This window comes from Diplotaxodon limnothrissa, linkage group LG22, assembly GCF_057381915.1.
Source record: "Diplotaxodon limnothrissa isolate DT_005_m linkage group LG22, D_limnothrissa_male_GT1.1, whole genome shotgun sequence".
Lineage (NCBI taxonomy): Eukaryota > Metazoa > Chordata > Actinopteri > Cichliformes > Cichlidae > Diplotaxodon > Diplotaxodon limnothrissa.
Genome location: NC_140616.1, coordinates 26,271,544 through 26,343,306, shown reverse-complemented (window position 1 = coordinate 26,343,306; position 71,763 = coordinate 26,271,544). Strand labels below are relative to the sequence as shown.

The following is a 71,763-nucleotide window of genomic DNA, read 5'->3' as shown; positions in this document are numbered from 1 at the left end:
CTCCACCATTAAAAAATGGTTCAGTCCATAGCGCGGACTGGCTTTATTTCTTGTTTTCAGTAGCAACCGATGGCCATAATTGTGCTAGATCACATTTTGAATCAACACCATGGGCATTTTTAGATTTTAACACAGGTGGTTTGACTGTTACACTCTGGAAATGGAACGAAGGTGAGTGGTATTAACCCTCTGGGGTCAACGGACATGCAAATCCAAATCACATGACCGATTTCAGATGACATGGCAGCAAAGAATGATGAGTATCCATTTCAACTTGTGTTGAAACTTCGGACTTCAAACTATATAGCAGTAATAAACCAGAGTTATGATAAAAGAATATATTCTGTGTATATATACACAATGCTCTTTACTGAATACTATCATCATGTTCAGTGTGCGAATAAAACGGTAAAAAATGTCTAAGCACAGTGCAAAAAAGAAAACCCTTTCCTATTGGTCGAAAAATGTACCACGTCGACCATAAAAAAAATTATATGGCACCACGTGGGGTTTAGTTGTTTAGGAAGAGGGGAGTGACGGAGGTGAGAGAGCGAGCGAAAGAGAAATAATAATAATAATAATAATAATAATAATAATAATAATGGATTGGATTGATATAGCGCTTTTCAAGGCACCCAAAGCGCGTTACAATTCCACTATTCATTCACTCTCACATGCACACACTGGTGGAGGCAACTACCGTTGTAGCCACAGCTGCCCTGGGGCAGACTGACAGAAGCGAGGCTGCCATATCGCGCCATCGGATACTGAATTTGAGATGTGAGAGATTTCTAAGATGTGGCATATTTGGAGTGTGTAGTTAATGTGTTGTGTTGACTAGTGTAGTTGGTTGTTTTGTTTTGTGTGTTAAAACAATGAAGGCACTAACAAACAAGTTTTTGGAGCGGCACAAATAAAACAGTGATGCGGACGCTGAGGATCCTGCACAGTATCTTAGCTGTTCCTAGGACTGCGCTCTTCTGGACAGATATCTCGGATGTCGTTCCTGGGATCTGCTGGATCCCCTAGTCTAGCTTGGGAGTCAATGCACCTAGTTCTCCGATTACCACCGGGATGACTGTTAACTTCACCGTCCACATCTTCTCGAGCTCTTCTCTGAGCCCTTGGTACTCCTGCAGCTTCTCATGTTCCTTCTCCCTTATGTTGCTTTCATTCGGTATCGCTACATCTATCACTATGGCCGTTTTCTTCAGTTTGTCTACCACCACTATGTCTGGTTGGGGAGCCACCACCATTTTGTCTGTCTGTATCTGGAAGTGCCACAGGATCTTACCTCGGCCTTTCTCCAGCACCCCAGGGGGTGTCTCCCATTTTGAGCTCGGAACTTCCAGGCCATAATCGGCACAGATGTTTATCTCATCAAAATTACAATTTCTTTTTTACACTTAAATGAAATAATCAAAAACAAAATAAATTGGGCCTTCCATGGTTTTATCCCATAGTGATTTTTTTTTTTATATCTTTTGCTGTTTGCATAATTTAATGAACATTTTTGCTAAAAAAAATGCCCTTTTTTGTACTCAGTACTATTCAATAAAGGGAAAAAAATATTCAGCAAGATGAGACCAATGGCTGTAGAAAAGATGAAATGCTCTGAGTAGGTTTGCTTCTTCTGTCTTGCAGATTTCAATGCAGTTATACCCCAGCTCACATTCAACCCCTCAAGCTGGTGACCTGCTGCATGTGAGAGCCGTGGGAGACAATGACACGCTGCATTTCCTGTTCTGTAGCCAGGGGGCGCCAACGCTGCTGCTCATCCACACCAACTCAACTTCTTCTGAAGTGCAGGTATGGACAGGAAGTCGGTAAACTCAGTGTGATGTCATCGGACAGAGAAAAGTTTCAGAAAGGGCGTAAACAATCAAGTGAAACCGAGTGCGAACGGCCAGCTTTGTGAGAATAAAAAATATACTTCTGATAAAATGAAAAAATGGATGAAAAGCCTCAGCCTACTGAGAGGGTGATTTTTATTTATTTATTTTATTTATTTATTTTAATCTTAAGAGCTGCATTGATTTTAATAAATCTGTCCCTGACAAACACTGTTCACTTAATAATAATGATTAAAAGATGATGGAAGATCTGCTCTACCTCCTGAGCTAGAGGATCTACTGATTGGAAGGTTGGTTGTTCGATCCCTGGCTGCTCCAGTCTAATTGCTAAATATCCTTGGGAAAGACCCCAAGTTGGTTCTGATGTGTTTATTGGAGTGTGAATAATAGATAGAAAGCACTTACGCATGTATGAATAGGTATTTACCAAATAATAATTAGGCCCAAATTCCAAATTATAGACGAACTGAGATCCACATCGTGGGTGGGGCTCATAGTCAGAGCATACAAACTGTACAGGTAATCAGTTCTGAACCTGGGAACATGAGCCTGTCCTGCATTATCCAGTGTGCTTCAGACTCAGTGTCCTTTTTGGTCCTGCTGCCCACACACTGAGCCACAGTTAACAAGCCGATAACATCAGTGTGCCTTTTATTCCTCTCACTTATCAGGCATTTGTACGTTTCATTAGCAGACCCTAGGATTTCCTTTTTACTGAGACTTTTTACTTTTTAATGTGAAAGTATATCAGGAGAACTCAGCTGAGAGGGCACAGAGACTTCTTGGGAACCCCAGGGTCTGTCCATAAGCCTGTCATTGGCGGGGCTGTGGGGCTATGGGCTCACAGCTGGAGGATAAATGTTGCCGAAAGAAGGGGCTAAACACTTGAGCCCAACCTTTTAAAATAAAATAAAAGTAATTAAATTAAAAATGAAAATAAATAAATAGTTTAAGTAATTTCTGTTGTTTGTAACATTCTTGACACCCTAATGTTGATATATGTGTGACAGTCACATGACTGTTCATAATATTCTGACCTTGGGTGTGCTTTGTGTCCCAGGTGAACTGGCCTGAGTTTGTGGCTCGCAACACCAGCGGCAGCCTGAAAGTGGAGCCAGAGAGCAGCTTGATGTACAGCAGTGCTGTCGTCTTCAGCCGGGTCAGAACAAGCTCAGTCCACCTTAAATCTTTAGGGTATGTCTGGATACATCTAACCTTAAACTTTTTTTTTCTCTCAGCTGTTGGAGTATGACGATGTGAACGACACGGCTGAGCCGACCTCTGACCTCTTCCCTCCATACGACCTGCAGAACTTCACCTGGAACCCCATCAACCTGTCCGAACCCATGGCGCTTCTCTGTGGCACCGATGCCTCCTTCACCAATGGCTCGCTCTGCCTTCAGGTCTGTTGCCGAGCACAGTGAAATCAGTATTCAAAAATGATCGATACGCTGACAGTCATTATTTTTATTTCAGCTGTCGGTTTTTGACTCTGAGGGGCGGGGAGAGGCATGGCCGCACCTCCTGCACTCTGTTAACTCTTCCCAGTTGGAGGTGTGGTTGGATGGCATACCGGCCCGAGCCACTCAGTCCAGGTTCCTGTTGGAGATGCATGCAGTAGGGGAAGCTTATCCTTTAAGCACAGTCGACGTTTACCAATCAATCGACGATGAGTATACGCCATCGATATTCAAGGTAGCTTTGTGCTGTGCGTTATGTTCTTCTTCTTGTTCTGACATCATTTTATTTTCTTCTTGGAGGAAATCATCCTCATCAAAAGACTTATCCCTAAACCAATGAATGATAAGGACCCTTTAAATATCATGTTAAATTCAATAAATGTACCACCCAAAATGAGAAATCTGGCCCATCATTAACTACATTTATTTTTATTATGAATTAATGTGGTCTGAATTGAGTATGGTGTGCTGTTTGACGACAGACCCAGTCAGTGATTAGACATAAACTCAGCGGGACATCCAGTGTGACGACCTACTCGACCAATAACCTGCCACAACCCTGGATGTGTGCACACAACCCTGCGCACACATCCAGGGTTGTGTGCGCAGATGGACTCCTTTAGTCTCGGGGGCTGGTTTGGAGGTTTGCTCCACCTTGTTTTAAGCTTCCCTGCAGAAGAAAAGAGTGCTCTATCCTGCTGAAATGCTGCTGAAAATGGGTTTTCTCTTGTTGGCCAAACACAGATTGGATCTTTGAATATTTTCTCACATCAAATGAGGTTTTGATGTTGAGTCACAGAAATATATTTCGATAGATTTTTTTTACTGTAGACAGTGGCCCTGTTGGTGTGGGCGGGAGTATGACTTTGATTTTTCTTCCATATGTTTCTGGTCCTGCTCATTCTGTCTACAATGTAGTTTGAGTAAAGTTTGACTGAATGTCCTGTATTGACCTCTGACCCCTCAGGTTTCTCAATGGGTGTCATCAGTGAATGGCAGTTCTGATGTTCTGGGTTATGCACTGTGGAAGCCAGTGGCGTACCGTCAGGCACGGCCGGCTATGGAAGATGCCACGCCATGCCGTCACTCGGTGCCGCGGGCTCAGAGTGGGTCGATGGTGACGGCTTCGTCCGGTCTGATCCGAGGCTTCTTCTCAGATCCAAAGAGCATGGCACTGAATGTGAGCTTTGGCCTGGCGGGGGAACCATTCTACAACGTCACACGCTTCCTCAGCTGGTAGGCTTGTTGTTATTTCTTTGTTGTTTTATCTCTTACTCTCAGCCGATCAGCTCTCATCTCCTCCTTACTCCTCCAGGACACTGCTGGTGGGTGTTGGGTCACCGCCTGTTGACTCCTTCTCTCCTCTGGTTGTTGCCATCATGGCAGTTGGTCTGGGAATTCCCATGATCATCCTGCTGGTTGGTGGAATCTGGCTCTGCATCCGTAAAAGCAAGGGAGCATCCTCAGCCTCCTACGAGCCAATCAACTAATCATTTCACTGCGTTGCCAGAGACAGTTTTAATGTTTTAGAAACAGATGACGTCACAGTGACATTCCAGCCAGTCAGCACACAGCAGAATCCGTGTACCCATTTGTGTTTTTAAAGACAGTCAATGTGTTTGATTGGTGATTGGATAAGATCTTACTCTGTCCTCATCGATTTCTTCCTGAATCAAACCTCCAGGCTCACCACTTGGCAGCCATCTTGAAAAACCTGTGGGCTCTTATGCTCATGGTTATTCTGAAGCTTTCTTTTACTTTTTCAGTAGGTCATATAAAATACAATGTTTATAAATAAAATATATCCTTTTTCTGAACCCTCAGTCATTGTTACTGAACCCTGACAGGTTCGTGTCCCTTTCTGATGATGTCATATTCTTACTCTAAAGGGTTCATTTAAAGCAGCTGCTCACAGATGAAGAGTCTGCCACCTTGGGGCCAGTCTTTGACTTTCAGATTAAAAGATGTACGATTAAAATTTTTACTTTGAAACTAAGAAGCAAAGTTAAGTTGATTGTTAATAAAATATATCAGAATTGCCTGATTCAGTTTCTTTCTTCATCAGATGTCAGCTGACATGTCACTGGTGTTTTTTAATAATTTAAAAAAAAAAACTTTCATATTACAGGATGTCTCACCTGGATTTGTTTGACACCTAGTTGTAATAAGAAGTAAGTTTTTTTTCAGATGGTTTCTCTAATCTAACATCATCAGTCAGGACAGGAGGTCACATGAAATTGGTTATCAGCTTAATAAATCAACCCAGGATTTATTAGTCTGGCTACAGCACATTCATATGAATGGGCTGGTGTTGGCAGCACGTTGTAGAGACATGCACAGGTGTGCTGAGAACAGAGCAGCTGATTTTACTCAGAAACATAATTATAACAGTCCCCTCAAGGTGCTTCATATTGTAAGGTAAAGACCCTTTGATAAAATAGAGAAAACCTAAACAATCAGATGATCCTTGAGCAAGCACTTGGTGTGGCGGTGGAAAGGAAAAACTCTTTTAACAGGAAGAAATTTTCAGCAGAAACCGGCTCAGGGAGGAGCGGCCATCTGCTGGATTCTTCCACAGAAGAAGCTGAACTATGGACACGCACACACATACACTTACACTGATAAGCACTCACTCATCCCCCCTCCCTTTCCAACGCCTTCGATGCTTGTTGCCCCCTGGGAACACGAGGTGGGTCTGGGCCCGCGCTGGAAACGGCGCCGTTGCAGGATGGCTGCTGTGTTGCCTGGGGTTACTCCTCATCTCCTACCCATCCCTGTGGCTTGTCATGTCTTCCACAATGTTGTGCTGTGGACATTCATGTGCTTTTTTGTGCAGAGGAGGGGGGGGTTCCCATTTCACTGCAGGGCAACCTGCTTGTGACAAATAAAGCTTTCATTCATTCATTCATTCATTCATTCAAAGCTTTGTTTCCCATTCTACTTTTTAAATGTCCATTTGCGGTGGCTGTAGCTCAGGTGGTGGAAGGTTGGTGGTTTGATTACAATCTGCATGCCAAATATCTTCAAATTCAAATTTTATTTGTCACACACACACAACCATACACAGTAAGACATGAGGTGAAATGCTTGTAGCTGTGCAATGCAATGCCCGACCATTAAATGACAGTGGTTTTACAGTATTTACAATACACAGATTATACAAAATTTACAGATTTAACTTAGAAATTTACAGTAAAAAAAATGTGCAAATAGCAGAAAGAGATTATAAATTATAGGAAGTGTGCATGAAGAAAAACCAGAGTGCGTGTGATGTGTGTGAGAGTCCAGTCTTCTAGTGATGTAATGTGTGTGGGGAGAGTCCAGTCCTACACCTGGTTCAGGGCCCGAATCGAATAGCCTGGGGGAAGAAGCTCCTCCTCATTCTCTCTGTTTTGGCCTTAAAGGAGCGGAAGCGCTTCCCAGACCTCAACAGTGAGAAGAGTCCATTGTTGGGATGGGAGATCTTGATGAGAGGATCTTGTTGCTCCCTGAAGCATCCATCTGAGGATGAATGAGTGAACATTTGAAAGCACTTAAAAACAGCATTAAAAAGTGCTTGGGTGAATGAGGCAAGTTGGGTAAAGCACTTGGTGTGCTCAGGTACAGTAGACAAGTCCCATATAAGACCCTGTACATTAACCATTATGATAAGGTGGAGCCTGATTATTTTAGACCTTTGTATGTAAGGAACAATTTTAAATTTGATTCTGGATTTAACATGGAGCCAACGAAGAGAAGCTGGTATGGGAGACATATGGCTCTCTTTCTCAGTGCAAATATTTTTTATTTAATGTGCACACTGAAGGACATAGCCTGGTCAAAAACAACTCCAAAATTCCTCACAGTGTTACTGGAGGCCAATTTAATGCCATCCAGTGTAGAACAAATGGTCAAATAATGCTTATGGAACAATAAAAATGGTTTACAGTGCAAAGAAACACAGAGCTGTGTCTATGTGTCGTCAAATCAACACAAAGACTTCAGATGGTTTGGAAAAATTTCAGACTTTCCTACAGCTCACAAATAGCCTGGATCTTCCTGGAATGGATGTTGTTTTTAGGAGCAGTGATTTGAACACTATCAGGGCTGCATCATCTTGATGCATACTCAATCATCCAGGTAAGTAAATCTCTCAAATTGATTCAGTTCATCTGGACGTAGCGTTTTGTGGGAGAAACGTTTCGTCAATCATCCAAGTGACTTCTTCAGCCTCAGCTGACTGCAGGTTTCCCCAATCCTATAAACATAAGTGCCAGGATTTATACATCGGGGAAACCAAACAACCTCTGGCAAAGCGGATGGCACAACACAGAAGAGCTACCTCGTCAGGCCAGGACTCTGCAGTCTATTTACACCTACAGGCCAGTGGACACTCTTTCAAGGATGAGGATGTACACATCCTGGACAGGGAGGAACGCTGGTTTGAGCGCAGAGTAAAGGAGGCCATTTACGTGAAAAGGGAAAGACCATCTCTGAATTGAGGAGGGGGTCTAAGGGTACATCTTTCGCCATCTTACAATGCTGTGATTGCAGCCATTCCCCAACTCTCTGTGAATGGTACTCATGGCCATTGATCAGTCGTCTTTGATCAGTGGTTGTTGATCAATGGTCATGATAATTTGCATAATTATGATGAAGGTGACCTCCCAGCCCATTGTTCCTTCAGTGGGCTGGTTTCAGTCATTATGCAAATGTACTGTTTATAAGATTGGGGAAACCTGCAGTCAGCTGAGACTGAAGAAGTCACTTGGATGAGTGACGAAACGTTTCTCCCACAAACCGCTACGTCCAGATGAACAGAATCAACTTTTGGAGATATCAGGGCTGCAGCTTAAAGAGTAAAGCGTGTCACAAACTATATACATTTTTTTCTTATTAATTTAACGGAGCTTAACTACAGTCAGAGACTTCCGTGTCCAAATGATGGTGGCTTAACAGATGACTGGGTAAGTACAGATAAAGTGCTGGGGGAAACTGCTATGAAGGTGTTTGTAGTATCCTTTGGACAGAAGAAAGAGGGCAAGGAGAACTGGTGGAGGAATAAGGAAGTACAGGGAACTATTCAAAGGAAAAAAGTGGCATCATTAGGGAGATGAAAAAAGGAAATGGCAATGGCCTGTATTTGTATAGCGCTTTACTAGTCCTTAAGGACCCCAAAGTGCTTTACACATCCAGTCATCCATCCATTCACACACAGGTGATGGCAAGCTACATTGTAGCCACAGCCACCCTGGAGCGCACTGACAGAGGCGAGGCTGCCGGACACTGACGCCACCGGGCGGCAAATTGCTGAACATTTTCTTTGATTTTGAAAAAAACTTTCTGTTTGGCTTTACAGAAAACTGTACAGATCTACAAAAGTAGCCTGATAAGGCCTATATAATTGACCTGATTATTATTATGGCTAAGTTCTATATACATAAGTGTAGTGTGTGTGGCGCTTAAACAATCCAGCCCTTTAAACTGCTCTTTGCATAGATTTTAAGAAGTTACAAATTTTATTCATTTTTGTTTGACTTGTTTTTACTAAGCAGATTGCAACATTCTTGAGTATTACCAAAAATTGCAATTTACAAGAGTGTTGTACCAGCACATGCAAAGCAGACACTTTCCATGCGCGATGGTTTCTTTGTGCGCTCGTTGGATTTAAGTGCGAGGAAATTAATCGCACCGCGAAATGAAATTATTTTCGGATAAAAAATTTTTGCGCATTTATTAAGGCATAACTATAACTCCATACATTTTGTAGAGGTCATAGGAGAAGCTGTGACAGTTTGTCCTGAAACAACAACAGATATCTCCACGCTTTGAGTTTAATCTCGAAATTTCGACTTTATTCTCAAAATGATCAATAATATTTTTGTCTTAATGTGACCCAAATACTCATTCACACATCAGGTATATGCATTCATGTAATGTTTAACAAACACTTTCAATTTAAAAAAACAAAACAAAAAACAAAACCCACCGACTCTCTGGTGTGACGCAAATATGACGTGCACAAACCCGGAAGCGGCTGAAAGCGCACGCGTCTTTCTCGCGGAGCACAGTGAGTTATTTTTCTCTAAAACTTTGGTCGTTAATTCAAGTTAGTCTCGGTGTTATCCATTAGATTAGTATCGACTGGAATATCACATTCAGCCACTGTGCTAGCTGTTTCCGGTTCATCTCTGAACACACACCGACATCTGTTAGCTCTTAGCAGCCGCGGCTAACGGTCAGTTTACAGTCAGTAGCAGCTTCTGGTCACTGATGGAAGGTGAGAGTGAGCAGCTTTGGGTCGTATCCGATTTTAACCTGGTCACATCCAGATTTAACCCGTTTTATCCACGGAGTAAAAAGAGTCAAATAGCGCCTTAAAGTTTCAGAAGGAAACGCATCCTCGACCCCTTTAGTCTCATTGCTTCAGTAAACACTCGAGTCCTGTTTGTGACTCTGCAATATTAAATCCTGTGACGGCACACTGCACAAATACTCGTCTTTTTTTGCACAGAGGCCGGGGGGTGGAAGGAAGGAAAACCGCAAAGGAGGTTCATAGATGTAGTGAAGGAGGACATGCAGAGGGAGATTAAGGCAGATGAGCCGCTGTAGAGTCCCCTGGGGAGCAGCGAAAACAAGAAGGCGGCAGGCTTACTGCATCCTACAGTTTTCCAAACCAAATTAGTACAAAGGTGGAAGTAAGCACACACCACCAAAGAACATCACCCATCAATTTAACTTAGGTCAGGCCCAGGGTAGCATCAATATGTGACCCAGTGGCCATACAACAGTCTGCCCTGAAACAGTCCTGCATCCATCACTGTAAACTGCATTACAACATGGTGACAACCCAGTTTAACCTGCACTTACAGTTCTATGTAACCTTTGAAATTCCATCCATCCATCCATTCGCTTCCGCTTATCCTTTTCAGGGTCGCGGGGGGCGCTGGAGCCTATCCCAGCTGTCATAGGGCGAGAGGCGGGGTACACCCTGGACAGGTCGCCAGTCTGTCGCAGGGCTAACACACAGGGACAGACAACCATTCGCACTCACATTCATTCGCACATTCACACCTAGTGACAATTTGGATTTTCCAATTAACCTATCCCCACAAGCTGCATGTCTTTGGACGGTGGGAGGAAGCCGGAGTACCCGGAGGGAACCCACGCAAACACGGGGAGAACATGCAAACTCCACACAGAAAGACCCCGGCCTGGTGTTGGAATTGAACTCAGGACCTTCTTGCTGTGCGGCAACAGTGCTAACCACCGTGCCACCTTTGAAATTTTTGTTTTTAATTAGTTTGATTGACCCAACATGTAGGCTTTAAATTTCCAACTTCTGAAAGGTCACTGAGCAGTTTTATCATTAAAAAGGTTAAATCAAGTTCCAAATGATATCAGATTGTTAAGACAGATACCTCTATTTGGTGATCTGAAAATGCAATATTTTAGTCAATTGATGTTTTTTTTTTTAACAAAACTTAAAACTTTCTTTAACATATCTCTAATATTTATTATGTGTAGTTATTTATGAGAAATTTCATTATAGAAAACTCCGATACCAATCAGGACCATCAGACTGTAGCGCATAAGCAGTGATTAATACATTGTAGTTTTTGACATCATAATGTATTACTCTCCCTTTCGGATATAACGGGTTATTAAAAAAGGTAAATGGATCACGTTCGGCATTGTTCAGTCAAGCTGACATCACTAATTCTCAATAAACTCAACATAAAGCTTCATCAGCTCAAACTGATATTGTTTTTCTCTCTCCTCCTCTTCCTCCTCTTTTTTTTCTTAGATGGAGCTTCAGTCTCGTCAGACAGAAACGATGGAGGAGGCAACACAGACCAGAGGAGCTCAGCAAGAAGAGAACTCGGGGATGAAGAGGAAGCATGTTGAAGATGAAGAAGAGAAGATGTCACCTAGCAAGAAGCAGGTTGTCAAGTTCATTTTTTTTATATTTCTTTAAAGCAGTTGTCTGAAGGCTCTTCATGTTGTGAGATGAAGTCTCGGTTTGATGTGAGAGGATCAGACAGCACTTTTAAAACTATTTGCTAAAAATATATATAGTTTAGAAGTTTAGGATAATTTGGAAAACATTTGTAAACTCAGCGAACAACCTAACATATTTAAAAACTCAAATGTCTTCAGTGTTTTACGGTCTGTACTTTACAATATAAAGCACCTTGAAGCAACTTTTGCTCTGATTTGGCGCATGAAAATAAAATTGGACTGAACTTGCTATGCTATTCTGTGAGACTGCCTGAGGGAAAACATGCATAATGTTAAGAGTATCAGTTAACCTTAGTGTGTGAAGAGGACTCTGTTAGATTGAATTGATTCAAACCACTACAGCGCAGTACCTTTAACACCTACAGCATGCTCTAATCGCTGTAATAAAATATTATTGTTAACAATATTCAGTGTTGGGGAGTAACGGAATACATGTACCGCCGTTACGTATTTAAAATACAAAATATGAGTAACTGTATTCCGTTACAGTTACCGTTTAAAAGGGTGGTATTCAGAATACAGTTACTTTGTTGAAATAAATGGATTACACTGCGGTACTTTCCTGTTTCATTTTGTCGCGGGTCAGGACTGTTTGGGTTTTGTTTGACAGCTACGTTCTGTTGTTCCAGGCGGCAGCGTTACGGTTGCCATGGTTACAGGGCGACGCTCTCTCTCTCTCTGCGACTGTGTGTTTCCTGGGTGAGAGAGCGCCTTTTCGTTGTTGTGCTAAGCTAACAGGCAGAATGCTACAAGCATAGCTCTAAAGAATGTAGCATCATGGCCAGTGTAGTCCGTGCTGCAGGGAGAATGGACTGCCATACACATTATGGGTCTGTGAGCGCGAGGAGGGAGAGAGAAAAAGGGGAGTGGAAAGGTACGAGTTGTCATCGAGGAAAAACGGGAGCTGGAAGCATGTAAATATAATAATAACCACTTCAGCCAAGAAGAGTGCCTGACGAGCCCAGTTGTAAGTAAGCTATTAAGACTCGACTGTACACCGTGTTCGTGTTTTCCTCCGAAAACAATAAGTTCCGTTGGAGCAGTCTTTCAACGCCTCTCTCTGTCTGTCGCAAGAAAAGTTGACCCACACAACAAAGTAAAGCTAGTTTTCGGCTACGAGCCGACAGGGACCCCGCCGTATTAGTCAGAGGTCCCTTTACTACAGTTCGGAGTCGCGGACCTTCAGTAATAGTAATAAATCACACAGCAATAGTACATTCACGTTGTTGTAAAAAGCACGATAATATATTAAGTAATCCAAAGTATTCAGAATACGTTACTGTCATTGAGTAACGTAACGGAATACGTTACAGAATACATTTTGGGGCATGTATTCTGTATTCTGTAATGGAATACATTTTAAAAGTAACCTTCCCAACACTGACAATATTGAATAAAGGACTGAGGCCTAGCAGGAAAGGCACAGAATGAGTCCACCCTCAGAGGCCATAAGACACAAAGTTTGTAACTTTCACTAAAGCTGTTTCTGTACTGTGATGATCTCTGAAACCTGACTGAAACTTTTAGTTAAACCATCCCTCTGCAGATGATCAGTTAGCTGTTTTACATCTACTCTTTCAAGAATGTTTGAGATAAAAGGTCAAGTGGCGGCTTTAAGTAACAGTTTAACTACTGCCAGCTTGAAGAGATGGGTTGATCATATTTAAGATTTATAATTTTTGGACTTCTTTGAGCAGTCTTGTAGGAACGAGGTTTGATTGACACGTTGTTGATTTGGAGGAAGTTATTATTCAAGTTAATTCGGAAAGATCAGGCAGACAAAAACAATCTAAATATTTATCAGCAGGTATTAAAGCTGCTGTGAGGCTGTCTTCCTTATTAGTGATCCCTATAATTGATCTCTCAGGTGCTTGATCACGGTGTGAAGGTGGCAAGTCACTACAACCAGCTGCAGGAAGTTGGCCGGGCAGCTCGTAGCAGAAGCCGAATCTTCTTCATGAGGAACTTCAACAACTGGCTGAAGAGTGTTCTAATTGGTAACTGGCTTCTGATCAACACACCACACTTCCTCAGTTTTAACATATCCATAGTGATCTGTAAGCAATTAACACCCATCCGGCAATCGCATGCATAATAACATGAGAGCGTAGTTTTGTTTTTGTTTATTTTTTGCTATAAGTTGTCTCTAGGGCCAAACATCAGATCCAACATTTAGAAAGCTGATTATCAGAACAAAATGACAATGCAGTGATATTTATCCAGCGAGTATAATACCAGTCACTAATACAGATTATTGGCCTTTTATGTTTTATTTGGCAGCCTGTTGTCGTCATGCTGATTAATGACCTTCATCCTTTAAAAAAAGTGTTTTATAAATGATCAGAAACTTTTAAAAAACAGATTTAATAGATTTAACTAAAATAAATGGTTAAACCTTGCAAAGGGGCTGGTGTAAACTTTTTACAGGAAGCCAGTTTATTGTTTTTATTTTCACATGGACCAGAGAACTCGTCCATTTTCTACAGTTTTATCGAACAGAGAAAGGGACTGATTATTTTATTTAAAAAGGTTTGCCTTTATGTTTCACCTGTGCCTTGTATGAACATAGAGGTGACTGTAGTTTAGGAGGTCATCTACTAATCATAAGGCTGTTGATTCCAAAACTGGCTGCTCCAGTTTGTGTGCCAAGATGTCCTTGGGCAAGATGCTGAACCATGACTTTCATGGGAGTGTGACGCTGTGTATGAATGTTAGATTAAATGCACTTACAAGCACTTTTTTCTATGTCTATGATTGGTGTGAATGGATGAGACATGTTATATGAAACACTTTGAGTGCTCGAGTAGAAAAAGACTATAAAAGGACGCTTTTCTATTTGCCATCCTGTAACACAAAGGACCGACGCAGACAGCATTGTAAGTTGAGTGATTGTTGTATCTTTAGTAGTCTTTTTTTGCTTTTGGTATGACTCTTCTATTACTCCCATTTTCAGTATTTCAGCCAATTCCTTCTGAGCAATTTGTCTTGTGTGTTCAAGTATCTGGTAGTGAATGCACCATCACACTAGAGTGTGCTACAAAACGGTGCTCTGTGAGACTGGTACAACCAGACAAAACGATGTTGCACTGCAGCACCATCCACTCTCTGGGCCTGTGCAAGATGGTCATCACAACGGAAGGAGGTGGAAATGATAGAATTTGATACCGCTGGTCCCAACTCATCTCTTTCCTTCACCAGGCTCACCAGAGAAGCAATTTCAGCCTATCTTTGAGCAGGTTGAGGTGATAAATCTTAGATTTAGGCACTGCTGACGTGCCTGGAGCAAATTCTCATGATAACCTTCTCCTTATCCTCATGAATTAACTTACGAATCATGGATTCTGTCTTACTTAGCAGTTCCACCAGCCTGTCAGTCTGAAGGTCATAGATGCTGGCCAAACAAAACTTAATACCCAGTAATTAGTACAGTTCTTTTAGTGTGTGAGTCATGAACAAGGTGGTTAGTCAGGAAATTGCATTGTATAATCCTCCAGAATAATACAAAGGTTGACACTCAGAGCAGGGCATGCACTATTTGGACACCCCCCACCCCCCCCACACACTATTTGAACCTGCTGCTCCACCCCTCCATTGCAGCTGAGCCACAAACCACCCTCTCAGTAAAGGTGTAGCCTAGTTGTTTTTTTTTTTTAAGGTAAATAATAAAAGTCATCCTTTGTGATGATAATAAATAATTATTACCTTCACCTCCTCTGAGTCTCTCCTCCATGGTGTGCTGGAGCTGGTCATTCTGGTTCTGCTCATGAACCAGATCTCTGAGTGATCCTCTTGAACTGAACTAGGACTACCATCACCAGCTACAGTCCAACACTGGGGGAAGAATAATTTTTATTCCGAGTCTACTGGACTGTATTTTAACCATTTTTATAAACTTTTTACTTTTTATTCTTTCACCATTTAATAATTATTTATATTTTTTTTCTGATTTTACCTATTTTCTTTCTGCAGCACCTTGTGTGGAAGCAACTTTAAAAATAAAATATTTACATCCTCTTACAGTTTAGTGTCTTTTTCTATTGACAGGTGAGATCTTGGAGCAGGTAAGAGGGGCGGGATCTCAGCAGGTGTCTGTGTTGGACCTTGGTTGTGGAAAAGGAGGAGACCTACTGAAGTGGAGAAGAGGAGGAATCGATCACCTGGTCTGTGCAGGTATTGATTCATTGATTTTTATGGTTTATGAAACTTGACATCACATTTCTACAGACTCTTTTCATGCCTATACAGCTTTAAGGACTGTAAAGGACCAGCAGTAAAATCTTCCTCTACAGACGCACCTCATCCTGCTGTTTAACCTGAAACAGTCAATGTTAACTTTGTGTAAAATCAAACCTGCCTGCCAACCATCCATCCATCCATCCATCCATCTGTCCATCCATCCATCCATCCTCCCTCTTCTGTTTGACTGGGTCGTTCTTCACATGAGCACAGACGACAGTCAGGACCCTTTCCCCAATCTGAAGGCGTAGGGAAACAACACTCTCGCTCACAAAAACCCCCAGGGGACAGGAGCAAACTGAGGGCATACAAAAATACCCACCGCCTGTCTGCCTCTTTCTCAGTAAGAGAAAGAGGCAGGTGCCGTCCCTCACTGACTGGGACAGAGTCCAGATTCTCTCCAGGACACTGGTTCCAGTTCCCAAACTGTGCAATGACGTGACCCCAACTATATCTAGTCAGTGTCCCTAAACCTCACACTCTAGCTCAGGCTCCTTCCAAACCAGAGAGGACAGGTTCCACATCTCTGTAGCCAGCTTTGATAGCTGGGTATCGGGCTATCAGGGCCCTCGCCCTTGACTGCCACCTGACACACAATATACCTGACCCCGACGGTATCTGCTACAGGTAGTGGGCCCAAGGCGTGGCCACCAGCTGCTCTTTGTCAAGCTCCCTACCAAGCCTGGCTTCAGGGTGAGGAGAAATAACCCTGGAGTAACCCAATCTTGCACAGGTTACTCAGGTGTCTTGCTCTTTTTTTTCTCATGGGGGTCCAATGAATTGCTTTCATCCAGGACCAATTTGCCTTGGGAGAGACCTACCAGGGGACAAAGAAAAGGATAGCTGCTGGGACTACTGGGGCACACAAACCTCTCCATAGCAGTAAAGTGGTGGCATTGAATTGAAATGAATTATGTCAAACATCACAGAGATCAAATGAGAGCACCTGCCACAAAATCTCACCTATGTATGAGCTAATACTTGTGCTTCACTTTTGACTTAAGTAACTGGCACTCGGTCCTCTATAACTGGTCATCACGTCAATTCAGTTCAGTGTTATTTACATTGGATTAAAAAAAATGCGTTTTATATTTACTTAGAATTTTTTCTAAGTAAATATATTTCTACAGATGCCATTGACATGAAATGTCACATGAAATGGAGCAATCCACTCAATGATTCCAAGAAAGCTGTGTACCAGGTTTTAGATGTGTCCTTGATAAACACAGCTAGGCCTGATAATGAACTAATCATTTGATTCAGATGTGTTGACCCAGGTTGAGATCTTAAACCTGAAGGACACCAGCCCCTGAGGCCTGGAGATGGACACCCCTGCTGTATACTCTAAGCTTATGTACTGTTATTCAGTTCATAAGCACAAACGACAGTCAGAACCTTCTCATCCACCACCGAAAACATACTGGAAACAAACTGAGGGGATACAAAAATACCCACCCCTGCACCCAGCTGCAACCGTACCTCCTGGGGGCGGTGGATCGACTGGAGGGTGGCCCATATCATCTCTTGCCTCTATAACTGCCCCTCAGCTCAAAAGGCATTACAATTGAGATTAATTGTTGCATGTTGCTGGAGATTTTTGATGATTAAACATAGATGTTTATTTTCAGATATTGCAGGGGTTTCTGTGGAACAATGTCAGATTCGTTATGACGAGATGAAAAAAAAGAGTCACCGTAACGAGAAAATCTTCACTGCTGAATTCATCACAGCAGACTGTTCAAAGGTAGACCTGCAGCACACAAAAAATAAGTCGAGTATTCTGTGATAAAAGTGAATATATAAAATCAGAATTAAGAAGAAAATAAAAGTGAGGTTTTTCTCAGTCTGGATTGTTTGATTTGTTACTGACCTTTTATCTCTACCTACAGGAGTTGTTGTCAGAGAAACTGGATGATGCTGAGCTTATGTTCGACATCTGCAGCTGTCAGTTTGTGTATCATTACTCATTTGAGAGTGAGCAGAAGGCTAATATGATGCTGAGAAATGCCTGTGAGCGTCTTAAACCTGGAGGGTACTTCATCGGTACAACGCCAGATGCCTTTGAACTTGTGTAAGATAAACAATTAAGTGTAATGAAAGGCGCTTTTTTATGGTAAATTGTTTATAGTCACATCTGTCCACATGTCAGGTGGACAACCTTCTTCACCTAAGCCACATGATCCTATTAGGTGAAGCAGGTTGTCCACCTGGTGTTGGAGCTATGAAAACTCCAAGTATTAAGATAAGCTTAATACTTGGAGTTTTTATAGCCTTTTTCCATTAGTACCGTCTCTGTGTAGCTTGGCTCAACCGGACTTTGTCACTTTTCATTATAAACGAGTACCATGTAATGTGCGTGGGGTCATTACAGCAAGGATCTGAGGCTGGATCGCCTCAGATCGCCCTGAACCTCAGCCAAATAGGTACTAAAAAAGTACCTGGTGCCAGGTACGACCACCTAATGAAAAACCTTAAAACTGAGTCAAGCTGCGCTAAGCCGACCCTATTAGAGACATTTTGAAATGTTCAGATGTAAAGACTGAATCACTGAGTCAGTATCTGCTTCATCTTCACTCTTTTCCTTGCCCCCCCCCCCAACAGTAAACGTTTGGAGGCATCTGATTCGCTGTCATTTGGTAATGAGGTTTTCAAAGTGACCTTTCAGTCCAAAGGTTCCTACCCTCTGTTCGGATGTCAGTATCACTTTAACCTCGAGGAAGTCGTCAACGTTCCAGAGTTCCTCGTCTACTTTCCTCTCTTTGAACAGTAAGAGTACTCACAGTAACATCTGCTTGTGTACTCTGAATTTCCTATAAAAATATTTCATGATACTCTGTTTCCACTTCTTATGTCCCAGCATGGCGAAGCAGTACAATATGCAGCTGGTGCTGAAACAAAGATTTGCGGATTTCTTTGAGGAGAAGGTGAAGAAGGAGAATCATCGCAGCCTCATGATGAAGATGATGGCTCTGGAGGTAGAATATTAATTAAAACTGACATACTGACTATGATTTCTCAGTTCATTTTTCTTATTTTTACAATAATGATGTGACCAGAAGACAAACTAGATATGGACTTAACACAACATTTAAGCATGTTATTTTTGGACACAGATCCAAATGGTGACAAATTAAAGGAAAGGACCCACTTATCCTTTCAGTGAGGCATCTCACCTTCTCAAGCCTTAAGAATAGCTTCACTCCTCTGCACACAGTGGATGAACTGTTTTTTTTTCTTTTTTGTTTGCTGTGTTAAAAAAAAAGTTCACTGCTTTACTGTTTTGCTAGATGTGTGGCGATATTTTGCTCCAATAAATCCACACAAACATTAGTGTGGTCCTGTGTCTTGTGGATAAATAGAACAATTCATCTCATAGTAGTGTTTGATCAGAGGATAAAGAAAACACATCAGAACCAGCAGAATCTGTCACTGTAGCTCAGAGGTCCAGGTTTTGCTTTTAACCTGTCACTACTTACTATCTTTTTAAGAGTTTGTTTTGCTTTCAGCCATTTCCCAGTGAGGATGGTCTTCAAGCCTCAGACAGTGCAGAGGAATACTGTCATGCTAAAGAGCACTGTGACCGAGCCGACGTCAGAACTCCCCTGGTAAGCGTGCTCAGATGGTAAATGTTAAATGGACCGGTTTTTATAGCGCTTTTCTCTACTTTCTCTACTCTACTTGAGCACTCAAGTGCTTTATGCCACATGTCTCATTCACACATTCACACACATGCATTCAAGCACTTTTTAACATTAACACATGGATGCATCAGGAGCAGCTTCGGTTTCAGTATCTCGCCCAAGTGTATATATAGCATGCGATTGAAGAACCAACCTCTCCATTCGTAGATGAGCGACCACGTCTACCCCCACAGCTCAGTTTAAAAAAAAACAAACCTAAAACAGTTTCAGGTGTTCGGCCCAGTTTTACAACATTTGTCTGTATTTCCATGTGTGCAGGGAACGCTGAGCAGATCTGAGTGGGAAGCTACCAGTAAGTCTGATCATCTCCATCAGCTGTTTACATGACACATTTAAACTGATGCTTGTAAAAACATTTCAGTATTGTTGTCTTTGATCTACTTTTAAAATATGTATTCATATGTGGGCCCATTGATCTACAAACTGTTGATCACTAAAACCCTCATCTGTCTTTGCTCTGCAGGTATCTACCTGGTGTTTGTGTTCCAGAAGATGTCCTGATGCTGCGCTCATCTGCTGCTGTTTGTCTCACTGTTCTTCAGCTCATATTTGTGTTTCTGTTGCTTTAAGTCATTTTTGATAAGAAATGATTGTTTTGTTTGTAAATTAAACAAAACTTCTGTCAAACTTTTTTGTGTATTGTTCTTCTGAATTATGGAAAAAAGCGTGTATTTTTCTGGATTACAGGATAGTTACAATAAACAGAATTTACAGCCATTTAATGCAAACAGATTATTATACTGTAGCTCTACTTATGTTGATGGGTAAATTGGTTATTTTTGATTTGTTAATCTTTTAGTTTGGCTTAAAATTTAATTTTTTTTTCATTGTCTAATGTAACTCTGAAATTTGTTCTGTTGCATTTCCAAAGTGCAAAATGTAACTGGCAGATTAAACCCCGTTTCCCTCCCCTTTGTGATTCCTCTGGTATTCATTGAACCTCTGTTAAGTTTATGACAGGCACAGATTTGAGTATTGTGGATGAAACAAACTGTTAAGGATCAGTTTATTCTCACCTAAAAACCTGGACCTGAACCTATAACATATGAACGAAAGTACTGGGCCATTTACAGCTACACTTATTCATAAAGCACTTTATAACAGCCACAGCGACACAGTACTGCACACTGAAGCTGAATAATAAAAATGCATAACATACAAATAGCCAGTTAAAAAGGTAAGATAACTAAGAGAAAAACGGAGTCTTGCTGGGGTAGAAAGCCGAAGAATAAAAGTGGGTTGTAAGACATGTTATAAAATTTGGCAGTGAAGGGGTTTCTCTAATGTACAAGGGCAAGTTATTCCATAATTTAGGAGCAACAACAGAGAACTCCCTGCTCTCTCTGAGCTTCTTCTTGGATCTCAATACTTCCAGAAGCAGCTGGTCAGTTGACCTCTGCTCTCTTTTGCAAGTTCCTTCTAAGAGTTGTGCAGCAGCATTCTGAATCAGTTGCAGATGTGAGAGTAATGACGGACTGACTCCCACATAAAATGAATTATAATAATCCAAATGCAATGAAATAACTTCAGTAATAATAGGTTTAAAATATACTTCGGGGGTGCAAAGTTTTTGTGCTGTTGTTAATAAAAGAGATTTGGAATGTTTGTGACTTTACACACTTGAGCCTCAGCATGCAGTGACCCACTTACGTGGTCTGAGACATCATGGCTTAGCTGCTGTGTCCTAAATGGTTCCACTTTGCAATAACAGCACTTACAGGTGTTCCCAGAACATTTAGGACGGACGAAACTGAACCGACTTGTTGCAACAGCAGCATCTTGTTATAGTGCTACACTTAAATTCAGTTAGCTCTTTGGAACAAGCTATTCTTTCACAAATGTCTGTAAAGGCAGACTGGAGGTGTTGGATTTTATGCACCTGTGATCATGGGACCGAGGCTGTGTTAACGTTTGAACACTTCTCTGCATATATGTGTATCCTGTATACGGTTATCCAGCAGTTATTTATGATAAGATAAGATAAGATAAGATAAGATAAGATAACCTTTATTAGTCCCACACGTGGGAAATTTGTTTTGTCACAGCAGGAAGTGGGCAGTGCAAAAGTTATGACGCAAAAATTAGAATACAATAAGAATAAATACAGTACACAGCTGTACAGAATAGAATAAAATAATATACTATATACAGTAGAATAAAATAGAATAAAAAATATACAATAAGATAAAAATAGAATACGAATGCTATATACAACTGAGTAAAAATACAACGATGCCAGAAAAGATTATTGCACTTAGTGTTATTGCACATGTGTGGATGTGTGTGTTTGTTCAGTTAAAGTCTTATACTTACATGGATTCTTTTTTTGTTATTCTCTTTTTATTAAACAACCTATATAAACACAAATAATCCAAAATAAACATATAATCAAGAACAGACGTAAATAATAAAAAAAAAATTAAAAAAAATAAAAATAAGAAAAACAGACGGGTGTACCCTCTAGTGTGTATGTACTCGCACACACATATTCACTCACACACCCATATTCTTAAGCATACATACACATACCTACTTACATATGTGTTCACTTGTAGTCTCATACATACTAACATATACATATAAACACATAACGATTCAGAAATGTGGCATATATAGTTACAGAGATTCAAACAAGATCGGGTCTCCTTAACCGGATGTAGTGTTTCCATTTACCCCAAATTTCACTAAATATATCAAACTGGAGTCTTTTAATGAAGGTAATTCTTTCCATTTTAAACATCCCATGTACAGTCTCATGCCAATCACCCAGTGATGGAATTTTCACACTAAGCCATTTCTTGGTAATAATTTTACGGGCAGCCAAACTCAGGATACCATACAACTGCTTAGACATTTTATCTACATTTACTGAGTATAAATATCCAAACAAAAGTTCGTCCCAATTAAAGGGAAGCTGCATACCAAAAATAATCTGCAACTCAGAGTGGATCAATACCCAAAAAATGTTGATCCTTGGGCAAGACCAGAACAGATGAAAATGTTTTACTCCTTGGGCCCCACAATTTCTCCAGCAATTAGAGTGATTAAAATAATGTTTACTTTGTGCAGGGGTAATAAAAAACCTACAGATACTCTTCCAACCGTAACATCTCCATGTATTAGAACTAGAAATTCTCCACTGAAAAGCGCACTGCTCATACCAAATGTCATCTGATATTGCTATATTTGTTTCATTTTCCCATTTTTTTTTGATGTAGGTAGTATTCCACTTCTTAACCTCTTGTATACCCTTGTACAATCTTGAAATCACCTTAAGGCCTGTGTCAGCCTGATAAGCCTTGACAAATATACTCAGAACAGGTAAAGAAAAAAGATCTGTTCTCTTAGGTATAAAATTATATAGATGATGCCTAATTTGTAAGAACCTAAAAAAGTCCGTTTTACTTAACTGGTATTGATCTTTTATTGATTGGAAGTCCCTAAGAATTCCCTTATCGTAAAACATAAACCTTGTCCAGACCATTTTTTATATCTTACGTCTAATTCATTAGGTAAAAAATCACTGTCAAAAGCGCACCATCTTAAAATCCTAACCTCTTCAATCCAATCATTCTTATTAAGAAATTGTAACCAGAGTTTTAAAGGTAGGTTAATCCATTGGTTTCCTTGATGAATTTGTTTTTTAATAAGTGTCACATCCCCTAGAATTGCCTGAATTGGAGAATCTTTTAAGGTCACTGTTTCTAGTTCTTTCCATCTCGCTTGATAATCTACATTACACCAACACACTAATGTCCTCAATTGAGCAGAAATATAATAGTCTTTCAAACATGGGAACCCCAACCCTCCTTTGTCTTTAGCCAACTGAATAGTTTGGTACTTAATCCGTGGTTTTTTCCCCTGCCATATAAACCTAGAGATTATTTTGTCCCATTCCCGAAATTGTTTGTCAGTTATTTCTACAGGGAGTGTTTGGAATAGGTAGAGCATCCTGGGCAAGATATTCATTTTAACTGTATCTATACGTGATTCAAAATTTAAAAATGGTAATAAATTCCATCTTTTAATATCCTCATTTATTTTATAACTTAAAGGATTAAAGTTTGCATTGTATATCTTAGACAGATCTTTAGTAATATTTACTCCAAGATACTTCATCTGCTCCGTTTCCCATTTCAAATTGGCTTTAGCCTTAATTTCATAATTGGGCTCATAGTTAAAAGTTAATATCTGAGTCTTCGATATATTTAGTTTATAACCTGATATTGAACTAAAGATCTCCAGAAGTGACAATAGCTTGGGGAAAGTAGTGTTTGGATTTGTCAAATAAATCAAAATATCGTCAGCAAACAAGGAAATCTTATGCTCTCGACCCCTAATCTTGACTCCAGTAATAGTATTGCTTTGTATTACACTTTGACTCAGGGCCTCTATGAAGAGAGCAAAGAGTGAGGGGCTTAGAGGACAACCCTGACGTGTCCCTCTCTGTAGGTTAAAAACATTTGAAAGCGCCCCGTTAACTTTGATTCTTGCCTTTGGTGATTTATATAATGCTTGTATAATCCTGATAAACGATTGATGGAATCCGAATTTATCCATGACTTTGTATAAAAATTCCCAATTAACCCGATCGAAGGCCTTTTCTGCATCTAAGCTCGTAAGGACCATCTGAATTTTATTTTTCCTAACATAATCAATAACGTGTAGTGTTCGGCGAACATTATCTTGCGTTTGTCTCTGCTTAATAAAACCAGTCTGATCCAAACTAATTATCTGAACAAGAATATTTTCAATTCTTTTGGCAAGAATGTATGTAAATATCTTAAAGTCCTGGTTAAGAACACTAATGGGGCGGTAATTTCCACAGTCAAGCCTGTCCTTTCCTTCTTTAGCTATTATAGAGATAGAAGCCTCATTCCAAGATGGGGGAATTACTCCCGTCTTTAAAATATAGTTGAATGATGTTCTCATCAAAGGAATCAGTACCTCTTTCATTTCTTTATACCAGTCTGATGGGAATCCATCTGGGCCTGGGCATTTATTCGGTTTCAATTTTGTAATAGCTTTTTTAATTTCAAATTCAGATATGTCCTTGATTAGGGTTATATTCTGTTTTTCATTCAACTTTGGTAAGTCGAATGAATCTAAAAAAGATATCATACCTTTAATATCCACTCTAGGTTGTGTATATAGTTCTTTGTAGAATTTTAGGAAGGCTGACTGTATATCTTCAAGTTTATACACAATGTTATTTGTTTGAGGGTCCTTTATTTTATATATTGTATTTTCTAATTGTTGTTTTTTTAATTTATAAGCCAGTAATTTAGCAGATTTGCCTCCTACCTCATAGTATCTTTGTTTTAAAAAAACCATATTTTTTTGTATTTCACTTGAAAAAATTTCATCGATTTCGTTTTTCTTCTTTTGTATTTCTAATTGTAAGTTTGTAACTGCGCTTATTTTATGGGCATCTTCAAGATATTGTAGTTGTGTCTGGAGTTTTCTTAAATGCTCATTTCTCTTCTTTTTTAAATTAGCGCTGTAACCTATGAGTTTTCCTCTTATCACTGCTTTTAGGGCGTCCCATAGAATACTTGGGGAAACTTCTTCATTATTATTTTCCGCTATATAATCTATTATATCTTGACTAATTTGTTCTTTCATCGTGCTTAGAATACTTGTATTTAATCTCCAGGATGTAACTCTTCTTTCGTATCCAAGCACTACTTCCAGGTACAATGGGGCATGGTCTGATAAATCCATCACTCCTATCCTGCAATTGATCACCCTGCTAAAATCTTTTTGGTACATAAAAAAATAATCCAATCTAGAATAAAATGAATGAGGGTGAGAAAAAAAGGTATAATCCTTCTTGTTGGGGTTTAGTTCTCTCCATACATCTATGAGCCCTACGTCCTTTAAGATTAATTTGATGTTTTTGGTTGTTTTATTCAATCCCGGAGCGTGTGGGTTTGATGAGTCCAAGGACGGGTTGAGGCGAACATTCCAATCTCCTCCCAAAATCAGAGTACCTTGTGCCTCTCCAACAATCAATTCAAAAACCTTTTTGAAAAATTTTATCTCTGATCCTGGGGGAGCATATACATTTATAAGAGTAATCAGTATACCCTCCAGGTACCCTTTGACTAACACAAACCTCCCCTCCTTATCACTGATTTCTTGGATGCATTCAAAATTTAACCTACTAGAGATTAGAATTACCACACCCCTTTTAGGACTCTGAGGGCAGGAAGAGGAATACTGATTAAATTTCCATTTCTTTAATTTATCATGTTCGAGCTTCGATAAGTGAGATTCCTGTATAAAGGCAACTTCTATTTGTTCTCTTTTTATTTTTGACATAATTTTACTTCTTTTAATATGGCTCCCCAGACCATTTACATTAAATGACACTATTTTAGTTACCTTACAGGGCATTGATGTACGACCTTATATAATTCCAATCACTGTACATAGCCAAAGATCGAAAGGTACTCCCCCAAAACAGAAAAGAAAAGAGAAAAAAGAAAAGAAGGAAAAAAAAACAACCCCCCCCCCCCCCCCAAAAAAAAACATTATACAACGAAAACATATAATCATGTTGACTTCCAAAAACATAATCGCTATATTAGCTATATTTGGTGAGGGAAAAACTCTTCTGTCCACTTGTGGAAGAGTGCCCTCTCCGGCACACAGGCCGAAAGCCCAGTGGTCTGTAGGGTCCAACTTATTGTGCAAATAAATGACCCGACTTTAATGTAATTTTATATGCCCTCTTTATAAGATTAACTAATTATATAACAAAACAAGTAAATCGAAATAAAATTCATATTCTCAGTTCATCTTAGGTCTCAATATTCTTGAGTTTACCTCTAGTATAGTGCTCCGTCACACACTTGCTGTTTATCCACTGTCATCTTGGTGCCTAAATATCTGAAGGCGTTCCTTGAAACCCAGCTTTGGAGTCGAGTTTCCACCTTTCTTCTTCGTACTTGTTTGCCAAGTGTGCTGTTTTATTTGATCCAAGAATGAGTCTCTGTCTTTCACAACTTCTACCGATAATCCCCTCTTCACCATATCGGTAGTCGCTTCGTGCGCCGTGTTGTATGTCACAATTCCCTCTCTGTAGAACACCCTTAGCTTGGCCGGGAAAGGCGTCTGGAAGCGAATATTGTTCTCTTTAAGCACCTTCTTCGCTGTCGCATATTCCTTTCTTCTTCTTTGTATCTCCGGGGCATAGTCATTGTCCACATATATCCTAGAATCCATAAAGTTGAAGCCCTTAGCCTGCCAGGCCTTCTTAATAATGTCTTCTTTGTTACGATAACTTGCGAGTTTAACTACAATTGAGCGTGGAGGGGCTCCTTCCGGGGGTTTTTTGCCACCGGCTCGATGTACATGGATTCTTAATCAAAGCTTAACCAGCTGTACAATGATGTCACGAGGTGTTTACGCAAAAGAAAATGAAACTATATATACTTTTTAAAAATTTGAAATGTACAGTGAAGCATAGAAAGTGCTTAATCATGGACATCGGGTCAGTTGGAGGCGCAGTCGAAAGATTGCAGCGGTCCCAGATCAGATGTACACACTGGAACTCTTTCCCATGTTGCTTGTCTGTGTTTATTGTGTTATGGTGTGTTGATATCTGTGCATTCCTGTATTATCCTTTTGTGTTACACATTTCGATGTTTTTTTCCTCGCTACCTAGCCTGACCTGTCTCCCCAATGTGATGTTTGTGTATTGTATGTACGGTCGGCAAGGTCTCGGTTGTGGGCAAAAGACCTGCAACTGACAAATAAAGGCCATCTCATCTCATCTCATCTCATCTCATATGCTGAAAGGGACTGATTCTCCTCATTTTCACCTATATATTCTCTTGAGCAGCTTTTGATTATTCACAGATCAAAATAGTCCTAGTTTATCTCACATTGGGCATAGCTGTGTCCACTCAGTTAAAAGCAATTTTAGCACCTCTGCTTTTAAGACAGTTGGTTGCTCCTTACATAGAGGTTTAAAAAACAGGTGGATCTTCTGAGTCCTCTGTACGACATCATACAGGTCCAAGAGTAGAAAAAAATGATGAAATTAGGGTTTAGAGCAGTCTGCAGCCTTATCATTTTGTGCTGGCCTCATTTTACTGCTGGAGTTGTTCCATATGGACATATTTACTCTGTAAAACTTAAAATTTAAACACTAAAGCTGATGTGACAATTTTTTGTGTATTTTTCAAACTCTGGTGTAGTGACTGCAAACCTCCAGTAGGTGGTGCAGTGAACCCTTCACAGCTGTTCAGAATCAATTGTCTGATCCTTCGGAGCTCCATTGAGTTAAAGAGTTAAAGCATCTTGTTATGTGATTAATTTAATTTGAATTTACTTAGAAAATGAAAGTATTAATTTAAATATCTGATAATGATCTGTTGGCTCTGAATGCTGCTCATGAAAGACCGATGAATAGAATAGAATGAAAACATTAAAGTTCCTTTAGAAGGAGAAAAAAAAATACAGTTTAAGAGGTGCCTACACAGGGAATGTTATGTAATAACACAGGTATGTACAAGTTATATACAAATTATATATGCCATATAAGGGAGCAGGTGCAATATAACAAGCAAGTGATCAGTGGTAGTGCACATTGTGTAAGAGGTATGACTAGAGGTAGGAAGGAAAATTTTTGGAGATATTTGCAAATTAGACACTGTGTGACGTCGAAGTTCAGAAGGGGACATGAAAATCTTGTTCAAAATTTTATAAATATGCCTCAGGAGCGCCACACAGCATCATGTTTTTATAGGTTGGTAAATGATAATAGATGGGGAATGTTCGAATATTAAAACTTTGTGGCAGAAAGATTTAAATGCACCAATTCCAAACAAAAAATGGATGGAGATTTTGGCGGAAAATGGGATTTATGCTAAGGAGGCGAGGAGCAAATGCATACAATATAAAATTTTGCATAGATATTATCATACTCCAACAAGATTACACCGTATGAAGCTTATGCCTGACAATCTCTGTTGGAAATGCAAAAGTTGAGGCCAGGGACTTTCCTACATTGTTTTTGGGAATGTTCCCTTATAGCTCCTTTTTGGAAGGAAGTCATCACACTTTTAAAAGGTTGGTCAGGATTAGAAATGCCCTTAACTCCTGAATTGTGTTTGTTAGGAGACCGTTCTCATATTCCAAGAATTTATAATAATATTTTCACGGTTGTTATGGTTGGACTAGTAACCGCATCAAGGATTATCCTTCGGCACTGGAAGACTACAGTACGTCCTGAGCTAAAAGACTGGATCAGAGCAATGGCAGAGACTGCTTCCTATGAGTCCATGCTGAATAAACTTAAAAATGATACAGAAGACAAAGATAAACATTGGGACTACTTTTGGAGCTATCTGAAGCAAACAGAAAATCATGACCCTAATATCATAATCTCAATGATTATTAACTGTGACCACCGGTCCAAATACGTTGTTAATAATGTTACTTTACCATCATTTTTATTTGCCCGTTTCTGTGTTTCTTCTCTTGGAACCCGCTGTTAGTTTCTCTTTCCTTTCTCTTAGATTTTTAAGGGGATGGGGGACGGGTGCACACCAGCAGTTTTCTTGTGTTTTTTGTTTGTTTGTTTGTTTGTTGTTTTTTCTCTCTTTCCCTATTACACAGGTTTAAGTATACGTTTCCAAAAAAACTACAAAATCAATAAAAACTTTAATGTCAAAAAAAAGAAGAAGTACCTGACTCCGTGGTATAATTCTCAAACACGTAGCCTAGAGCAGATGACTCGTAATCTGGAGAGGAAATGGTGTGTCACAAATTTAGAGGATCATCATTTAGCCTGGAGAAATAGTTTGCTGCTTTATAAGAAAGCCCTCCGCAAAGCCAGAACATCTTACTATTCATCACTGATTGAAGAAAATAAGAACAACCCCAGGTTTCTCTTCAGCACTGTAGCCAGGCTGACAAAAAGTCAGAGCTCTTTTGAGCCAACAATCCCTTTAACGTTAACTAGTAATGACTTCATGAACTTCTTCACAAATAAAATTTTAATCATTAGAGAAAAAAATTACCAATAATCATTCCACAGATGTAATATTATCTACAGCTACTCTTAGTACCACTGATATTCACTTAGAGTCTTTTTCTCCAATCGATCTTTCTGAGTTAACTTCAGTAATTACTTCCTCCAAACCATCAACGTGTCTTTTAGACCCCATTCCTACAAAACTGCTCAAAGAAGTCCTGCCATTAATTAATGCTTCAGTCTTAAATATGATCAACCTATCTCTAATAATTGGCTATGTACCACAGGCCTTCAAGCTGGCTGTAGTTAAACCTTTACTCAAAAAGCATCTCTAGACCCAGCAGTCTTAGCTACAGTGGGGCAAAAAAGTATTTAGTCAGCCACCGATTGTGCAAGTTCCCCCACTTAAAATGATGACAGAGGTCAGTAATTTGCACCAGAGGTACACTTCAACTGTGAGAGACAGAATGTGAAAAAAAAAAAATCCATGAATCCATATGGTAGGATTTGTAAAGAATTTATTCGTAAATCAGGGTGGAAAATAAGTATTTGGTCAATAACAAAAATACAACTCAATACTTTATAACATAACCTTTGTTGGCAATAACAGAGGTCAAACGTTTACTATAGGTCTTTACCAGGTTTGCACACACAGTAGCTGGTATTTTGGCCCATTCCTCCATGCAGATCTTCTCGAGAGCAGTGATGTTTTGGGGCTGTCGCCGAGCAACACGGACTTTCAACTCCCGCCACAGATTTTCTATGGGGTTGAGGTCTGGAGACTGGCTAGGCCACTCCAGGACTTTCAAATGCTTCTTACGGAGCCACTCCTTTGTTGCCCGGGCGGTGTGTTTTTTTTTTTTTTTTTTTTTTTTTAAATGACATCAGAAACAGCAGTATGCGACATTACGTGATGGCAGAGCTTCAGTTCATCCTTTGTCATTTTTTTTTTTTTTTTTTTTTTCATAAATAGGACAGGGGGAATGAATGAGAGAAAGAGGGGGAGAGAAAGAAAGAAAACCAAAGGGGAGAAGAGACGGTGAGAAGGGGGGGGAAGAGAGAGAAAAAAAAAAAAAAAGAACTCCTGGGTCACCTGTATGGAGAAAAAAAAAAAAACAAACAAAAAAAACAAACAGAGGAGACAGCAAACAACAAAGAGCAACATAATAATAGAGAAAACAAAGCACCATCACAATAAACTAGCTAGCCATAGATATCAATATTTACTAAATAATAAACGATATTGTGCAGCACGCAAGATAGACAGCGCACAGTGTGCTTTGAGGTAGCAGCCAAGAAAGCTTTAGTCCGCGTCTGTGAATACCCATGTGTGCATACCTGTGTGGATCAGCATGCTTGCATTCCAAAGGTTTCTCCATGTAATGATCTGCTAGGGATCTCACGATACATGGCCCCATTCATTCTGTCCTTAACACGGATCAGTCGTCCTGTCCCCTTGGCAGAAAAACAGCCCCATAGCATGATGTTTCCACCCCCATGCTTCACAGTAGGTATGGTGTTCTTGGGATGCAACTCAGTATTCTTCTTCCTCCAAACACGACGAGTTGAGTTTATACCAAAAAGTTCTACTTTGGTTTCATCTGACCACATGACATTCTCCCAATCCTCTGCTGTATCATCCATGTGCTCTCTGGCAAACTTCAGACGGGCCTGGACATGCACTGGCTTCAGCAGCGGAACACGTCTGGCACTGCGGGATTTGATTCCCTGCCGTTGTAGTGTGTTACTGATGGTGACCTTTGTTACTTTGGTCCCAGCTCTCTGCAGGTCATTCACCAGGTCCCCCCGTGTGGTTCTGGGATCTTTGCTCACCGTTCTCATGATCATTTTGACCCCACGGGATGAGATCTTGCGTGGAGCCCCAGATCGAGGGAGATTATCAGTGGTCTTGTATGTCTTCCATTTTCTGATGATTGCTCCCACAGTTGATTTTTTCACACCAAGCTGCTTGCCTATTGTAGATTCACTCTTCCCAGTCTGGTGCAGGTCTACAATACTTTTCCTGGTGTCCTTCGAAAGCTCTTTGGTCTTGGCCATGGCGGAGTTTGGAGTCTGACTGTTTGAGGCTGTGGACAGGTGTCTTTTATACAGATGATGAGTTCAAACAGGTGCCATTCATACAGGTAACGAGTGGGGGACAGAAAAGCTTCTTACAGAAGACGTTACAGGTCTGTGAGAGCCAGAGATTTTCCTTGTTTGAGGTGACCAAATACTTATTTTCCACCCTGATTTACGAATAAATTCTTTACAAATCCTACCATGTGAATTCATGGATTTTTTTTTCACATTCTGTCTCTCACAGTTGAAGTGTACCTCTGGTGCAAATTACTGACCTCTGTCATCATTTTAAGTGGGGGAACTTGCACAATCGGTGGCTGACTAAATACTTTTTTGCCCCACTGTAATTATAGGCCAATCTCCAACCTTCCTTTCATATCAAAAATCCTTGAAAGAGTAGTTGTCAAACAGCTAACAGATCATCTGCAGAGGAATGGTTTATTTGAAGAGTTTCAGTCAGGTTTCAGAGCTCATCACAGCACAGAAACAGCTTTAGTGAAGGTTACAAATGATCTTCTTATGGCCTCTGACAGTGGACTCATCTCTGTGCTTGTCCTGCTAGACCTTAGTGCAGCATTCGATACTGTCGACCATAATATCCTATTAGAGCGATTAGAACATGCTGCAGGTATTACAGGTACTGCGCTGCCGTGGTTTGTATCATCTCTATCTAACAGACTCCAGTTTGTACATGTAAATGGAGAGTCCTCTTCACACACTGAGGTTAATTATGGAGTTCTACAGAGTTCGGTGCTAGGACCAATTCTGTTTACATTATACATGCTTCCCTTAGGCAGCATCATTAGAAGACATAGCATACATTTTCACTGCTATGCAGATGACACCCAGCTCTATCTGTCCATGAAGCCAGATAACACACACCAATTAGTTAAACTGCAGGAATGTCTTAAAGACATAAAGACCTGGATGGCCGCTAACTTTCTGCTTCTTAATTCAGATAAAACTGAGGTTATTGTACTCGGCCCTGAAAAGCCTAGAAATATGGTATCTAACCAGATTCTTACTCTGGATGGCATTACCTTGGCCACCAGTAACACTGTGAGGAACATTGGAGTCACTTTTGACCAGGACATGTCCTTCAATGCACATATTAAACAAATATGTAAGACTGCGTTCTTACATTTGCGCAACATCTCTAAAATTAGAAATATCCTGTCTCAGAGTGACGCTGAAAAACTAGTTCATGCATTTATTACTTCCAGGCTGGACTACTGTAATTCATTATTATCAGGATGTCCAAAAAACTCACTGAAAAGCCTTCAGCTAATCCAAAATGCTGCAGCAAGAGTGCTGACAGGGACTAGAAAGAGAGAGCATATTTCTCCTGTTTTGGCTTCCCTTCATTGGCTTCCTGTTAAATCCAGAATTGAATTCAAAATCCTGCTCCTCACATACAAGGTCTTAAATAATCAGGCCCCATCTTATCTTAATGACCTTGTAGTACCATATCACCCTATTAGAGCACTTCGCTCTCGCTCTGCAGGCCTACTTGTTGTTCCTAGAGTATTTAAAAGTAGAATGGGAGGGAGAGCCTTCAGTTTTCAGGCCCCTCTTCTGTGGAACCAGCTTCCAGTTTGGATTTGGGAGACAGACACTATCTCTACTTTCAAGATTAGGCTAAAACTTTCCTTTTTGCTAAAGCATATAGTTAGGGCTGGACCAGGTGACCCTGAATCCTCTCTTAGTTATGCTGCAATAGACGTAGGCTGCTGGGGATTCCCATGATGCATTGAGTTTTTCCTTTCCAGTCACCTTTCTCACTCACTATGTGTTAATAGACCTCTCTGCACTGACTCATACCTCTTAATCTCTGTCTCTCTTCCACAGCATGTCTTTTATCCTGTCTTCCTTCTCTCACACCAACCAGTCGCAGCAGATGGCCGCCCCTCCCTGAGTCTGGTTCTGCTGGAGGTTTCTTCCTGTTCAAAGGGAGTTTTTCCTTTCCACTGTCACCAAAGTGCTTGCTCACAGGGGGTAATATGATTGTTGGTTTTTTCTCTGTATCTATTATTGTTGGATCTACTGTACAATATGAAGCGCCTTGAGGCGACTGTTGCTGTGATTTGGCGCCATATAAATAAAACTGAATTGAATTGAATGTGTGAAGGTTGTATGAAGAGCTGTTAGCTGTTATTATGAAGAGTTGTTATCATGGCATCCTCCGTCAACGATGTGATGTTTCGGACATTTGTATTTGTTGCAGCGTGAAAACACAAACTGCCTTAAAAAACTGTCATTGTGACATTTGAATCTTTTGTCTGCTTGTTTACAGAGAAACGTGTGCACAAAGACTGAATCAGAAAGATCAGATGTGTTTTAGAACAGAGGTCAGTTCAAATGTCCACACAAGCCTTTTTGGATCAAACCACACAAAATTACCCACAATCCAATATTAATGGATAATCACACAGCAAATTATATGACAATAGAGCTTTCTTTCTTGAATAAACTACCTCAGGAACATCCTCAGGGAATTTATTCAGATGTGGTGAAAGCGTCTTGGCCTCTCGGAGGATGCACTATTCAAAACTTATTTTCACACAAATGCTGCAGTGATGATGACACATGTAAAAGGTCAGAGGTCACCTTCACTGAGTAGCTCATATCAACCTGTGTCTATGCTAATGTGTGTTACTGATGCAGCTTGTGTTTTGAACATGACTTTCAGGTTGGATGAATTGACGCAGACAGACACAGTGTGCTTCGGGTTGATATCAGCTGATCTGGGATCAGTTTCATGTAGTGATCCTGTCTGGTATGCCTGTAATTCATCCTGCTGATGGCGATCTGAGAGGTGAGACTTATTGCTGTGCTGGCTCTCTGTCATCCACCTGAACTTTAAAGATCAGTTAGCAGTAATCCAGGAGACTAATAACAGTCTGAATTCTTCACCTTAATGAAAAGAACACACATCCTTATAAGGTCAGTCTGCTTTTGTCCTGTGACACACAAGTTAGCCCCAACATCTAGCTCCAGGAGTTGACATGTAACCTCACAATGAGACAGAAGAGGGACAGTTTTCTGAGAGAGAATGTGGAGAAAGGTCTGATACACAGGAAACATCTAATGAGGACTATTGAAAATACAGATAGCAGTAGAGTTTACCAAAGCTGAAATAGCCTCAATTCATAACAGCATTCGCTTCAATGTGTTTCATATTATAAGGTAAAGACCCTACGATATAAGAAAAATAACAAAATTTAAAAGCAAAACAAAACACCTTGTCATAGTGGCAGAGTTTGTGTGCTCCTGTGACTCCAGGAGCCTTCCGAATATTATGTTTTTGGTACAAGATATGCAGCAAAGGACTTTAGGTCAGACTCAAACCCAGGCTGCTGAATTCTGACTATGTGGCATGTGGCTGCCTGCTCACCCACTAAGCTTTCTCCTGTGAGGGAATCAGAAACAGAATCAGAATACTTTATTAATCCTAATGAAATTATGTGGGTTGCAGTTGCTCCAATACAGTAACAGAAACAGACTAAACTATTTAAACATACAATATGTTACAGATTTACAAATTTAAGAAATAGCACAATATAAACAAATCACTCAATAATAAATATCAAGGATTGACAGATAAAAAATACATATAATAAATATCAATAATATTGACCGGAATATTACTGAGTAGAAACAGCGTGTGCAAAAAGGGCGTAACTATTGCAGTGTTTACAGTGTATTAGATGGAGGAGTTGTACAGGGAGATGGCCACGGGCAGGAATGATTTCCTGTGTCGTTCAGTGGTGCTTTTTGGTAATCTTAGTCTCTCACTGAACGTGCTCCTGTGGCTAGCCAGCATGTCATGGAGTGGATGGCAGGTATTATCCTACATTGTCTTTATCTTGAATGACATCTGCCTCTCCGACATCAACCTAAGGCAGTCCAGCTCCATCCCCACAACATTATGGATCTGTTTATTTAGTCTGTTGGCATCTGCAACCATGAACCTCCTGCCCCAGCATGCAACAGCATAGAGGACAGCACTGGCCACAACAGACTCATAGAAAATCCGGAACATTGTCTGACAGATGTTGAAGGACCTCAGCTGCCTCAGAAAATAGAGACGACTCTGGCCCTTCCTGTAAAATGCAGTGGTGTTTTTAACCCAGTCCAGTTTATTATCTGTATACTCCAAAATATTTATAGTCCTTCACAATGTCCGCATTGACCCCGTGAATTGAAACAGGGGTCAAGGTTTTCCTGGTCTTCCTAAAGTCCACAATCAATTCCTTGGTCTTTGCCACATTGAGCTACAGATGATTCTGCTCGCACCACGTGACAAAGGAGTCAACCACAGCCTGGTACTCTTACTCATCACCATTGCTGATGCATCCAACCACCACAGAGTCATCGGAAAACCTCTGAAGATGGAATTTCTCTGTGCAGTGGCTTAAGTCTGTGGTGTAGAGAGTGAAGAGGAAGGGGGAGAGGACGGTCCCTTGTGGTGCCCCTGTGTTACTGATTACCTTGTCAGATCCACAATGTGGAAGACACACATGTTGTGGTCTTCCTGTCAGGTAATCCACAATCCAGGACACCAGAGAAGCATGTAATTAGTTTTTTTTTTAAGAATTTGTGGCTGATATCCTGCCTCTCTCCATTAAAATGTAATTACCAAAAAATTAGAGACTATGTATTACTTTGTGAGTGAACAAAATTTCAGCAGGAGACAAAATAATTATGTCCCCCACTAGAATATCCAAACCTGGTGGTGGATGCCAGAGGTAACTTCAAGGAAATCACAGTCTTTAAACCACATGTGTCATCAGTCCTCCAATCCTCCTGTGGTGTCTCCCCCTTCTATGTCTCCCCCTTTTGTTTGAAACGTATTACTTTTGGCCAAGCAACCAGACCCTCCTGATCTGTCCTCTTTATGTCTGTCCTTGTGCTCTCCTCATTAAAATTAAATTAAAAAGTTAAACCCAACCAAGCTTTAATGTCATCTAGATGTCAAGAGAGGTTTTATGGAGATGCTAAACTTTTGCTTTGGTGGAAAAATAAATTTAGCAGTCATCAGCATAACAATGAAAAGAGATCCCATGGATGGAACCAGAGGCAATAAATACAGTAAAAGCAGCAGTGGCCCTAAAATTGAGCCATGTGGGACGGCGCATGACAGAGAAGCAGAAGATGATTCGGAACTGAGAAGGCTGACAGAAAGTTTTATTTACCAAATAAGACCTAATCCAATACCCACTACATGCCACATAATTGCTATGTGCAGACAGGAAAAGACCCAAGTGCAGACTCACAGAAGCAGAACTAAACTCAAAAAAACTGCTTTATTGCAGACTTAACGGCGATACAAAATATTACACTAAACTGAGGAATGATAAACTGAGACACGAAGAAAAACAGCTTCCAGTTCCAGGGATGAGACACCGACGACCCGAAACTAAGCACAGAACACAGGGCTTAAATGCAAAAGGCCGTAACAAGGAAATGAGACACACAAGGGGAGCAATCAAACCTGACGAGACTGAGGGAAACAAAACAGAATACATTAACCTGAGACACAGACTTTCAAAGTAAAACATTGAAATGCACAGAATGGACTTACAGACACAGACTAAGGGGGAAACACAGAGACATGGGACCAGGGCAGGCTTTGGTAAAAAACAGTGATATAATTCCAGATCACAAGTTTTGAGCGCACCATACAAGTGACAACCTTTGACCTTCATTAGGTTTTATTTAATTGTGTCAGAGAAAATCTCATGTGCTCTTCATGCGACTACATTCAGTGTTTAAAACAGAAGCTCTGCAGGTCTGAGATCAGGAGCTTTCTGAAACACTAAACTGAGGTACTGTTAATGCTGATATATAGTAACATAGTTACATTGATGATTAATCCCTTTGACTTTTTGTCTTTAACTTTATCAATGAAACAGCTGCAGCTTTCACTGACAGCATATCATGTGGTACTTTTGTGGTACTCAGTACATTTGTACTGTTTTCATCAGTTTGTTTTGGAGTTATTACAATGAGTGAAGATTTTGGATAGCTAGCTAGGTCTCATGACCTAGCTAAGGACCTTAGTTATGGATTAGCTTACAAACACATTTAACTTACTGAAAAAAGTGCACACTTTTTGAAGAATAGGCTCTCAGTGGTTTTGTAACGTAAACCCTGAACCTCTCAGCATCCCCGCTCAATCTGCCATTCCCGAACAGAGATACACAAGTTTCTCCGTGACTGCAGCTGCCAGTCTGTCAAGTTATGAGGATGTTGCACCCCAATTTAACAGCATTATGGTAGTAAATAGAATTAAACTTATGAGAAAGGAGACCCCTTGAACATAAATCAGTGCGATGAGAACTACTGATAATGAAAGAAAGCATCTTTGCAAAAGCATGAAAAGCTTGGAAGTACTGACATTACTTTTAGTTTGATTCCAAAAAAGTGACAAAACATTAGCGTCCACTGTACACTCTGCGTGGAAAGAAAACAGCAAAAAAGCAAAAAATGATCACATACATAAAGGGCCTAGCATTCAGAGGATGGTCCGCTTATCCAGCCTCACCTCTGGTGCTGGTGTCCACCTCTTAATTTTAAATACATCTAGACATTGAGGGTTCTCGGGAGTGGCCATTCAAAAGGGATAGAGCAGGAGAGAATTTTCAGCATCCTGACAGCCTGATGGTTGAAGTTGTCTCTCTGTCTGCTGGTTCTAGCCCGGAGGCTCTTTATTCTGTGAAGGGACTAGAGTTGTTGTTGTGCTTTACTGACCAGTGATGCCGTGTTCTTTGACCAGGAGAGATCTTCTGAGATGTGCACACCCAGGAAGTTGGTGCTGCTTACCCTCTCCAAAGCAGCACCATTAATGGTTAGTGGGGTGTGCAGAGTGTAAACTCTCCTGAAGTCTATGATGATCTCCTTAGTCTTCTCCACATCCAGGGAAAGGTTGTTGTCCCTGCACCACTCAGCCACCACATTTAAAAGACATTAAGTGTCGCCCAAAGCGCTGAACAGAGGGATAATATAATCAGATGAAAAAAGAATTAAAATAGATAAGATAAAAAAAAACATTGTAAAAATGTATGTGAGACATCCATATACACACACACGCAGAAGCAGACTCTTATATAAACTTGTTTGTAGAAATATATATGTACACGCACATACATATACAAAAGTGTACACATTCACACACAAGCACACATACGTGAACTTAAAGTATATGTATACGTATACACATGCATATATCATCCAATGAGATAAAACACTGGAATAGCTAAAACTGAATAAAAGTGGTACAGAGATACAAAAGCCTTTGAAAATACGTAGGTCTTCAAATTTGTTTTGCAGATTTCCAAATAGGAAGAGGACTTTATAAAAGAGGGAAGACTGTTCCAGAGTCTCGGAGCGGCATTGGAGAAAGCCCTGTCACCTCTAGATTTTAACTGGGAGTGTGGAACTGTGTGCTGGAGGAACACAGAGTTATAGTGGGTAGGTGCAGGCTAAGGAGATCTGAAATGTAACCAGGAGCCAAGCCATGGAGCCATGGAGAGTATCGGAGTAATATTCTCTCTCTTTCTGGTCCCCGTCAGGATCCTCGCGGCTGCATTTTGAATGAGTTGCAAGCGGGACAGGCCTCACTTACAAATGCCTAAATAGAGAGAGTTACAGTAGCCAAGACTATGATATGAAGGCATGGATAACTGTTTCCAGGTCTTTAGATGACATTTTTGAGTTTAGCAATGCTCCTGAGTTGGAAAAAAACTGCAATGAACAACTGTTGTTGCTGATGTGACCTACCACAGTTGTTCATTGGCAAATTTGCGGTCTTCCTGTCAGGAAATCCAGCAGCCAGTACGGGTGGGCAGCAACACCTCCAGCATAAGAACACTGAATACGGGGGCTCCCCTAGGATGTGTGTATAAAGTGAGGTGCTGATCCCCACCAGATCCAGTTTGTGAATGAGTTGGTGGGGAATGATCGTGTTGAACGCTGAACTGAAGTCTATGAACAGCATTCTAACATATGAGTCTCTTGTGTCCCGATGTGTGAGGGCTGAGTGAAGGGCAGTTGAAAATTGCAATCACTGGAAATTAAAATGGTCCTGTAGTACTGCCTTTTCATCTCTCTGATGTCACGTGACAGGTTTGCCCTTGCTATTTTTAGGCTCACCTCATCCCTGACTCTGTAGGTCACATTTCTCACCCTCAGAAGCCTGTAGACCTCACCTGTGAGCCATGGTTTCTGGTTGGCCCAGACAGTGATAGTCTTGGTCGCTGTGACGTCATCAGTACACTTTGAGATATAGGCAGTGACAGTTTCTGTATATTCCTGCAGGTGGAAGGAATATAAGGAGCTAAGCTAATAGCTATGTTAAGCTAGCAAATCCTTAAAGACAAAACGAATGAATACCGTGAATATAATAGGCAGGTACTTCTGATTAAGCACATGTGGGTTACACATGATAAGTCGCTATGTGCAACTTGTATAGATAAATAACTGAGTGTGAATTGACATCTGTGAGGGTTTATTTGGGCTTTTAGTGACAGTTTCAATCAGTTTCTGTCTCTGCTGGTTTCTAGTGGTTCTGATGCCCACACTTTGGGTTAAAGTGGCTCAAACTAATTCCCAGATATATGCCTGTGTTTAGAGTACAATGTGCTTCCTACAGCTCCTTTCTATTTCTATCCTCTCTCCTGTGGGATGCTGTTAGAAAGACAGAAGATGGAGAGATGAATAAAAGAAAGGATAGGTGGACTGATTAATGGATGGAGGCTCTATAAACATGTAAATCTGACCTTACAGTGTTTCAAAGCTGCAGCAGAGGCTGAAAGAAGCAGTGCTGCTTTAAAAAGCCTCTTCAGCCCTTCAGCCAAGTCTCCATTTACAAAGAAAGGCATTTTCAGACAGAAGAACCTTTGATAGCCAAATACCACACACACACACACACACACACACACACACACACACACACACACACACACACACACACACACACACACACACACACGTTTCTGTAGCTGTCCTTGTGAGGACACTTGAGGGGGTGGTGGATACATTAGAGGGTTATCCAGATGATTAAACTGCCGCATCCATGTAACCCTAATGGCTCACATGACCATCATGATCACAGGCCAACTTGAGGTGAAATAGTGAAGTGAGGTGAAATGGGACTTTACATCAACTGTTAGAACTGAAGAAGCTTCTCAGATAACTGAATTGAATTGAGGAGGTCTTGGACTGTAATGGGTTAAGTCTGAGGGGGTTCCTTGTCTATAGTTGGTTTGGTTTAAGAAGGTCCTGGTCTGTAATGGGTTACATTTAAGGGGGTTCTCATATGTAGTGGGTCAAGACTGAGGGGGTCCTGGTCTGTAGTGGGCCAGGTTTCAAGTGAAGCATTGTTGTTCTGCTCTCACTATTGTTCAGGTTCTACTGGAGGATCTCAGTGTCTGAGTGAAATCTGGCCAGTGTGTGTGTCCCTCTGTCTCTCACTCTCTCTCTCTCTCTACACACACACACACACACACACACACACACACACACACACACACACACACACACACACACACTGTCTCTTTGAAATAATGTGAATTCATAAAGGTTGTCAAATTTCAGTCAAATCAACATTTCCAGACTTTAGGTCACCAGTGTCAGACTCATGGTCCTCATACATTCAGAAAAACTCACCTGGTTGGGAGTCTTCCTCTTCCTGTCTTTAACGCAGTAACCTGAAACTCTCGCACACACACTCTGACATTTAGGTCGATATATAAACTGCTGCAGAATCTCAGAACCTGACGATTCCTGCAGGGAAACGCTGAAGTACTGTAAACAGTCAACCGTCTGCCTACCTGTACTGATCCCCTGTCTGACATCACATCACTATGCTCAACAGGTACGTCCATCCTCTCGTCTCAGTGTGTTTTTATTGTTTATTCTACAGAGTGAAACATTAATCAATAATATCAGGATATATTCTTGAAGCTTCCTGCTTGTTTCAGCTCTTCATTACTCTGTGTTAATGTTCTTCTTTGAGTTTGAAATTGCATTCCTACAAATTACATAAAACAATTTTAATATAAATTAACATGTAATTATTATATAGAGTGTATAACAGGGTTAACAACTTTTATTGCTTTTTAAAATTTCAGAATGCAAGAAGAAAACATTTTTTCTGCACCTGTACATCCAAAATAAAATAAAAGCATGTGTTATAAAATTTACATTAAAAAATATTATATTGAAAATGAGTTTAAAATTTTTTTTGTTTTTTGTTTTCATTTTAATTGTAAAAGCTGAGCTTATAAACTTTTTACTGCTCTAAAGAAAACTGAATTACAGTTAGCTTAATTTAAAACAAGCATTTAAAGAATTTATTCAAATCACTCGTGTTACATCACAGATAATGATGGTCTGACAGCTGATCAGCTGAAAGCTTAAAACAGATGCATTTCTTGACCTGCAAGAAAAAAATATCCCTGATTTGTGTTTTTGTTCTTCAAATGTTAAATCAATACATGTATATTTTTCCTGAAGTTAATCTGATCCCAGTAAAAACAATGAAAACAGCAGAATCAGACTCGTTTATCCCCAGTGCCACCTTCAAAACAAATCAGGGCAGTTTTAAGGCCAGTTATTTTGAAGCATTAAATTTCAGAGGTCACACTGATGTGAAACTTAAACAGATTCATCCCAGATTTAAAGGTTTCTGACTTTGCACCAAAATGAGGCTTAAATGCCTTTTTTGCCTCAGGAAGTCAAACTGAATGTTGTATTTTTGTTGCAGGAACGTTGTTCTTCTGTTCTCTCTGTTCATCGTGCTGGTTGAGGGAGACATCGACTCCAGTGGTGGGGTTAAAAGTCATCTGTCTCTTCTGAATGACAATCTGAGTAAAATGTCACTGATGAACCTGCCTGTCCTCATGAAAGTGTTTCTTCACTTTGCAGATGCTGGAATACATGCCACATCGACAGGTAAATACCTCTGTGCTTTCTCACCTGTCTCTATTTCATCTCTGTACTATCTCACCTGTTTTTGTCTCACATGTATAATATTTTACCTCTCTCTGTCAGACAAAGATTCTACATCTGATGAAGCTCCTACAGGTTAGTATGTGTGGGGTTCGGGTGTGAATAATTTCTTGAATAAAATGGCTCAGTTCTTTGGTTTTATATGAAGAATATTTATTATTATATTGTAACACCAGGAGGTGGTGGTTAGCACTCTTGCCTCACAGCAAGAGGGTCCTGAGTTTAACTCCTGAGTTTCTGTGTGGAGTTTGCATGTTTTCCCCATGTTTGTCTCTCTGGATACTCCAGCTTCCTCCTACAGTCCAAAGACATGCAGTTAGTGGGGTTTATTGATGACTGTGGGAATGTGACTGCTTAAAAACTGTCAAGTGAAACCTTGAATTACTTTTCTGCTCACGTGGAGCACATCCATGAAACTGAGACATACCTGATACAAACATGGCAGAATTAGTGCCCCCCAGCAGGGCTGATTGTCGGCATCATTTCTGTTGAAGATTTTTTGAATGAAGTGTTGTTGTTGTTTCAGAGAGCATAAACGCCATCTCTCCTGATCACCCTGGTAAGAATCTCTGTTATTTTGAACTCAGACACAGCTGGAAAACACCTTTAAGCTCATGATATCAGTGTACGGAGTGTTAAAGTCTCGGTGAGAACAGAAATGGTCAGACTCCACCAACTTTGTGTATCCTGATCGACAATGTTAGGGTGAGTGAATCTAGACAACAGAAAGTATACTGAGTATACTGAACTGCCTTCATAGTACACCTGAGCTCATTGTCTTGTGCTTCTCTGACATTTAACAACTGATGTGAGCAATAGTTTAAAATTGCTTCAGCAGGTCAATCTCAGGTGTATCTAAAAGTTACTGGAACAGTAACATGTCACAGTAAATCATGTTTCATCACTTTATCACATGTCTAAAATAAGCTTATGTAACCCCTCTCCCTTTGAGACGACTTCCTTTTGATTGGCTCTCCCTCACAAACAGAAGGGCTGAGCAACATGCTGGCAGAACCTCTGTCTGATATGAACTTCTGTCTCAAAAACATAAACTGACCTCATTGTTTGAAGCATATTTGATCTGAAGGTTAAGCACTGGAACTGGAGATTTCTGACTAGAAATAACAAGTTGAAGTTAAATCAAGACCAAAACACATCTAACACAAAAATTCTGTTCTGATTCCAGATGAATCACATTATTACGGAGGAGGACCTTCAGGTAGGTACACAATGATCATGATAGTGATGATGAAGATATAAGACGACAATCATCACGTGAACTCCTCACAGATGTTTTGCTTCTGACATTCATGATTACATGACAATAGTACTGTAAGGTGTTTGGTCAGACCTGATGCTGTATCTCACCTATTTACCTGTTTAATGTTTTTTTTCTGTGTGTCAATGTGTTTCAGACGTCAGCAGCTCAAGTTCACAGGCAGCAGACCGTGAGAACGATTTTTACCTTAACTTGCTTTAGATCAGTTAGTGTTCGAAGAAACATACCTTCTGACTAATCAGAGCCGAAAAGTGATGTACAATAACATTAATTATTCATAGGTAACACACCCCAGGGAATACAGCTCCACCTAGTGGCAGGAGGAGATTAGGAGGAGAGACAACAGGATTTACTGCAAGCAGAATCAGAATCAGATTTGGCAGTTTATGTGGTGATTTGGTGCCTGGCTATTTATGTAAGAAACATAATAATCTGCCTCATGTAGTGATACAAAAAGGGACAGTAACCCATAGCTCTCTGGTCTCATTGCACATACACTACTGGTCAAAGGTTTGGGCAAACCTTCTAATTTAATGGTTTTTCTTTATTTTCATGACTATTTATGATGTAGATCATCAAAACTATGAATGAACATATATGGAATTAAGTTGTAAACAAAAAAGTGTGAAATAACTGAAAACATGTTTTATATTTTAGATTCTTCAAAATAGCCGCTCTTTGCTTTGATTACTTCTTTGCACACTCTTAGCATTCTCTTGTTGAGCTTCATGAGGTAGTCACCTGAAATGGTTTTTCAAGTCTTGAAGGAGTTCCCAGAGATACTGAGCACTCCTTGGCCCTTTTGCCTTTGCTCTGCGATATATCTCATTCCAAACCCTGTTGATTGGGTTTAGGTCAGGTGACTGTGGAGGCCAGCCCATCTGGTGCAGCACTCCATCATTCTCCATCTTGGTCAAATAGCCCCTACACAGCCTGGAGGTGTGTTTGGGGTAAAAAATAAATGATGGAGCGGCATGTTGCTGCAGGATGCTGTGGTAGCAACACTGGTTCAGTGTGCCTTCAGTTTTAATAAATGCCCAATAGCATCACCACTAAAGCATCCCCACACCAACACACCTCCTCCTCCATGCTTCACTGTGGGAACCATTCATCTCAGTTCCAAAGTGAAGGACCATCCATTTACCTGCATTGCACAAAGACACTGCGGGTGGACACAGATATCTTAAATTTAGACTCATCAGACCAAAGCACAGATTTTCACTGGTCTAATGTCAATTCCTTGTGTTTCTTGACCCAAACAAATCTCTTTAGCTTGTTTCTTTTCATTAATAGTGGATTCTCAGCAGCTACGTCCCCATAAAGGCCCAATTCATGCAGTCTCCTCTGAAGAGTTGATGTACAGATGTGTATGCTACTGGAACTAGAGGTGCTGGTATTTTGTGATTTCTGGGGATGATGACTTGGATAAATTTATCCTCAGCAGCAGGGGTGACTCTTGGTCTTCCTGGGGCAGTCCTCATGTGTGCCAGTTTCATTGTAGTGACTGATGTTTTTTGCGATTGCACTTGAGAATACATTCAAAGTTTTAGCAATTTTCCGGACTGATTGATCTTGTGTTCTTAAAGTAACTGTCACATTTCTTTACTTAGCTGATTGGTCCTTGCCATAATATGAATTCTAACAGTTTTCAAATAGGGCTGTCAGCTGTGTACCAAGCTGACGTCTGCACAACACAACTGATGGTCCCTAACAGTGTTAAGAAGGCAAGAAAATCCACAAATGAACCCTGAAAAGGCTCACCTGTGTGGTGAAAACTATTTCAGGTGACTGCACCATAAAGCTCATTGAGAGAAGGCCAAGAGTGTGCAAAGAAGTAATCAATGCAAAGGGTGGCTACTTTGAGGATTCTTCAGTTATTCATCAATTTTTTCTTTGCTACATTATTCCATATATCTTGCTTCATATATTTGATGTCTTCAGTTTGTAGCTACAATGTAAAAACTTTTAAAAATAAGTACTGTACATGTAAATGTATGCTTTTTATTTTCAGTTCCAGTAATCAATCGTATAACAGCACCTGGTATGTCCCTATATATATATATATATATATATATATATATATATATATATATATATATATATATATATATATATATATATATATATATATGGACAAAGTACTGGTCAACCTTCTCTGCTATACTTAAATTCAGTGACATCTTTGGAACCAGCCATTATTTTACAAATGTCTGGATATGCAGACTGCATGGATAGCTGCTGGATTTTGAATTCATCAGCTGAAATTAAAAGATGATTGATTGCTTGATTGATTAATTAATTGATTGATTGATTGCAGAACCCGCTGTAGCTGCTCCAAACAGTGTGGAAGAGGAAGATGGTGAGACAATAATACTCTGATTCTCTAGACCAAAAAACAGTTTTCATATTGTGAACCACCAATACGTTAGCAAATAAATTAATATCTAACTTGTTTACCCAGCAGCCAGAGTCCATTGGAGGTGAAAACTTTGTGACTTTCGAAACTTCTTTCTGATTGTTTTTTTAGTATCAGTTCATGAGCAGAATTTTTTTTCTGTGAAGTTGTACGCCTTCTTTTTCTTTAAACAGTTTCAAACTTTGTTTTGTTTGTTTGTTTTTGTTTTCCTTTTACAGATGACTCTGAAGAATCAGGGAAGAAAAAGTCCAGCTCTCGTTTGGCTAAACCGCGGAACTCCGCCCTCAACCACCAGAGTCCCGACCATGCCATTGAAAGCCCCGCCCTCCCACCACAGCCGGTAATCCCTCAGCCGGTAATCCCTCAGCCCATCATCCCTCAGCCCAAAACCCCGGTGAGGAGCCGAACGTCTAAGAGACGATCCAGGAACAACCGCCGCCAGATATAGAACATCAGCAGTCACAGTTAGAACACAATGTTAAACCAAATAAAACCCAAACGCACACAGATCTGTCACATGATTAACGCAGACTCATACCACACATGAACTCACCTGAACACTCACAGCAGGTTGACATTTACCTTCAATTCGCTAGAATCACCAAGCCATTGATTTATTCCAGGGTTGAGTGAAACTGCTGTCCAGAATCCAGGGGTCATATTCATTATATACTACAGGTAAACTTCACGGAAAAAAAAGTATTGGTCCACTTAGACTCTTAAGGTGTTTTAAAATATTTAACATTATTATTGTGCTCTGAATCAGAAGTTGTAAAAATTTGGCTTACAAAAAACAAATACACGAAAGACACGATGTCTTTTCTTTTCACACAGAAAAAATTCAGAGAAAACAAAATTTGTCAAACCGCGTGACAACCTTGGCAGTCTGCTTGGCTGCCAGATGTTTGGGGCAGGAGCAAGAAATGTAAGAACAGGAAGAAGGTTTTGGGTTCTTGCCCAGTGATTAACATGGGGAACTTGGATTAATTTTACGGCTAGGTGCTTGATTGACTGTATGTTTACTCTGTGTAAGGAGGAAAACGAAACAGAGCTCAATTTAACTGGAATGAACACAGCAGGTGTGAAAATCTTCATCTTTTTAATTCAGGTGTTTTCAATTCCGTTATCACAGGTGTATGTAATCTAGCCATGCAGTCTGCCTTTACAAACATTTGTGAAAGAATGGCTCATTCCAAAGAACTGAATTTAAGTATACCACTACATCAGGATACCACATTTGCAACAAGTCAGAATTTCTTCCCTTTAGATGTTCTGTGTCATCTGTAATGTACTACTGTTATTGCAAAGTGGAAGCATTTAGGAACCACAGCAGGTCAACCATGAAGTGTCAGACCAAGTTTTATCTTTGGCCCTAATGTATTTCATTAGCTTTGACCCCTGGATCAAGCAGACCTCGGAGTATTAAACCTGCTCTTTGCTGTTTTTATTCTTTCTTTTATATGTGTGTTCCTGAAACATTTAAACATTTGTGATGGGAATTTCTTTTGATTGTTTCATTTATCAGATTTAAATAAAGTTAAACTGAACATGAACTGTGGACCTTGTGATGCTGTAGCTGTTATAGGTACTGTGCTACAGTGGTTTATCTAACAGACTCCAATTTGTTCATGTAAATGGAGAGTCCTCTTCACACACTAAGGTTAATAATGGTGTTCCACAGGGTTCTGTGCTAGGATCAATTCTGTTTACATTATACATGCTTCCCTTAGGCAGCATCATTAGAAGGCATGGCATAAATTTTCACTGCTATGCCGATGATACCCAACTTTATTTATCCATGAAGCCAGATAACACATACAGATTAGTTTAACTACAGAAATATTTTAAAGATGTAAAGACCTGGGTGACCTCATATTTTTTTGCTTCTAAATGCAATTAAAACTGAGGATATTGTACCTAGCCCTCTCAGAAATATAGTACCTAACCAAATACTTACTCTGGATAGCATTACCGTGGCCTCCAGTAACACGGTGAGGAATATTGGAGTCATTTGTGACCAGAATATGTCCTTCAATGCGCATATTAAATAAATAGGTAAGTCTGCTTTATTGTGTTTATATTTCTAAAATTAGAAGTTCATGCATTTATTACTTCTAGGCTACTGGGCTATTGTAGCACGTTATTATCAGTATGTCATAGAAATCTCCCTGAAAAGCCTTCAGTTGATCCAAAATCTGCAGCTACAGCTGCAGCAAGAGTACTGACAGGGACTAGAAAGAGAGAGCATATTTCTCCTATAATGTCTTTTGTTCATTAGCTCCCTGTTAAATCCACAGTCACAATCAAATTTAAAATCCTTCTCATTACATACAAGGTCTTCAATAATCATTTTATCTTAATGACCTCATTGTACGGTATCACCCTATTAGAGTTGAAAGCAAAGATGATTATTTAACAAGTAATTTTAGTTTTATATATTTATGTTATGTATTGTGTTACCAGACATAAAAAAATCCTGAAGAGGTGTTCCTCACAGTGTTACTGGTGGCATGTTCAGGAGGTAGAGCAGGTCATCTGCTAATTGGAAGGTGGTTCGATCCTTGGCTGCTGTACATGCCACATCTCCTTTGGCAAGATACTTACCTCAAGTTGATCCCCGATGCATCTATAGGAGTAACACTTACATTGAAAAAGCATAGCAAAAAGTGTTTGTGTGAATGAGGCAAGTTGTGTAGTGTGCTCAGTCACAGAAAAGCACTGTATTATAACCAGTCAACCACTTATCAGAGCTAAAAAGGGAACTCATTGGAGGAGGGACATTCCCCATGAGACACAAGGAAATAGAAAATAATTAATGTGTGGTATGTTCTGCATTTATATGTATATACATATATCAGAGGTTCATGGTTTGTACTCATGGGTTGTTTAACAAGATATTACCTCTTTCATACAGTCCCTGAGGCGACCTGTAGCACCTCCCGGGGGAGGAAAAATGAAAATGGAAGGATTCAGGGAGTCTCACGTGGCAAATGGGGGTTTACACTGTGTGTCTGTGTGCTGGTTTTTAAACATGCTTGTTTGCTTGATGGTTGTTGCTGCAGAAACGAATCAATAGCCTCTCCACATGCTTGCAGTGTGTTATCAGTGAAGGTAGCAACAGACAGGGAGAGTCTGGCTGTGATCCGGGTTTCTAACATCATTTCAGATCTACAGGGTGTTCAAAACACACTCAGGCTTCTCAGTTACAAGACTCAGTTTTTTTTTTTGTTTGTTTTTTTTTTTTTTTATCTCCGGAGATTAAAAATCTCTTGATAAGTGGGTCTTGGCTAAGACACACAGCAGTACAATCAGCAGTGTTTATACAGACTAATAATACACACAAGTACCCACAGCAAACAGCACAAAATAAGTTTACACAGATATCTGACACCAAAACTAAAATCAAAATTCCAAAACTTAAAGGTGAAAGAAATTTAATGCACCAGAATAATTCACAGTTATACTGTCTGCAGCCTCGAGATCACTAGAATAAATCGAATAAATAATTTTTCTGAGAACAGCTCAGGAGGACAGAGCTGCAAATTTTCCAGATTCACTATGAACTACTGAGGACAGACAGAAGGAGTCTTTGGAAAGTGACAAAAGTTGTTTTTTGTTTCCTTTCTGTCTTCCTGTCTCTCTTCATCGCTTTGGTTCCCGTTGGTCTCTCAGCCTTTGGATTCCTTGACTGAAGGCTTTGTTTCTGTAGGTCCTCTCTGAGCTATACATGCTTCTCTCCTATGCGCTCTGTTTTTGGTTCTCTCATTGGGCAGCCTCTGACCACTCTACCTGACACATCTGTTTCCTGTGTTGGTTCTAACATGTTTTCTTTTCACTTGCTACATGTAAGATATTTTTCTTAGCTCTTCAGTTGAATTAAATTGTATATATACAGTGCCAAATCACAACAACAGCCTGTGGAGGTAAGCACAGATGACATGGAGCTCTTAGTTCTCACTCCTGCTTTATTACTCTCCTCACATCAACTGAACATATCGCGCCACAAAACACAGCAACACACTTCCTCAACACTGGGTGTGAGTGTGGGGTTCTCCTAAAGGAAAAAACAGAATCCATCAGCCTGGTGGTAGGTGGGCGGCCGCGGCGGGGCCTGGGCCGGAACCACCTGATCATCCTGCAGAACATGCGCAGGCTTAAGTGTTTCAACAGAGACAACCTCCTGCCGACCTCCAAAGTCCAAAAGGAAATGTTTTTGGCCCGGTTTAATAACCCTGTACGGCCCGTCATACAGTGAACGCAGTGGAGTTCTATGGGCATCGGAGTACAGAGAGAAGCTGGATGGCTTCTACTCTTCTGCTGACCCCAGGCGGATGTGGCAAGGCCTGCAGCACATCACAGAGTATAGGGTCACCACCAGCACCATCAGCTCTACAGGCAGTCTTCTGGATGATCTACACCCGCTTCGAGACCTCCCAGACCCTTCAGACCCCCCAGACCTCCCCGACCCCCCATGTCTTCCAGACCTGCCAGAACCCCCAGACTACCCACCCCCGCCAGCGGTCACAATAGACCAGGTGCACAAAGCCCTGAGGAGGATCAACCCCCGCAAGGCAGCAGGACCAGACAACATCCCGGGATGGGCTCTTAAATCATGTGCCAATGAGATGGCGGAGGTTCTTACCTCCATCTTCAACCTCTTCCTCAGCCAGAACACTGTCCCCACATGCTTCAAGACTACAACCATCATCCCTCTCCCCAAGACAAGCCCAGCCACCTGCCTGAACGACTATAGACCAGTTGCACTCACTCCAATCATTGTGAAGTGTTTTGAGAGAGTGGTGCTGGCCTACATCCAGAGCAGCATCACAGACACTCTGGACCTCCTGCCATATGCCTACCGGTCCAATAGGTCCACGTCAGACACTATCGCTGCTGCCCTTCACTATTCATTCTCCCACCTGTAAAACAAAGAATCAGGGTACTTTTTGTTGATTACAGCGCCGCTTTCAATACTGTTATCCCACACAAACTCACTCACAAGCTGGCAACACTCGGCCTGCACCCCGCCCTATGTGACTGGCTACAGGACGTTTTGACTGAGAGGCCTCAGTCTGTCAGGATCGGCAACAGGACTTCAGCCAGCATTATTACAAACACTGGCATCCCACAAGGTTGCGTCCTCAGCCCCATCCTCTACACCCTGTACACCCATGACTGTGTCGCCTCCAACAAAGACAACATAATTTTGAAGTTCGCGGACGACACTGCAGTGATCGGTCGCATCACTGGAGGGGACGAAGCGGCTTATAGGAGAGAGGTGGCCGGTCTGGTGTGAGGACAACTCTCACGGCAGCTGTCGGAGGAAGAGGTGGGCGAAGAGGTATCCTCCATCATCCGGTCCGAGTAAGGACAACATGTTCTCCATGAGCTCCAGAGCCGTGCCACCACCCAGGCCTGAGAAGGAGAGAAGCTTTTCGGCACGCTCTGTGTCGGAGAGGGCATATGCCGAAGAAGCAGCCCCTTAAGGACAGCGTATTTCCCTTGAGCGGGTGGGTCCCAGAGGAGGGTCATCGCGCGATGGGTGGCTAGCGGGTCCAGCAAGGCCACCACATGGTGATACTTCATGTCGTCAGCCGAGATGCCGTGAAGGGCAAACTGTGCCTCCACATGCACGAACCACGACGGCGGATCGTGGAGCCAAAAGTCCGGCAGCTTCAGCGCCACAGCAAAAGCAGCTGCAGCTGCAGCAGGAGGTGGTGGACCGACGGCTGCTGATGCATCCAGAGCGGAGCCGGCGTCATCCTTGACCTGTAGCATGTTCGAGTCTGGAGTCACCAATGTGGAGGTAAGCACAGACAACACGGAGCTCTTAGTTCTCACTCCTGCTTTATTACTCTCCTCACATCAACTGAACACATTGCGCCACAAAACACAGCAACACACTTCCTCAACACTGGGTGTGAGTGGAGCTCTCTAGTGGTCCACCACAGCCTATATTTTAAGGTAGACCCTAAAATACTACATGAAGAGAAAAACCCAACAATCATATGACCCCCTATCAGTAAGCACTTTGGCGACAGTGGGAAAGGAAACCTCCCTTTTAACAGGAAAGAACCTTTGGCAAAACCAGGCTTAGGGAGTGACCGGTTGGGGTGAGAGAAGGAAGACATGACAAACGACATGCTGTGGAAGAGAGCCAGAGATAATGCCTACAGGCTCCTGCTGAAATCTAAATACATGAAACAAACTGACCTTTATTGGCACAGAAACAACTCAGTTCTACCTGTCTGCAAGTGCTTACTTTACTTATATTGGATTTGGACACCTTGCATTAACATATTACCATAAACAGGTCTTATTTGGTGTTCATTTAGTGTACTTTATTTGGTGCTTCCCAGCAGGAAGACTTCATGACAGAGACAGTATGAAGCTTCATCTTCAAAGTAATACCTTCCATTTTGTAAAGCTGGCATTGTTTAACATATTTCTGAAACATGATCAGTCTTTGACTTGGAAAAGTTCAGAGGTCACTACCAAAACATTTAGTTTTTAGGTGAGATTTGTCACAATGGCCACAGGCCGATAGCTAAATTGGACTCAAACGCAGATAACCACAACAGAGACGGCTCGCACGTTTTACAGTGTTTGTTTATTAGATCAACAGGTGAATTTGTGGCAAAGTGTTGCTAATGGTGTGGCCGTGGGTCAGTGGGGTGAACGGGGAATTGGCAGGTAGCGACGGGGACGGAGTGCGTCTGGGAAGAAAAAAAGAACGGGGTTAAGAAGGCGGCAAGCATAGGGTATTTAGCAGAGGTGGTTATGACTGATAATGCTTATGGATAGTTGGGGTAACCTTGGCTTTGAGGGAGAGGTGGTGAGGATCCAGGTGAGTAGTGGCAAAGGCTGGCTGACCTGAGTTCTGCTGTGTCCAAGGTGGTGAGTGGTGGCCGGAGGGCAGGCAGGTGAGGTCCTTTGTATTGCCCCAGAATGCGAGGTTAATCCGAGGAGCTCTGGGGGTTGAAGGCAGTGGCAAAGAAGGTCCTGGAAAACAATGCGAGGTCATTGACAAACTGGTGTTGAAGAAGAGGCTCAGTGGAGCTTAAATCCTCAACCTGATTACCCAGAATCAGCCTAAGGTGTGCAGGACTGCAGGAGGGATGATGGCTCCACCCAGGGGTGGAGACCAAGGAACTCAGGTGCCTGATGGAACTTTCCAGTCAAACCTCCAGATCCTGAAAAGATTGAGGATGTGCAGCTCTGCCTGTAATGTAAGTAAACAGTTCACGTGCACATTTATCATTTAATGTAATATTTAATGTGTCAATCAGGATGTCAGTGACACTATGACCTGATACCAATAAAACATACATGGATTTATTTACAATTAATCTGGTTAATTACATTCTTGTTTCATTTTGGAACAAAGATGTTGTGTTAATAAAGTTTATTTGAACTTCATTGTTTGGTTTAAAACAGTTTCTGGTGCTGTTCAGTTGATTATCAAAGTGAAGTGAACACAGAGCTCATTAGAGGCTGTTAGCATGCCCTTGCACACACACACACACACACACACACATACACACAGACACGCCCACACACATACACAGATACACAGTCTGCAGTAGCAGATTTATGGCTTTCTTTGTGTTTTGCTGTTTTTTGTCCTCAGTTGAACTCGACTGAATCTGAAAAGCCAGATTTTTGGTTTTCTGTTTTAATTTTCAAAGCTCATCGTGGCCACTAAACAAAGGTTGAAGTTCAAAGAAACAACACAAATATAAAAAAAACTTCTCTTTTTAACTTCAATAAATAAATCTGACTATGCTCAAATCAGACTTTCACCCCTGTATTTTACTGTACATGACTAACACTGTCAGGTTCCTCTCTGTTAAAAGGGAGTTTTTCGCTCCTCACTGTTGCCAAAGTGCTTGCTGGTAGAGGGTCAAATGATCGTTGGGGTTTTCTCTGTATTATTGCAGGGTCTTTACTAACAGAATGTTTTTTCTCTCCTTATTTTAGCAGCTGCTGGGGGCCTGGAGAAGGCGGATCTGTCCAAGGCAGAGAAAGTGACGGATGGGCAAGGGTTGAGCTGAGTGAACACGCCGATTAAATGTAGAGTCACAAAAATAAGAATAAAAAGTGTGAAAGAGAAAACACATTCATCTGCTGTGTGTCAAGGTGTTGCGCTGGAAAGGGTGGCCAAAGTGCTACAAGGGTTCAAGGTTCTTTATTATTTGTCACATGCATAGTTATACAAGTATAACACACAGTGAAATGTAGCCTGACACGCTCCTCGACATGTGCAAAAATTGGGGGGGGGGGGGGGGGGGGGGGGGGTAGAGGAAGAACGTTATATATATATACACACATATAGTATATACACTGGGTGAATGTGCAGTAGTAGCAGCAAGCAGGTGAATTCTGTACATTAATATGAATAGACATCTGACTATTTTACAGGATAGACAATATAAACATATTTAAAATTAAAGGAATTGAAATGTACATTGTGCCTTGGTTTAGTGTCTGGAAGAGAGTCGTGTCTCAGTCAATTATAGATGATGTGAGAGGGCGGGTGTGTGTGTTTAGGGCACGGATGGCTTGGGGATAGAAGCTCCTCTTGAGTCTCTCTGTCCTTGCCCGGAAGATGCGGAACCTTCTGCCAGATTGCAGAAGTTGGAACAGTTTGTTGCCAGGATGGGACGGGTCCTTCAGTATCTGCGCTACTCTAGTCCGGCATCTCCTGGTGTAGGTGTCCTGAAGCGGGGGGAGAGCAATCCTGCAGCAGCGTTCTGCTGTACGGATCACTCTCTGGAGAGCTTTTTGGTCCTTCACACAGCTGTTCCCGAACCACGATGTCATGTTCTGTGTGAGGATGCTCTCCACAGCGCCTGTATAGAAAATCCTGAGGATCTTTGGAGAGACCCTGAACTTCTTCAGTTGTCGTAGGTGATACAGGCGCTGCCTAGCCTTTTTGGTCTGGAGCTGAATGTGGGCAGCCCATGTCAGGTCAGAGGAGATGTGGACACCAAGAGGCAGGGATAGCTCAGTAGGTAAAGTGGTCGCCCCATGATCGGAAGGTCGGCGGTTCGAATCCACTTAACGGCTACCCTGAGGTACCCCTGAGCAAGGTACCGTCCCTACACACTGCTCCCCGGGCGCCTGCTTAGTGGGCTGCCCACTGCTTCACAGAGTGAATGGGTCAAATGCAGAGAAAAACAAGTAATTTCCCCATGGGGATCAATAAAGTATCCATTATTATTATTATTATTATTATTATTAAGATACTTGAAGGACTGCACCCTCTCCACTGGAGCTCCATTGATGATAATGGGCTTGTAGTCTCTGTGCTGACCCCTTCTGAAGTCCACCACCAGCTCCTTGGTCTTGCTGACGTTCAGCTGGAGGTGGTTGTCCTGGCACCACGATGCCAGATTCTTCACTTCATCCATGTAGGCCACCTCATCGTTGTTGGAGATGGCACCCAACATCACTGTGTCGTCAGCAAACTTCACAATGGTATTGGAGCCATGGGTGGCCACACAGTCTGAAGTGTAGAGGGAGTAGAGCAGTGGCGAGAGGACACATCCCTGAGGTGCTCCTGTGTTGATGGTGATGCTGTTGGAGAAGCACCTGCCCACCCTCACCACCTGAGTTCTGCCAGTGAGGAAGTCCAACACCCATGCACACAGACGGCTGTTAAGTCCCAGATCCCTCAGCTTTGTGAACAGTCTGCAGGGCACTATTGTGTTAAACGCTGAACTGTAATCAACAAACAGCATTCGCACATAGTTACCCTGTTTCTTGTCCACGTGGCTGAGAGTGGTGTGTAGGACGTGGGCGATGGCATCCTCTGTGGATCTGTTGGATCTGTAGGCGAACTGCAGCGGATCTGTGGTGTCTGGGATGGAGGAGGAGATGATGTTCTTCAGCAGCCTCTCAAACACCTTCATTACTACCGAGGTCAGTGCAACTGGCCGGTAATCGTTCAGGGATGAGGGTTTGCTGTTCTTGGGCACAGGGATGATGGTGGATCTTTTGAAGCATGTGGGGACCACAGACTTCGCCAGGGACTCGTTGAAGATGTAAGTGAACACACCTGCTAGCTGGTCAGCACAGCAGCGCAGCAGACGGCCGGTGATGCCGTCTGGCCCCGCCGCTTTCCTTGTGTTCACTCTCCTCAGTGCCGCTCGGACGTCATGCTCCGTGATGCTGGTCACCGGTCTCTCGCTGATGACGTCACTGTCCTCGGTAGTCAGGCGGTAGATAGCATTAGCCGCCTGGCTAACCTCGAAACGGGCGTAGAACCGATTCAGCTCGTTGGTGAATGCAGAGTCGGCGTTGATCGGCGCAGTGTCCCTGGCTTTGTAGTCCGTAATGGTGCGTAGTCCGTGCCACATACTCCGTGTGTCGCCCTGGTGGAAGCGGGACTCCACACGTTCCTGGTACCTGCGTTTGGCATCTCTCACCGCGCGCCGCACGCCGTATGAGGCCGCTTTGTAGGCGCTCATATCGCCAGTGGCGAGTCCCGCGTTGTAGGAGGCGGTCCTGGCGTTTACTGCAGTGCGGATCGATCTGTCCATCCACGGTTTCTGGTTTGGGAATGTGGTGACTCTCGCAGTGGGGATAATCTCCTCCGCTAGCATATTGACGAAGCATACTGCTACTTCCGTAAACTCGTTGATGTCGACTGCGCATGCTCTGAACATGTCCCAGTCTACGTCGTTGAGTGCGTCCTGTAGCGTAGCTTCTGATTGGGCAGTCCACCGTTTTACTTCCTTCGTGGTCACGTCTTCCCTCCGTATGCTTTGTTTATACTGGGGAATGAGGAAGATGGCGTTGTGGTCAGACTTCCCAACAGCCGGGTGTGGTAAACATGCTGGTAAAAGTTTGGCATGACTTGTCTGAGGTTCGCTTTGTTAAAGTCTCCTGCTACAATGAGGGCTGCGCCCGGGTCCTTGTTACAATAACTTTAGCTATTCTAACTACTGCTAGCTTGAAGGCCTGCGGTACTTAGCCGATTAATAGAGGTAGGTTGATCATATTTAAGATTGAAGCATTAATTAATGGTAGGACTGATAAAGGTAGGGGTCTAACAGACATGTTGATGGTTTGGAGGAAGGAATTACTGAAGTTAGATCAGAAGTGTCAGGGTTAGTGCTGTGGCAGGCAGGACGAGGACCCAATTGCTGGACTCAGAACACAAGAGGGGTAAACTAAGAGAGGAAACAAAAACCTAACACAGGAAACTAGAAACTAAGATCTAAGAGTGTAGGAAACTAGAACCTGGGAAACTAGAAATGAGGAGACAAATGAACATTAAGACAAAGGAGACTAGATGTGAAACGTAGAATACAGAGGAAGAACAGTAACCTAGGGATTAGAAACTATTAAAGCACAAGCAGAACCATGAACAACAATAAATCAAAGAATATTAATTAAACCTGAAACAGTGTGTGACAAAAAGATCAACTGGAGAAAAAAAATCTAAATAAATATCAATGGCATTGAAAGCAGCTGTACATTATGTTGTGTCTGTGAGATTGTTATGAGTTTTCTCTAATGCTTAAAATTTTATTTGTGAAGCCATTTCTAGTTAATGTTAAAAGAATGGTTCTCTCAATAGTGTTCTGACTTTTTGTCAGCCTGGCTAGAGTGCTATTGGCCATTTATTTTACATGAATTTCTTTCTTCCTAATTATGTCCCTTCATCTATTTTCTTACCATATTAATTTTACCTTCCTCTGTCTTTTCCTCACTCTTTTATTGGGACTGCTGTTCCTCATCCAGCACTTCTTCATAGCTAATGTTAGCAACAGCTGCCTCTTGTGATGGCAAGGGCTTTATATTAGTTGTTGTTGGTGCTACTGTTGACTATGCAGCTGCTAAAGTTACATGTTTCTGCATCTGTTTCTAGTTTCTTTCTTTCTCTCAGCTTTTCAGCTTTTCAACCACTTCAACACTACAGTCTGTTGTACAAAGTACACAAGTACAATGGGAAGTTAGGTAAGGAGCCAGTTGTGGTAAGAGATTTGATTGGGCAAACCATTGTCAGTATTAAGAATGAAGCCTGTACCCTGTGTAATTATATATTTGGCCAGATTTCTAGAAATAGGAGCTGCTCCATCAAAGTTGGAATGTTTCTGCTTAATTAGACCCAGTTTTCACTAGAAAGTTTCTGAATTAAAAAGCTCACCTTTTTTTTCAGTCCTGGTGTGCTGACTGTAAGCTCGTCTGGAATCTGGTGCAACTAGGTTCCAGAAGTGTGACTAGCTGGCTGCATGGATGAATTCATGACTCATGAGGATAATTCACAGTAAATAAAATGTTTTCACAGAGACCACGCCTACCACACAGTTATTGCCAAATCTGTAGTCAGCTACTCTGACATCATGTTTGCATAATCAGCACTGCAGGATAACTATATTTGTTCACCCACACTGTGAGCGCCTGCTCTTTGTTTTAACAGAGCTAGCACTCTTTCATGCTGCAACAGTGGTCATGTTAAAGCTTACAAGGAGTGTCTCAAAGTCAAACAAGTTCATTCTTTCACTTCTTTTGAACACTGGAACTCAGAACTCATTGTAACCATTTAAAATTATAAAACAACTTTTGGATAGAGGGAGAGCAGGTCATCTAACAATTGAAAGGTTGGTAGTTTGATCTCCAGCTAGGGCAACTACTGAACTCTGAGTGTGCGTGAATGTAAGATACCTTGCTTAGACACTTACTATACAAGTACCAGTCCAGCCAAAAAAATAGTTTCTATACAGATTCATAGTCAAAGGAGCTTGCAAAGAAAAGCGTCTGGACTTATTTAAGTTGCTTGAAGACGTTTCACCTCTCATCCGAGAAGCTTCTTCAGTTCTAAGGTCAAATGGTGGGGAGTCCCAGATTTAAACCTAGTGGGAGTATCCCTCCACAGAGGGACAAAAGGATCCCCTGATGATCCTCTAATCCCCTGAGCCAAGGTGTGAAACTGGGTGTGGGTCCCAATCAGGGTTTCGGGTGTGCTCATTGTGAAACCTGGCCCCACCTTATCATGCGAATTCCTGAGGGCAGAAATGAATATACAGATTCATAAAAAGATCTAAAAACAAAAGATCAACAATACAGACGTGAAGAGGAAAAGAAGACGCTCTTTGTTTTTGTGGTCCAACCGGTTCATGTCTGAGGACATATTCATTCCAGACACACACATGCTCACACACACATCTCTGTACATTTCCTGGTGGAACAGTTAGACGTGGTTACAATGCTTTGTCTCAGCGTTACGTTTCAAACGTTGGTGCTGCGATAACAATCAGCTCAGAGTAATTTAATGCTGATCAGACGAAAGCACGAGGAGTTGAAGTTGAGAAAACATGAAAAAACATTCTGCAAGGAGAAACGAGTTAAAGGCTTCATTAACTGGAGTTCAGTTTAATGATGAACAAAGGAAAACACACAGGAAGCAGAAGCTCTGAGACCACCACTTTGGTTTCATTATGAACAATAAGTGAATGCTGTTCTGTTCTAACCCTGCATCTCTTTGCTTTTCGTGCTGATTCACCACAGGGTCTAGAATAATTTGGATTTAATTCTGTGCTCTGAATGTAAACAGGGCACTTTTAAAGAAGCTCAAAGTGAGTCTGTGCAGATGCCCAGGTGATCGGAGGAGGGAGCAGAGGAGGAGGAGGAGGAAGAGGAGGAGTATAAAAAGCTGCTGCTCTCTTTCAGTCGAGTTTAAATACACTTAAGTTTCACCTGATCAGAGCTTCCATCAACCTGCGGATTACCGACATGCTGCAGCGGTGAGTTCATTCTTTAGCTACACATGAGCCTGCTGGGTCAAGACTGTCTTCAAACTTTGAACCGCTTTAAATGGTTTCACAAAGCTCAAGAGGCACTCCTGCTCTCTGCCTGGAAAAAATCATGAAGCTGATGACTCAGAGTTTTTCAAGAGCTCCTTTTCAACCTTTGATCTGATTCACATTGTACAGTAACAAAGAGAGGTGAAATAATTTCAAAGTCAACTACAGCGTGAAGTCTGGCTCTGTGTGGTGCTGCTGTCTGAGTTCAGGCCGTGTTCGGTTGTTTGCTGGCTGAATAAATCCTGTTTCCTCTCACCAACAGTAACACACTGATCCTTAAAGGTTCTCCGCGCTGGCTCGCTATATGTTGGTAAAGAATAGATGCTTTGTGTGTTTCTGAGGAGGAGACACAAAGGAGCCCAGTCATTTAACCTGAGATTGATCACCTGGCATTCATCACTTCATGTTCTTTAGTTTCTTTCCTGCAGTTGTGTTGAGAGAGAAGTCCTAAAATTATGGCTTTTGATTAGATTTCCTGATAAATCTGTCCCTATTCTGGGTTCAGATTTACGTTTAGCTTTAAATTTCCATTTAGACTATTAGCAAAAACATCGAAAACATGTCAAAACCACAGCAACCGATTCATCGAAAAGCTTTTGTTCTTCATGTTTTTACCAAGATAGTCAAATTATGCAAACAGGCTGCAGTCAAATCACACTTTGCAACACTTTGGATTGAAAATTTTGTGTGTGTGTGTGTGTGTGTGTGTGTGTGTGTGTGTGTGTGTGTGTGTGTGTGTGTGTTTTGCAGGTCAACTGTGTTGCTGCTCTTTGCGCTTGTTGCTGTTTCACTTGCAGCTCCAGTCCAGAGTAAGCCATGACATCATTATCATCATATCATTAATCAATCACGTTTATCAGTCTGTATTTTCATATGAAATTATAATTATTTAACAATTCAAGTGTTTTTACAGATTTATTTTACAGATTGAATTAACTGTAGTGACCTAATTAAGGGTCATTAGTATTAAAAGCCCGTAGTCATCAGTTATGATTTTACATGTGGCATGTTTGATATGAAACATGTGGTCAGTGTGTCTGATGTCATCATTTCTTTTCCTTCCAGAGAGAAACTCAGAAGATGGTAAATATAAGGTCGCTTGCATTAGTTAAAGATTTGACCTTTGATCCTGCCGTTTCAAAAACAATTCAATTTAAATCAGTGTTCAGTCTGTGTCCGAGGTGGTGAGTGGTGGCTGGAGTACCACCTACAGACCTCAGAGGTCGATATATGAAAGTGTTTTTTTTTTTTCTGTTCCAGAGAGAATTCTGCCTCTGTTGGAGCACCTGAATGGTAGTGTGCGCGCACACACACACACACACGCACACATGCACACACACACACACGCACACACACGCACACACACACACACACACGCACACACACACACACTATTGTTCATTCTGTTGATTTTGTTTTTAGGTGGCAGGACAAGTGAACCTGTCACAACAGAGCCAGGTAACAATACAACACACACTTCACATTGTTTACACTTCACACTAGAGACACACACACACACACACACACACACACACACACACACACACACACACACACACACACACACACACACACACACACACACACACACATACATAACTCTTTTTCTGTTTCCTCAGATGTTCATGAAAGTGAAGAGCAAACTGAAGGTAACTTTTCTATTCATCTTTCTGCTTAGCTGTTTGCTTACCTGTCCGTGTGCTTACCTGTCCTTCGCTTCCTCTCTCTCTCTCTGTGCTTCAGCTCCTTCAGTTGATGCCACTGGGTCACCAGGTCAGTGGAGGAGGGAGTGTAATTTTTTTTTTCATTCTTAATTTAAAATAAATCTTATCCAGATTACAGCTGTGATTCAGTTCATCATTGCATCGCTTAATCCAAACTCTACCATGTTTTTTCTGTATATTGATTCAGATGTCAGCGATGAAGGTGTTGCCATGACTGACAGCGATGAAGGTGAGATGAAGGTTTTAGGAGCAGGTCTACTGTTTTATGTCCAGACAAAGAAGGAGGAATGAGAATCTGCACATCTGGTCAGACACAAACGCAGCTGACTGATCCTCTGGCTCAGCGTAGAGCTGTGACAGAGGCTTTATATGCCCAATCCTGCACATCACAGCGGGGCATACAAAAGTATTCGGCCCCTTGAACTTTCCCACATTTTGTCACATTACAGCCACAAACATGAATCAATGTTATTGGAATTCCACGTGAAAGATCAACACAAAGTGGTGTACACGTGAGAAGTGGAATGAAAATCATACATGATTCCAAACATTTTTTATAAATAAATAACTGCAAAGTGGGGCGTGCGTAATTATTCAGCCCCCTGAGTCAATACTTTGTAGAACCACCTTTTGCTGCAATTACAGCAGCCAGTCTTTTAGGGTCTGTCTCTACCAGCTTTGCACATCTAGAGACTGAAATCTTTGCCCATTCTTCTTTGCAAAACAGCTCCAGCTCAGATTAGATGGACAGCGTTTGTGAACAGCAGTTTTCAGATCTTGCCACAGATTCTCGATTGGATTTAGATCTGGACTTTGACTGGGCCGTTCTAACACATGGATATGTTTTGTTTTAAACCATTCCATTGTTGCCCTGGCTTTATGTTTAGGGTCGTTGTCCTGCTGGAAGGTGAACCTCCGCCCCAGTCTCAGGTCTTTTGCAGACTCCAAGAGGTTTTCTTCCAAGATTGCCCTGTATTTGGCTGCATCCATCTTCCCATCAACTCTGACCAGCTTTCCTGTCCCTGCTGAAGAGAAGCACCCCCAGAGCATGATGCTGCCACCACCATATCTGACAGTGGGGATGGTGTGTTCAGAGTGATGTGCAGTGTTAGTTTTCTGCCACACATAGCGTTTTGCATTTTGGCCAAAAAGTTCCATTTTGGTCTCATCTGACCAGAGCAGCTTCTTCCACATGTTTGCTGTGTCCCCCACATGGCTTGTGGCAAACTGCAAACGGGACTTCTTATGGTTTTCTGTTAACAATGGCTTTCTTCTTGCCACTCTTCCATAAAGGCCAACTTTGTGCAGTGCACGACTAATAGTTGTCCTATGGACAGATTCCCCCACCTGAGCTGTGGATCTCTGCAGCTCGTCCAGAGTCACCATGGGCCTCTTGGCTGCATTTCTGATCAGCACTCTCCTTGTTCGGCCTGTGAGTTTAGGTGGACGGCCTTGTCTTGGTAGGTTTACAGTTGTGCCATATTGCATCCATTTCTGAATGATCGCTTGAACAGTGCTCCGTGGGATGTTAAAAGCTTGGGAAATCTTTCTGTAGCCTAAGCCTGCTTTAAATTTCTCAATAACTTTATCCCTGACCTGTCTGGTGTGTTCTTTGGACTTCATGGTGTTGTTGCTCCCAATATTGGGTGGCTGTAGCTCAGTTGGTAGAGCAGGTCATCTACTGATTGGAAGGTTGGTGGTTCGATTCCTGGCTTCACCTAGTCCGCATGCCATATATCCTTGGGCAAGATATTAACCCCAAATTGTTCTCCGATGTATCCATCGGAGTGTGAATGTTACTTAGAAAGCACTTGGAACAATATGCTTGTGTGAATGCACAAGTTGTGTAAAGTGCTTTGAGTGCTCAGAAGAGTAGAAAAGCGCTATATAAGAACAAGTCCATTTACCAATATTCTCTTAGACAACCTCTGAGGCTGTCACAGAGCAGCTGTATTTGTACTGACATTAGATTACACACAGGCGCACTCTATTTAGTCATTAGCACTCATCAGGCAATGTCTATGGGCAACTGACTGCATTCAGACCAAAGGGGGCTGAATAATTACGCACGCCCCACTTTGCAGTTATTTATTTGTAAAAAATGTTTGGAATCATGTATGATTTTCGTTCCACTTCTCACGTGTGCACCACTTTGTATTGGTCTTTCACGTGAATTCCAATAAAATTGATCCATGTTTGTGGCTGTAATGTGACAAAATGTGGGAAAGTTCAAGGGGGCCGAATACTTTTGCAAGCCACTGTAAGATGCCAGCAGGCAGTGCATAAATAGAGCGCAGAGGAAGCAGAAGCAGGAAGCAGATGGAGATGGCTATAATCAGATGTAGCTATATGAAATAAAAGCAACATCAGGAAGAAGGAACACAAAAAGTTGGGCTGAACTCTAGAAGATGTGAAGGGTGAAGGTAACTGTGGTCTCAGTGGTAATCAGAGCACTCTGTACAGTGACATCAAAGCTAGGCAAGTGGATCCAGCAGATCCCAGGAACAACATCTGAGATCTCTGTCCAGAAGAGTGCAAACCTAGGTACAGCAACGATACTGTGCAGGACCCTCAAGCTCCAAGGCCTCTGGTAGAGGACTCAAGCTTGAAAGGCTAGACCTCCTGCTGGGATGAAAGGGTTTGTTTTTTTTACCTGAGATTTTTTTTTTTAACTCATTAATTACTGTGTGTGTGTTCACCTATCTGTCTATGGGACTGCTGTAGCAGGAGGTAGAGCAGATCATCTACTAATGGGAAGGTCAGTGGCTTGATCCCTGGCTGCTCCAGTCTCTATGCCAAATATCCTTGGCCAAGATACTAATCCCAAGTTGCTCTCCATTCGCATTATGAATGTGTGTGAATGTTCAATACAAAGCACTTAAGGATGAGCATGTTTATGTGAACATGTGAATGTTTTAAGGGGTTCCAGGAGAGTAGAAAGGCTCTATACAAGAATCAGTCCATTTAACATTCTGTGTGTTTCAGCTCCTTCAGTTGATGCCACTGAGCCACCAGGTCAGTGAGTGTAATAAAGCTGATTTTAACTTAAAATCCACTTTGAAGTCTGAATTAATCAAATAATTACCCAGATTTTGTTCTCACTCTGTTTCTTTCATGTAAGGTGGTTCAGACATCAGCGATGAAGCTGATGTTACAGCTGACAGCAATGAAGGTGAGAGGAGACAGTCTGTTGTTTCATGCTGAGACACAAATGATGAAACACACACAAAGCATCACTCAAGTTTTATTTATATCTTGCTCAGGTGACGTTAAAGATTCTCCTGAAGAAACTGAAGGTAATGTTTTCACCTCTCTGTCCAGCTGACTACAACCCAGTAAAGCATGGAAATCTCTTCATATTTGTTGGTGGGTTTGGCTTAAGCATGCAGGAAGGAGCTAGTTTTGAAATGTTGCTTAAAATGTCACAAAGCACAAAGAATCTACTTTGTACACGTCTTTACACATGTTTATCTCCATAGATGCTGCAGAACAGTCAAATGGTAAATATTTTCTTGTCTTTAGTTTTCTTAAACTTTCTTAAACTTGATGGACTGAGACTGAGAGCAAGCAAGCAAGCTGAGAGATGAAGGAAGTTAAATTTTTCTAAAAACATACAAGGAAAAACATTTTTACCTTTGTTTCTGATCCTTCAGAGGAGACTGATACACAAGGTTAGGGCGTGGTTTGGTTTTTAAAAATAGCACACTGGAGGAATGAGGAACAAATAGAAAATCAATGTGATAGACACCAAAGCGTTAAAGGGATGATAACAGTCAGCAATAAAGACTGTTCCTCCTAAAAGCAGGACATGCTTCACACGTCTCTGTTTAACCTCCTTTGACTCTTTGTGTTGTTTAATTTCAAACTGTTCCGGAGTAACTACTGTATTGTAATTGTATATGCTACTATTTTTAACTTGTGTAAGATATTTTAACAGAAAAGTAGTTTATCATCATAAGAAAAGCTACTCCAAACTACTCCTGTATTCATTAATTTGGCTGTGAAAGCGCTTAGACATAGAAACGAGAGTTTGTAAGAATGGATGTGAATGGGTGAATAAGTTGTGTTGAGTGTTGGGAAAGTTACTTTTCAAATGTATTCCACTACAGATTGCAGAATACATGGCCCAAAATGTAGTTTGTGACATATTCCATTAAGTTACTCAATATCTGTAAAGTATTCTCAACATTATGGATTACTTGATATGTTGTCATGCTTTTTACAACTACATGAATGTACTATTGCTGTGTGATTTATTACTATTACTAAAGGCTACTTGCCACCCAGCTAACATTGTTAGCTGCCATTAGCTGAGGTTAATTCATAGACTGCAAACTGTTAGACTTGATGGATAGCATTAACAGCCTGCTAACTGGAAGTAATCATGTGCAGTTCTGAAAGCAATATCAACTAGATTTTTAAACCTAATATAAGATGAGTAACAGTAGGGTGGACATTAGGCAAGGCTGCACTTTTTGCAGTGATCTCATATAGAAAAAGAAAATTCTGTATCAGTAATATGTTTTCTTTCTGTCTGCTTCCAGAGCTGCACATGATTATTTGCAGCTAGCAGGTTGTAATGCAGCCTTCAGTAATAGTAATAAATCACACAGCAATAGTACATCAAATATACTACAAGGTAGTTGCAGTATGCTAACATCAGTTTTTAAAAAAGAACTTACTTCCAGATGTTTCTTTAGGTTGAAGTCTTTTGACGCTGAGAGCAGTTTGGTTGTTGGCAAACAGAGTTTCCCATATGGAAAAGAAATAGTAAAAACTTATATTCTTCAAGGGGTCTTATATCTGTTTTCACTCTTGTATGCTTTTCATACAAGTTTCACACAAGACAGATACAAACTTTATAAGATTTATATATATCTTTTCCATATGGGTTGCATTGAACGCTCAGATTTCACCCATTCCTTTCTTCTTTAAACGTGAAGTGGTGTCGGAATTTCCAAGTAAGAAATGAATTCCTGCCCGTGCACTGCTGGTTCGGTTGTGCTGGCTCCAGGTCCACTGTGTAACTGACACCACCAACATTAACAGGACACGTACATTAGAGCTTCTTATTGCATGTTTTGTTTGGGTTTAGGACAATGCGTGGAATTACCAAAATTAGAGAGGGGATAGCCAAACATATGAAACAGGTAATGACTGCCGTGTAATCCATTTATTTCAACAAAGTAACTGTGTTCTAATTATCACCTATTTAAGCAGTAACTGTAACGGAAAACAGTTACTCATATTTTGTATTTAAAAACGTAAAGCTGGTACATGGATTCCGTTACTCCCCAACAATATGCGTTGACTAAAGCACTTTGAGTGTTCCAGTAGAGTAGAAAAGTGCTGTATAAGAACCACACCTTTTCCCATTTAACAAACTTGAGTAGTGTAGTGCATCTGTAGCTGCTGGAAAGTTGTTAACAAGTAAAATTCTGAAGGGGTCCTGGTCTGTGCCGACTATGTCATTGATATGTCAGCCACAGAAATGTGCATGTCAAGGTTCACTTTACTTCTAAGCCAAATGCCAGTCTCGTCAATTTTAGGAAGTCAGCAATAAAAAGCTCATTTATTAATTTATTAATATGATGATTATTAATATGAGTATATCTGAGCAATTAACAACTCAGAGCTGGCACACATTACCTGGTGGGATGATCATCAGGTCTGTCAATCATTAAGAAATGAGGGAGTGCAGCGTGAAGCAAAACCAGTCCAGCATGTGTCCTCCTTCCAACCTTTGGGTGACGTCCTCAGGAAGTGTTTTAAATGATGAGGAGTGTTACAGCTCTTATTGAAGCAGAATCCATGATTCATAACAAAGTTTTTTTTTACTTTCTGTGTAAGCACAGTTGTAGGACAATGAGCTTATTCCTCATGTTCATCACAGACATAATTATTATCTGCAATCCACAGAGACTGCAGAGTCTGTGCCCGAAAACAGCGCCGACACCAGCACGGAGTCTGAGCCAGCACCTAATGGTGACAAAGAAGATGGGGGGGAGGCATTGAGTGATGAAGAGCAGGAAGTGAAGGAGAAGGGAGATGAAACGAGTGAAAAAGATACCAGTGAGGAGGAGGAGGGGGGGGAGGTGGTGCCTATCATAGAAGAGGACAGCAAAGAGGAAACTCCAGCTGAAGAAGACAGCCAAATGAATAACAGTGAGATTGAAGACATGGTGGAGATAGAGGAGAAAGAGGCTGAGGAGGAAGAAACAGAAGAGGAGAATGAGGAGGAGTTCAAAGAAGTGGAGGAGGAGAAGGAGGAAAAAGAGAACGATAATCAGGATGAGCTAGGGGAGGATAAGCAGGATGAGCTAGGGGAGGAGAAAGAGGAGGAGGATGAGCTAGAGGAGGATAAGGAGGAGGACGAGTCAGAGGAGGAGGAGCTAGAGAAGGAAAATGAAGAGAAAGAGCAAGATGGGGATAAAGAGGAGGATGAGGCAGAAGAGGAGAAGGAAGAGTTAGATAATGAAAAGGAAGAGAAAGAGGAAGATATGGATGAGAAGGAGGAGCAGCGGGAGGAACTGGAGGAAGGAAATGAGGAGGAGCAAGAGATAAAGGAGGAGGAAGAGGAGGAGGAGGATTTCAAGGATGAATCTGAAAATGCAGATACTGAAGAACCTGATGAAATTGATGATGGTCTGGACTCCACTGAAGGTAAAAAATGATGAACTGGTGTGATTTATGTCACAAATTCATGTGGTCCCAAACAACAATCAGAAAATCCAGAGTGAAAAATCAGAGGCTGACAACGAAAACACTCTTGAAGAGTTCAAAGACCAACTTAAAGAATTTGAAGTCATTAATAGACAAAGATTTAAGATGCTAATGAAGGAAAACATTCACACAGATATTAGATGAGTTTCATTTGAACATCTCAACTGGGATTAGAGGAAGCAGACAATAAGACTAAAAGTTCAGATGAAGGGAGCCACAGGTTCTTAATTCTTATTCTTGTTACAGCAACACCTGCTGGTGAACTGGACCAATCAGATGATGCCACCCCCGTCACCAAACAGGGTAAATTTCATATCACATCTGCAGCCAATCACATTTCAGACAGAGTCAAATCTACTTCTTCTCTGAGAAGCACAAAGTGGAAACATGAAGTGTTTTACATCTTGTTGAAGTAAAAATGAACATCTGTGTTTTCTTGTAGCTACCAGTTAGATGCTTCGCCTCTGAGCTGTGGGAGCTCAGCAACTGCAGGTACCACACCATATTGTTTTCACTGATGGAGACAAACCTCTCCATAATCACAGATTATAGGAAAACACAGTCTTAGTTTTCATGGGACCTATTTAAGTTCTCCGAAGCCCAGAGTATCCTTTTCCTATAAAACATAGGAGTAGATCCTGAAAATGTTCATGCTAAAGGAACCATACATTAACAAACCAGATGGTGACATATCTTGAGAAAAATAAGTGCATTTTCAACAATAATGTGTCATTTCTTTCATGTAGTCAATCTAACGTTATTAAATGCTCATTAGAATCTAAGTGCTAGAGTATGTCTTATACTAGTTATACTAGTACTAAATTTAACTTCCTTTGACTCCAAAAATAATGTGTACAGATTAGAAAAAAACTTTACTTTTCTACTGACATCATTTGGAGACCTCTGACTCGTTTTTCACCAATTCAAGGAACATTTTTTTAATTTTGTTTTCACGAAAGTGTGACTGTTTGCAGCTTCTATAGATGTGATGTTTGCTTTTAGAGTGTTGATGGAGAGAACTATAGAGAAGGTTGGTGTTCGCTGTGTCTTTGTGGATCACCAGCTGCTGAGAGTAGCTATGGTACTGCATGAGGAAGTATGTGTAGGGAAGGATGGTGGTGCAGGACATTTATGAGGACAGAGGGTGACAGGTGAGTTCAAGGTAGGGGTGGGATTACATCAGGTCTGCCCTGAGTCCTTCTTGTTTACTGTGGTGATGGACAGGCTAAGGGATGAGAACATGGACCTCCCAATGCAATCCTCTACCCGCTCCCTTGAGCCTCTTCTCTCCAGGTATGCCTCTGCAGAGAGAAGGAAAGTGAGTAAAAGCAAGGCAAGAATACATGTGAATGAGAGGGAGACATGTAAGGAATACAGACAGTGAAGGCAGATGAGTTTAAATACCTGGGCTTAGTGGTCCAAAGAAAGGTGAAGAAGAGAGTGCAGATAGGGTCGAGACAAGCATCAGGGGCGATTTGTGACAGAGCATAGCAGCAGCAATGAAAGGGAAGGTTTCGAAGATAGTAGTGAGACCTGCTGTGATGGATGGTTTGGAGTTAAAGATATTAGGATGAGCAGGATGGACTAGAAATCAATGAGAGAGTGGATATATCGGATAAAGGATGATGAAGTTGAAGCTATAGGAAGAAAAGAGGAAGACCTCAGAGGAGGTTTGTGGGTGTAGTAAATTGGGGCATGCAGAGGGCTGATGTGACAGAGGAGGATATAGGGATAGGAGGAGAATGAGCACCTGATAGAGAAGGAAAAAGGGAGTGGAGTGGCTGCAGGCCATATGTAATAATTGTTACTGTGAAGAGTCCATCCCAGATAGACTTGAATCAGTCACTGAGCAGTGAAGCAGTATGAAGTGAACCGAGGTTTTCTGTGCTGTTTCCTGACAGAGCCAAGCCCACAGCCTCCACAGTGGAATCCAGCTGCCATGACTTCAACAACCTAAACTGCATGAATTTCAACGTTCAGCCAACTGTTGTTTCCTCTCCCCATTTTCTAGCAGTGTCTGTTTTAACCTCTGGCTTCTTTGGTTTTCTCAGATTAAAAAAGGAAATGTCTTTCACCTGCTGACTGTCTTCTTTTCTGCCATGTGTCTCTCTTTCCAGCTTCTTGTCTGCAGAAATATTAAATCAGCTGCTGAGCTCAGATCTGTTTTGTGTGTCTGATTTCACACATTAACATGTACATAAGTCCCTCTTTAATTTACAGAGAATGTTTTTAAGGACGTGAAAAACCAGTCAGTGGTGTATACAGAGGAACTGCTAATAAAGTTTGAATTGTCGAAACCTCATCGACTCTTTCTTCCAACAGTCAGCATGCTTCCCTGAACCAGTAATGACGTGATTTCAGTCACACATTTTTATCATAAAATGTGACGTTATTGTTCAGAAGCTGGAGCAGAACTGAGATCGGAAAGGACCAACAAGTGTATGCTTTATTCATTATTTAGAAAAATAACTGATGACTGGTGGCTCATGTGGTAGAGCAGGGTTCAAGGCTCTTTATTTGTCACATGCATAGTTATACAAGTATAACACACAGTGAAATGTAGCCTGACACACTCCTCGACATGTGCAAAAATTGGGGGGGGGGGGCTGTAGAGGAAGAACATAATATATATATACATATATATATATATATATATATATATATATATATATATATATATATATATATATATATATATATATATATATATATATAGTATATACATTGGGTGAATATGCAGTAGTAGCAGCAAGCAGGTGAATTCTGTACATTAATATGAATAGACATCTGACTATTTTACAGGATAGACAATATAAACATATTTAAAATTAAAGGAATTGAAATGTACATTGTGCCTTGGTTTAGTGTCTGGAAGAGAGTCCTGTCTCAGTCAATTATAGATGATGTGAGAGGGCGGGTGTGTGTGTTTAGGGCCCGGATGGCTTGGGGATAGAAGCTCCTCTTGAGTCTCTCTGTCCTTGCCCGGAAGATGCGGAACCTTCTACCAGATTGCAGAAGTTGGAACAGTTTGTTGCCAGGATGGGACGGGTCCTTCAGTATCTGCGCTGCTCTAGTCCGGCATCTCCTGGTGTAGGTGTCCTGAAGCGGGGGGAGAGCAGTCCTGCAGCAGCGTTCTGCTGTACGGATCACTCTCTGGAGAGCTTTTTGGTCCTTCACACAGCTGTTCCCGAACCACGATGTCATGTTCTGTGTGAGGATGCTCTCCACAGCGCCTGTATAGAAAATCCTGAGGATCTTTGGAGAGACCCTGAACTTCCTCAGTTGTCGTAGGTGATACAGGCGCTGCCTAGCCTTTTTGGTCTGGACCTGAATGTGGGCAGCCCATGTCAGGTCTGAGGAGATGTGGACACCAAGATACTTGAAGGACTGCACCCTCTCCACTGGAGCTCCATTGATGATAATGGGCTTGTAGTCTCTGTGCTGACCCCTTCTGAAGTCCACCACCAGCTCCTTGG

General features: G+C 41.3%; 4 protein-coding genes across 4 annotated transcripts in view; all 4 read left to right on the top strand.

Moving 5' to 3' along the window:
- Window positions 1–5,348, top strand: part of glmp (glycosylated lysosomal membrane protein) — an 8,280-nt gene extending 2,932 nt beyond the window's left edge. The window contains exons 2-7 of the mRNA XM_085346437.1: window positions 1,645–1,809; window positions 2,914–3,012; window positions 3,092–3,256; window positions 3,330–3,548; window positions 4,281–4,549; window positions 4,629–5,348. Coding sequence (XP_085202563.1) covers window positions 1,645–1,809; window positions 2,914–3,012; window positions 3,092–3,256; window positions 3,330–3,548; window positions 4,281–4,549; window positions 4,629–4,803 — 1,092 coding nt within the window. The 3' untranslated portion in view covers window positions 4,804–5,348. The remainder of the gene's footprint in view (window positions 1–1,644; window positions 1,810–2,913; window positions 3,013–3,091; window positions 3,257–3,329; window positions 3,549–4,280; window positions 4,550–4,628) is intronic.
- A 3,976-nt stretch (window positions 5,349–9,324) lies between these two features.
- Window positions 9,325–19,787, top strand: rnmt (RNA (guanine-7-) methyltransferase). The gene is made up of 11 exons (XM_085346350.1): window positions 9,325–9,362; window positions 11,100–11,237; window positions 13,182–13,311; window positions 15,359–15,484; window positions 17,179–17,294; window positions 17,440–17,621; window positions 18,152–18,316; window positions 18,408–18,525; window positions 19,057–19,155; window positions 19,510–19,543; window positions 19,715–19,787. Exons 2-11 carry the CDS (start codon window positions 11,100–11,102, stop codon window positions 19,750–19,752), a joined length of 1,146 nt encoding a protein of 381 aa, XP_085202476.1. The 5' UTR covers window positions 9,325–9,362; the 3' UTR covers window positions 19,753–19,787.
- Window positions 19,788–41,184: 21,397 nt separating this feature from the next.
- On the top strand, window positions 41,185–46,474 carry LOC146610049 (uncharacterized). Its single transcript, XM_085346367.1, has 9 exons — window positions 41,185–41,195; window positions 42,087–42,148; window positions 42,248–42,274; window positions 42,374–42,406; window positions 42,858–42,890; window positions 43,518–43,550; window positions 43,747–43,779; window positions 45,928–45,969; window positions 46,245–46,474. Exons 1-9 carry the CDS (start codon window positions 41,185–41,187, stop codon window positions 46,472–46,474), a joined length of 504 nt encoding a protein of 167 aa, XP_085202493.1.
- A 13,295-nt stretch (window positions 46,475–59,769) lies between these two features.
- On the top strand, window positions 59,770–70,230 carry LOC146610048 (uncharacterized). Its single transcript, XM_085346169.1, has 16 exons — window positions 59,770–59,780; window positions 60,591–60,649; window positions 60,906–60,923; window positions 61,101–61,133; window positions 61,263–61,298; window positions 61,460–61,489; window positions 61,584–61,613; window positions 61,752–61,793; window positions 64,550–64,579; window positions 64,686–64,736; window positions 64,828–64,860; window positions 65,044–65,064; window positions 67,484–68,227; window positions 68,534–68,590; window positions 69,262–69,368; window positions 70,189–70,230. The coding sequence occupies exons 1-16, from the start codon at window positions 59,770–59,772 to the stop codon at window positions 70,228–70,230; spliced, it is 1,344 nt and encodes a 447-aa protein (XP_085202295.1).
- The last annotated feature ends 1,533 nt before the right edge of the window (window positions 70,231–71,763 follow it).

What these genes read in the sequence shown, in the direction of transcription:
- rnmt (XM_085346350.1), top strand. Translation starts at nt 11,100, where the DNA reads ATGGAGCTTCAGTCTCGTCAGACAGAAACGATGGAGGAGGCAACACAG. An exon ending in CGATCACCTGGTCTGTGCAG is followed by an intron (nt 15,485 to 17,178) that starts GTATTGATTCAT and finishes GTTTATTTTCAG; the next exon opens with ATATTGCAGGGGTTTCTGTG. An exon ending in TACTTTCCTCTCTTTGAACA is followed by an intron (nt 18,317 to 18,407) that starts GTAAGAGTACTC and finishes CTTATGTCCCAG; the next exon opens with CATGGCGAAGCAGTACAATA.
- LOC146610049 (XM_085346367.1), top strand. An exon ending in TTACGGAGGAGGACCTTCAG is followed by an intron (nt 43,551 to 43,746) that starts GTAGGTACACAA and finishes AATGTGTTTCAG; the next exon opens with ACGTCAGCAGCTCAAGTTCA. An exon ending in AAGTTCACAGGCAGCAGACC is followed by an intron (nt 43,780 to 45,927) that starts GTGAGAACGATT and finishes GATTGATTGCAG; the next exon opens with AACCCGCTGTAGCTGCTCCA.
- LOC146610048 (XM_085346169.1), top strand. An exon ending in TGATGCCACTGGGTCACCAG is followed by an intron (nt 61,614 to 61,751) that starts GTCAGTGGAGGA and finishes ATATTGATTCAG; the next exon opens with ATGTCAGCGATGAAGGTGTT. An exon ending in CACCCCCGTCACCAAACAGG is followed by an intron (nt 68,591 to 69,261) that starts GTAAATTTCATA and finishes GACTGTTTGCAG; the next exon opens with CTTCTATAGATGTGATGTTT.